The 56,750-nt window shown below is 35.6% G+C and overlaps 2 protein-coding genes across 2 annotated transcripts; both read right to left on the bottom strand.

Moving 5' to 3' along the window:
* Positions 1-11,701: 11,701 nt before the first annotated feature.
* LOC121329686 (isthmin-2-like) lies at positions 11,702-31,610 on the bottom strand. The gene is made up of 6 exons (XM_041275390.1): positions 30,639-31,610; positions 24,874-25,125; positions 19,789-20,110; positions 14,875-15,015; positions 14,207-14,284; positions 11,702-13,363 (listed from the first exon to the last, which is right to left on the bottom strand). Exons 1-6 carry the CDS (start codon positions 30,774-30,776, stop codon positions 12,846-12,848), a joined length of 1,449 nt encoding a protein of 482 aa, XP_041131324.1. The 5' UTR covers positions 30,777-31,610; the 3' UTR covers positions 11,702-12,845.
* A 5,072-nt stretch (positions 31,611-36,682) lies between these two features.
* On the bottom strand, positions 36,683-55,872 carry LOC121330330 (serine palmitoyltransferase 2-like). Its single transcript, XM_041276779.1, has 12 exons — positions 55,619-55,872; positions 52,245-52,439; positions 51,313-51,467; positions 50,900-51,048; positions 50,067-50,191; positions 49,541-49,634; positions 47,715-47,820; positions 46,857-47,076; positions 45,461-45,587; positions 39,273-39,408; positions 39,061-39,190; positions 36,683-37,126 (listed from the first exon to the last, which is right to left on the bottom strand). The coding sequence occupies exons 1-12, from the start codon at positions 55,763-55,765 to the stop codon at positions 37,046-37,048; spliced, it is 1,665 nt and encodes a 554-aa protein (XP_041132713.1). The 5' UTR covers positions 55,766-55,872; the 3' UTR covers positions 36,683-37,045.
* Positions 55,873-56,750: the final 878 nt, after the last annotated feature.

The raw sequence follows: 56,750 nt of genomic DNA, 5'->3' as shown, positions 1-56,750 counted from the left end.
ATCAAAGGCATCTACAGAATTGTACTCCAAGCAGGATGTGGGTGTGCAATGAAGGAAGAAGACCTCTAAGGGTTTGTTCACAATGAGGTTTCTTTCCCCAGATGAACTGCTTAAGCCATGTCCTTGTCAATGGCACCTCTCTCAATGCTCTAGTACACTGAGCACGCCCAGCCTGGTTGCTCGGCTGTAGCTGTCAGAGGTGAGTCCTTTCAGCCCCCTGCTGTTGCTCATCAGGAAGAAACTGCTCCTGGAGGGCTAGAGGTCAGATCTGTACTCTTCACCTCCTCTCCAGGGTCCTAATCCCTGAATTGTGGTGCTGAAGGATGGCCCTTCCCTTCCATTCAGTTTGTTTATTTTCACAAGCAGTAGGCCCTTGGCTTCAGTTGTGAAGAGAAATGGACCCTTCAATTAGCATCTCTTAAATGATCTCAACAGCAATGGCCCTAACCCACTGTCCACTCCCACTGAACAAATACCTGCCTGGCTCCCACATGGCTATAAGCTTTATAAGTGGCAATGATATAAATCTATGCAGATCCTCTGTCACAATAATGAATGCTTATACTGTATTAAAAAAGTGCCTTGTATTACATTGGGGTTGCAGATCTAATGACATTGTCTCTAATTATTCAGAGACAATGTAAACAAGGCAGTTGATTGAAACCATGAAACTCTAAACTTAGCTGTTCCTCCTCATTACATTTCTTATTTTAGAGCCTCCCGCCCTATAGCTTCAAACTTTCCACATTGCCTAAAGAAGGCTTTTGTGCAGATGATGCTGACAGCTTTTGTATGTGATGTATGGTTACTGTGAAGATGTAGCTGTATTTTATGTTACAGCACTAAGCTTTAACTCTCTATTGTAACAATAGTCACTGCATTATTTAATGTACTGTTGCAACGAGAATGGCAAGAGTCCTTCAATATATCCCTATTTAAATGAATGTAAAACAGGGAAACATATACCAAAATCCACAGCTTTCAATTCTGCTGCATTTCTTGCCAACCATAATTCAAAGAGTCAGGAAAAGACTTGTGCCAAAGGTAGACATATGTGCAGAGGTAATGATGTGTTAGTAACTGAAATTACTATTTTTAATAAATGAAAAAATTGTCATGATTTAAAGGTCTACATAACTGGTTGCTCAGTGTGCATATATATATAAATAATGCTGCAGAAAAACAAGGAGGGAAATGAAACACTAATGCCTTGTTTCCAAGTACGTGTTCACTTTTCCAAAACCATACTATTTAAAATCAAATTCATATTGGATACTATTTGGATCCAGATCATTTGAACAGGTATGTGGAAACAAGGTACAAAGAAGCTCTGTTGAGGGACTTTTAAGTTTTGCTTCTCTGGCTGGGTCAGATTCTGAGAACAACCATCAATACAAATGGTAAGTGCAAATTGCAGCCGTTGAATCGAATACAAATCTTATTACAAGCATAGCTTGCCCTTCCAAGACAGGGCACCATGAAGAAATCCATACCATTTAAAACAGCATTCTTCTGACTTGTAATACCATTGCATTAGCACCAGAAAAAAAGTATTTGGCATCAAATTTCAAAAAAGAAAACAGGAAATTGTGGCTACCTGTTTTGGACACAAATAGCAATGACCAATTACCAAAACAAATGGCAAATAAATACTGCATTCAGTGGTAAGAAACACCAGGGTTTGATTCATTTCTTCCTTCATTTAGTTTCTTTGAGTCTATTTATTATTTCAACTTGAATATAACCATTAGAAGTTCTAGATGCCTAAGGCAAGGAAGGATGCATCATTAGGACACATTACTGCACATCTGGACTTGTACCTTTTACATAAAGTAAGCTGTCTGACATAATTTCCTACAATTGTAATATTTGTTCAGTGGTCATTTTTTAACTGAATGTTAACTGAAAAAATAAGGAACAGATGTGGAATGCATCATGTTTAGAATTCAAGTCCCAGTATTGCTCATCGGTTTGTTCTATTTCTATGTAATTAGGTATACTTCAAATACTGGCACTAGTCATATATAAAATTTTATCTAGTACACACTAATATTCTAGCCAAGAATCAAGGAAAGAACATTCAGCCAAAAATAAAACTTCATTCAGACATTGCTTTGTGACTTTCTCATAGAGAACCACCTCCATTCATAGATACAGAAGTACAGGACAAGATATACTATACATTTCTACATTCAGGCATATTCAATGGCAGGCTTAACACCAATCAGTCAAAAACATAGATAAATAAATAACAAATGAAGTTGTTCATGTTATAAATTGGTTACTTTTCTGACAATTTATATAATAAATGTCCTTCAGCTGAACCCACCAATGTGAAGTGTGTAGCCAGTTTAATATGAAGTACAGTGCCTGGTGAAAATCCTTCCTGGGTAAATCCCTGCATACTCTTTTGCCTGACACAGCTTGCTTACTAGCTGCATTGTGGGTTTGGGTGTCGCAGTGCTTTGATTCAAATGAGATATACTATAAGATATATTGAGATGTATTATATTTAGTCTGGAAATTATTTTATTCCACCCATTTACATATCAAATTTGTAGCAGAATCTTGGCTTACAGAAATGAAAGCCATCAATTTGACCATGTACCCTGGCCAGACAAAGTGAGTTTGGTCTCTCTCCAGTCCCTTCCCACTCTGGATTCTGTTTGAAATAAACAAGCACATTTGACTAATTCATCTTGACAGTTTATTTCAAGCTCACTTTCTGGTGCCAGGACTGAGCTGGCAGTGTAGCTCTAGAGTTCAGCTTGAAAATGCGTTGCTTTGTGAGGTGCACTTGAGACAGGTTGGAGCAATATGGCAAAGTCTGATGTTGCTTTATGACAAATGGAGGGTACCCATGTACGAATGGAAACAGTTACATTGAGCTAAAGAGACAAGACCATCAGAGCCATAGTTGATGGCATGCAACAATATGTATTAATACACATTTTATCAAGAATAAAAAGATAACTATGTAAGGTTAAAGTTTAAATTAGAGAAATAGCCTGGCTTAACAATGACTTTTATGTAAAGAGCTGAGATTAAGTCATTTAGATTGGGTTGTGTTGGCGATGTAGAGTTTTGGTAATGCCACAAAAAAGACATGGGGCAGACAATGCTGCAATAAAAAAGCTGCCCATAGGGGGTGCTGTTGAAGCCCAAAGGTGCATATCACATGGTTAATTAAGCCAAAAGACTGGCATTTGCTGATGTTTCCCTTAGAGAAACTCAGAGAAGTAACATGAAGATTTGGTGTTGTCTTCAAAGATCAAATCTCAAAGCTCAAATTATTAGTCTTCCACTCCAGGAAGGCTGATAATCAATCCTTCACCTTCTGCCCTCCAGTTCATGATCTGTTGGTTTGGAGACAAGATTCCTCAGATAGTCAACATGGGGTGATTAAAACACCCCTTTTCTTCACAAACCATGTTATCCTGTTGCACACTGTGCTGCATTTCAAAGCAGAGTCAACATGTAATGTTCAACAGTTCTGTCTGGTGCTTCCTTCTCTCCACAGAAAGGAATAACACCCTCCTGTCCTGCCTTGATATGTTGGAATCTATTAGAGGTGGCATACCTGCAAAGAACAACATGCTGTCATCCTAGTTAAAACCAACACTTAAACATTCCACCCTCTGGGCTGGTGGATCCTGCAGGAATGTGTTAGTGTGCAGTTTTGTGGTTATGACCCTTAATCCAACAAATAAGAAACATTGAATACCTACTTTTAGGGTCTCAAGAATGACTATGGGATATCCATTAAAAAGCTCCTCTTGAGAAGGAGGATTCCCATAGGACCTTTATAGTACTCAGGACCATCTGTGCCTATCATCTTTAATGAGACTCTGGAGCTCAGGAAATTACTGCTGACCTTCAATACTGTTATTATGCAACTAAATTAAAAAGCAACAAAGAAACTGTATTGTTCAACAACTGTAAAATCATTTTTCTAAGACAATGGAAAATTATTCTGGCTTAATGGCTTCATTATGAAAGCACTGTAGAATGATAATAGATATGAAAAATGTAGCTAATTACCTTTTCAAGCAGAACAGCAAGGTCACAAAGATGAAATCTTTTGAATGAAAGAGGCCATCTCTGTGAATTTTTAACTGCTGGTAATTTGAACAATTTCACATAATCATATAATAGAATAAAGCACACACAATATCATTTTGTATCTTGCAGATAGTATTTTGTTACTGCAATAATAGCTGCATGATTATTATTGTTGTGGCTTTTTTTTTTTTTTTTTTTTTTTTCACCAATACAACTGCAGTACTGTGTCTAGAATTCTGGAGTTTAAGTACAGCAATACATTTTGTGCAGATCTTACAAAACAACTTTATTGTAGAACTTGGTGCTAAAAATATATATTGCAAAACTGCTTTCATTTGAAAAAGTTGCCGTAGTTGTTTGCTTGCTAAATTGCGTTATACTGATAAAAAGGTTGTATCCAGCCATTGGGGCTCCATACCAATTAGTGTAGCCATGCACCTCTCTTTAGAGGTTGCTACAGATGTTGAGGTTCCTGTGTGTAGAAGCAAAAAGTTGTCAGACAAAATGTGATCAATCACTTCAAAGGCTTCATCTATCATTGCTTAAACTGTTAAAACAGCAAGACACATCGTGGCAACTTCCTTTTGTAGTGAAGTTTTTCTAGTTAAGAAGTGGTGGTTACTTTTGTGGCTGTGTTATGAAAAGCTGAACTTCACATATATGATTAGCAGTAGGCTACTTTTACTAATTTTTGTATTTTTTCCATTAGTATTTACATTTGATAGTGTGTGTATATATATATATATATATATATATATATATATATATATATATATATATATATATATATATATATATATATATGCATTTCCTTGAAAATAAAATCCAATGGAATAAATATTTAAGAATGATTTGACCCTTTTTAGCGTAACAAATGCGTTTCTGATGAAATTTTCAAAAAATCTGGATTTCAAGCTTTGATCTACACTCATCATTACATATCCATTAGACATGCTCTGGTTTTTGCAAGGTCTGTTTTGAATTCCTTTCGGATTTATTACCGTAAATAAGATTAGAAAGCAGAGGTTTATCACACACATTCCCAGCTGTACCGCTAGCACTGACAGAATGGTATTAGATGCTTTAGGCAAGTGTCAGCTAATATAGAATTTCTGTATTCTAAATCTGTATTCTATAATAAATAGGTTGGCTGTTGATATTTAACACCAGAGACACATTCAATCTTATTTAACTCTTTTACATTGACCTCAAATCACGAGCAGGGTTAAAGGAAATGTTTAAACTCTGTATTTTAATATGAACAGGAATAGATTAGTATTAGAATAGATTAGAATAGATTTGGTTACAGGATGAATTGTGCAGACACATGCTCCTTATTCACTGCAGAATCACACACAATGGTGGCTAAACCATACCATTCCATAACACTAGCATCATATTATAGGGGATTCATTACACTTTCACATTTACAAGGATTTGGCCATTATAGTACTTCTTAAAATATACTGTATGAAGAATCATGCATTCAGTTAGGGTTTTTCTTGTGCAATAGAATAAGCTGTGCTATTAAGAAATATGATAAGAGGTTTACCTGTACAGCATGTATTTGCAGGTGACTACTTTCCTGCCTGAAACTTGGCACAGCTTTACAATCACGTGTCTCTTGAAAAACATGTTTATCTACAATGTACGATTTTGTAACCATGCTGTGCATGTTCTTTCATGCATTCTTGAAGGGGCAAACATAGCACAGTGGAAGTATCAGTTCTTTCCTTTATTTGAAAGTGTACTTGTCAGTGCTGCACCCCTGATTTAAAAACACACTCTGTAAGCACTTCTGCCCCTGTCAACACCCGTGCCTGTGTCAGATACTTCCTGCACAGAAGTTCACACATTAGCATTACACAAATCGTATTATGCTGTTGGGAAGGCAGTGTCACAATGTAATTTAGCAGTCACAATACTGTGTTTGATCTTGTTTCACTATTTTGCTATTGTTTACTATTGTTTTCACTGTGATATAGAGGTTACTAACTCTGCTTTATAATGTAGTGGAACAGCAAGCTTGGTGAATACTGCTCTTTCAACAGCATGAGCTCTTTTTATGTCTCCCCCTGATACCATGGAAGTTGAAGTCCTTCTTCTAATTTATAGCAAAGTGACAGCCCTAATAAGGGATGGACATTCTTGTTTTAAAGCTTTGTTAATCTAAACATGTACTGCAAGGCAACCTAGGAACTCAAACAGCATATACTGCTGGACATGTATTTTTTAAAATTGGTACTCTGTTTATTGAGTGACACATCTAATCAAAGAGATATTTACTGAGCCCTACTGGGTGATAAGATGCTGACATGCTTCCAGTGAGACAGCCTGGTCTGGAGTGGGTCTGGGATGCTTGGCGCAGACCTGTCTGTCTGCACTGCCAGCAAATTTAATGAATTAGTTCAGCTTTCCTGACCCAAGGTTGTGGCTGACTCTCTCAGCAGGGAAGGGGCAGCAGGCGTCCTCTCAGATAACTTCCAGTTACAAGAAGACCCTTCCTAAACACCAGCACTCAGCTTCACTTCTGTTATTTTAGTTGGCAACACTTGAGGTTTACCTCTGACTGTTCCCAAACTCAAGTTCAAGTTCAACTCTTAACTACATGAAAACATTTTAGTCTTATATGAGTTGCTTGTGATTCATTTTGCTAAATGAACAGTTTTATTTTTCTTTCACAATGGTGAGGCTTTAATAAAACTGGCCCATTGTCCTAAAGAAAGCATTTACAGCAGAGTCCATTAAATCCTTGAGTGTTTTGTTTGGATCTCGCTGATCCAGAATTATGCCAAACTACTCAAACCATATTAACTCAGATCCACTGACACCAAGAATATATTACTCAGGCATATCTAACAGTTTCCTTTACTGCACATTAAGGCAAGCCAAAGTATATTCCTATAATAATTTGTAATTACCATATAAAAATATTTAAAATGATCAACTCTTTGAGACATAAAGCAAAAAAGCAAAAAAAAAAAAAAAAAAAAAAGTTTTGCCTGTACGGCTGTGCACATGTGGAAAATCAATTTGGTCTGCTATTATTGTAAAGTGCATTTATAATTTATGTCTTCCTGAGGGGATTGCAAAATAAGCTTAATAAACAGGTGAACTGACCTAAATATAGCAGACTTGTTTAAAACTTGCAATGCAATCTGTTCCAAACAGCTATTATAATTCCTTAAAGCTGTTACTGACAACATAAAGACAAACCAGTACATCAACAAAATAGTGATCATTACTATAGATCTTGTTGCTGAACATTACCTTTTCAGTGCTTTAATGTATGAGCCACACTACTAGGAAAACATGTTAAGGATATAACTGAGGTTGTACATGCCTGTTTTATATTTTCTATTATTTCGAATTTAAAAAGTTCAGTTTTATAAAAATAAATAAATAAATAACTGTGTTCATACTGTTTTGTACAGTTTACCTCAAATCAACAGTGATTTGGCACATAAACATTTGGCACATAAACATTTTCTTATAATCTAGTGCATTTGTGTGCAATATACAGTACATCTGGGAATTTAACTTTCTAAATGTTCAGAATGTGTTTTAATTAATGCAGATAATGAAATAAACATTGACCTATAGTTATTTATTTGAATTCAATACCTAAACAATGGTGCTTTAACATTTAATTTTCTAGCTGCATGAAGTTTGTGATTTGAAGTTTAATTTGATGACCGCGTATGTATGAAGGGAATAGAAATGTATCCCTTGCCTTGTGAAATATCAATCTAGGGTTCTTATTTTGCATTTAAAATATGTGTAATAGCTTAATATATATATATATATATATATATATATATATATATATATATATATATATATATATATATATATGTATGTGTATAAATATGTGTATATTTGACTGCTACTGTATAATTGCTTTTCTAAAGTCTGTGTTTATATTTCAGCTTTGTCACGTTCCAACCAGGAAACAAAGGAAATTCTTAACCCCAAATCCAGCTGTTTTCAGAATGTAGTATGTTTTCAGTAAAAACATTCAGCAGTACAGGTACAGTTATCTTTGTATGACCTTCAAGCTTCACCTAGACCTTGCTTTGATTTTAACAGGGGAGCAATAAAATACTCCAAGTAATAAATATCTTCTTTTAACTTTCCAAACACAATTTCTGTCTGGCGTATGCATTTGTAGAGAATAGGTATGATGGAGAGACTTGTAAAATGTTTTTGAGGGGGATACATTCTTCAAAGAACCCGTTGAATGGCCTTAATGCTCCTCTGGTCCGGATCGTTTTAGTGTTGAACAATAAACATTAGAGTAGCTAGCACCACAGAGACCATATGACAATTTCACAGCGCTTTGATTCAGCGTTCAGTGTCAAACAAGGGTTAGCCTTATTAATTAAGATGTTTGTAGAGTATCAGTAAAAATGTTAAGTGCAGCTGTGGTTCTCATGCTTATTAGCATACTGAACTGTGTACTATGATTGGCATTAATAAATAATCTATAAGTAAGTAACATAAATGGAAGCAGTAGAACGAATTAGAATGCAAGGCCAGTCTCTGACAACAGCAGTGAAATGGATTTAATGAAAAGCAGCATTGTAGTTACTTTTAGCAACGCAATTAAAAGGTTGAAGAGGGGCTCCAGAGTGATGCATCTGGTAAAGGATGCACCCTATAGCCTGGAGATCACTGGTTCAAGTCTAGGCTATTCCACTGCCGACTGTGGACAGGAGTTCCCAGGAGGTGGTACACAATTGGCTGAGCGCTACTCAGGTGGGGAGGGCTTAGGTCATTCAGGGTGTTCACGGCTCCAGTGCACCAGTGACCCCTGTAGACTAGCCGGGCACCTGCGGGCCTGCCTGGAAGTTGCTCATAGCTCCTCCAACACTCTAGCTCTGGGTTGGCTGCATGGCAGCCTTCAGAGTGAAAAGAAGCAGTTGGCTGATGGCACGGAGGACAGCATGTGTTTGTCTTTGCCGCTTCTGAGTCAGCACAGGGGTGGTAGTGGTGAGCTGATCCTAAAATACAATTGTATACTTCAAATTGGGAGAAAAACAGGGTAAAATGAATTGGCAACTGCTATACTTTAAAAAATAAATAAATCATTAAATGGACTGAATCGGGTAGGAGACTATAACATGTTCTCCTTACATGAAGGCAACAAATCCTTCTGTTAAGGAAAAATTTATTCTCTCCATCTTGTAAGCAGAAATTAGATTCAGCTCATTAGAAATTTTATGCAGGCTATAATCTAGCCTTAATAGGCCCCCTCCTTTATGACATGCAGAACCTTATGTATGATACAGCATTTAAATCAAAATATTCTAAATAAAAGCCCAACTAAAGTAGTTTTTAAGGAAGCCAAAAGAGTTGAATCGATATCAAAAATCTAATATAAAAATATACACTACCCTTTTAACAATATAACAGGTTTGTAAAAGCGAAATGTTTTCTCGAATTACACAATGCCATTAATTAAGAGGGAGTTGGAGACAGACATCAATACCTGAAGCACACCAGGCCCAAAAAGATGCAACAGGAAGTGTGTGTTTAGGGTTAACAGCTTATGTTTAGTAAGACAGGAAGACACTGACATGGACACTGCAGCGGTGGGATTGTAGGGGAAAAAACCCCCAAAAAACCACATGTACAAAAAAAGAATGGATAACAGTTTATTGAAAATGGTGTACTGTATGCAAATGGGTTCCCTTTTCACGTAACAGAGATCCCTTTAGAAATGTATTATTAATTTTCAATAGTGCACCTTGAGTATAATAATTTGAATAATTCTTTCAAAGCTCAAGCAATCATTTAACAATGGACAATAAATACTGTACAGGAATATATCTAATACCAATTAAAAAAAAAATACATTATCATGCTAGAAAATACATTACATAAAACATCCTTTAGAAAACATAGAAAATGCTGCACTTTTGCAAGTAATCCCTTTACAATAGTAAAACAAACACACATCACTAAATGTTGGTACAATGTGTGTGTGTGTGTGTGTGTGTATATATATATACACATATATTATATATATACACACACACACATATATATTTTTTTTAAATAAAGTGCCGTTCTTGAAGAATAAAAAAACAGTTATCCTCCAAAACTTGATAACCTGTAGTCTATTTTTCATTCCTGACAGAAGCTTGTGACACATGTAAACTTTCAACTTAAATTTGTATTCAAACACTTTTCATGCGATATTGTAGCAATAGGAGATCCCATTAACTAAATACTGCCCTCAATTGGAAAATGCTCATTTACTATCATGATTAAACATTTTATTCAAATAATTACAGTTACTACAAATACAATGTATTTGTGTATGAGATAATACACTTCCCAATAGATAAAGGAGTAGATTAACATACTAGTTCAATCCCTGGATTGAAAACAACATTTCAAACAAAGCATGTTTCATAATAAAGCAGGTATAGTCAGAGGTGGATCAAAACAATTGTATGGTGGCATACAGATATTTTCACTAAAACCTGACTTCAATTCATCCCTCTTGTGGTTGCCTGGGTCAATAAATGCTGCCCGACCTTAAATATAAAACAGCTCCATCCCTCTCAGGTGACAAGGAAGAGGGGAAATGGTTTTACAGAAAGCCCTTCGCCTGAAACCAATCCAAATCAAACTGTTTCAATTCGCAGTGGTACAACATCACAGAATATGTAAAGTTGGTTAAACTCAAAACAGTCCACTGGTTAAAAATATCAAGTTCGACATTGGTTACTGGAATAATGCCCCCTTGCTTGTAAACCAGCATAAACAGATGTTTAAAAACAGGTTTTCCAAGTTTCACAGCCCAACGTTTTCAGCATCTGGTATCTGTTAAAAGCAATATTCTCAAAAAGGTCCCTATATCAACTACTAAAGAATCGTTTTTGCACAAAAGAAGGAAATCATTCTGTCAGGACTATGACTAACTGCTAGCCTGCCACATGGTTGCATTTAAATAAACTTAAAAAAATTAAATTATTTCAAACACTAAATAAAAATGGATTTCAAACACAGAGAGAGAGAGAAGAGAGGAGATTTATTTTCTATTAAGCCCATGTTGGTCACATTAATATAGTAGTTTACCAAACTACCAACATGTGTTTTTCAGATTCATCACATGAAACCCACTGTATGCAAAACATTAACTTCTATACTGTAAATTTTTTTAAAATAAATCTAAACATCTGAAACTCAATATAAACCTTAAAGTTGGGGAATTTGACAGCATGCTGTTGGCAAAGTAAAGAAACACATGACTGCTTTAAAATCACCCTCCTAACAAACAAAATCCTTCAATAGTGCCTTACCATTAAAAGAACAATTCCTATATAAAACAGAGCTATTTGTTCGTGGTTTAGAGAATCACTCAGATATTTAAGGGACATCCTATGTGACAAACATAAGACTGGTTTCAGCCAACCAGTCCCAACAGCTGATGTCACAAAGCCCTCCTAAAAAACAAGTTTACCGACATAACTTTCACCAGAACAGGGACTACTTCAGGTGATCTAAGCAAATATTACTGTTTCATTTACTGTACCTAGGTACTGACATTAACTACATTGGGAACACAGATTTCTTGTCTGTCTTTTTCATATTTGAGAATTAGATTTTAAAAAAAAAGATTTAAAAAAAAAAAAAAAACAAACAAAAAAAAAACAGTAGAGTACAATATTAGACTTATGATATCCAAATATTTAATATGGCCCTAAGGCCAAGTAAATGACAAGTGTTATACAAGGTTTGTTTTGTCAATCGCAGTTACTTGAGGTTCATGCAAATTTGCATGAACTAGTAAGTAACGGTTCATTCTTTGTTAATAAAGAAAAACAGGAGAATTCACAAGAACATGTAATGTTCCTTTAAGGCTATTCTGTAGGCATCTGCACCAGCTGTGGAATAGTACTTTTTTTGAAGGTACCTGAATTCTGCTGCATTTCACACGTGTTTTGTGCTATTATGATATTACTAATTTGAGCCAGGATTTAACATGAAGAATAAACTGAGTGCAAGGAAAATTATATATAAACTACCGTCTGGATATGACTGCCTGGTTACCTCTACGAATGCAAGAAGCCAATAGAACAGGATAGATTACCCAAGGGGTAGCTTTTTGCCCTTTTAAAAGATGGAAAGGACATATATGTAGACATTATGGTGTGAAGTATCTGCTTATGATCGGTTTTAACTTATTTTGGATAGGAGATGTGCCAGTAAGAGCTTATGTCTTAGAAACTGAAACAAGGAACTCTTTGCCAAGTGTCTACTTTTACCAATGGTGTCAATCTAACAACATGCTACTACTTTTCACTCCAAGAATCCAAGGTCACTTTGTAGCAGCAAACAATCTGTGAAGAAATGTAGCAGTTTTAGTTGCTACTGCTGTTTGTCTGTTAACGGTTTGAAATGTTTCAAAATTAACTTCTAACCAATTTCCCTGACCAGTGGCTACGGTAACACATCTAGTTTCCAGTCTTACAAGTCTATTACTTTAGAAAAATAAATACTGTCATATCAACCATTATCTTCAATGGACTGCAGGAAAATCAAGGTCTGGATAGTAACGTGAACCAATGCAATTCCATTAGTAAGACCTGGAGTTATACTTATACACATACATACATACATACATACACACACACACACGAATCACCATTCCACGATTAATAAAAATATGTTGATTTCCATGCTGGAGTTGGTGGCTACATTTGGAGATTTGAAGTTGTGCAACAGTATGGAACCTGGCTTATGGAATAGTTCCCTTTGTGTGTTACAATTTAATATTCCCTTGCCTCCTCCAGCTCGTTCATGTAAACCTCCTCTGGAGGGTTTTCAGCACACTCCATCCCATTGTTGGGTGGCCGTACTGCATGAAACCTGCTCCAATCCCCTTTGCACAAAATCCATGGTAACACATCCACTTTGTAATGCAGCTCAGGTGAGAACTCTGTGCTGATAAGATTGGGAGCGCCTGCACCCTTCCCCCTGGTGATCAGTCTCATCTCACCAGTGTAGCAGCAGTGCTGTGCAGCCAGAGTGGTGCTGTCCAGGGACAGCATGGAGCGCACACAGAACCTGGCCGTGGGTTTGTAAATATCCAGTCGTTCTTTGGGGCCGCTTGCATCCCGCCATCGGTAGGTCTTCCCTTGCTTATTGTCGAAGATGTTAACTGTGCTGTAGACAGCTTCTGATGGGTAACTGCATGGGCAGCTGGGCAGCTCTGTCAGCACTTGGTGAAGGTACTTCTTTAAGAAGTCACTTTTGCAGTTGAGCCACTTTTCACAGCTGTCGACATCTGCAAGAATGCAAAAAGAAACATACATGTTATGAAAATATACATTGGTATATAACAGACATGTGGAAGCACTCTGAGAATTATGTTTGGAATAGTCCACCATGTAAGGTTGTAGGGTCATGCAAAAAGCATTTAGACACCAACCTCACAAATTGTTTATAAGAAGAGACACAACTTGGTAGACCTCCTGGGCTTTTAACAGATCCCCAAATTATTACTTAATTTGAAACCAAAAACTGGAAAGAAATCCTTGGGCCTAATACCACTAGTTTCTCTACACTCGAACAGAGCTTCATATCTTCCTGGAATTAAGAGTTGTTTAAACATTTGGTGAACAGACCAAAAATATTTTGATTTTACTCAGCTCTTTCAATTATATATATATATATATATATATATATATATATATATATATATATATATATATATATATATATATATATATATATATATATATATATATATATCTTTAAATTTATGCTCAAAACAGTTCACCCATAACATAACATAACTAATAACAATGCTAAGCAGACGCATGTTTTGACATCACAGTACTTGTAATCTGACCATACTATGTCACTTTTGGGCTAAAAGGTTATTTTAACTTGAAGTGCTATGATGTTAAGTTCTTCTGCACATGGAGAAGTCATATCTGGACACAATGAACTTATCCAAGGTGGGATCCTCAAAATACTGTATTATAGATTTGACCCTTTAACCAACTCCAGATAGCAACATATGATTTGTAAGCTTAAATCATCTGTCACCAATTCTGTCTAGCAGTCAAAACGCAAGTCAGGAAATGGGGTCCCTTTCAAAACCCAGAACAAGCATTCCACTGACCTGCATCAAACAGTTCTGTGCCGTTTTCTGTTTCATACGGCATGAAATCTGTTACAGCATTCATGTCATCTTCAATTCCTGAAAAAAGAGACAGAAAAAGGTTATTCTTGATTCACAATATTATAGCGGTCATGTTTGATTTGCAGATTAATATCTCTTGGTCAAGGTTGAGAAGCCTTTTTTACCATGTTAACAATTTTAAAAGAGACAGTATTCATGAGTCAAATTCTTCCTCGTATTCTTTTAGGACACAAGATGGAAACACAATATAACTGACTCACAGTCAGCCACCACAACTCATACAAAAGTCAAAACTGAAATGAAAGTGTGACTAGTACGGATGTAGAAAACACCTCCAAGACTTTGAATACTGTCCCTTTTAAAAGTTTACCACTGTCAGTTTTCAGTTTGCTTTTATCATACTTGTCCAATGCATTTACCAACATACAATGCTTCACAGGTTTTTTTCGTTTGCTTTTTGAACATTACATAGACAACTTTCACATTGATGTTTTTGTGCCAGAATTTTCAACTTTGCATTTGGCCACAAGTTCAGCCACCCCACTCCTCCCCATTTTTAGAGGGGAAACTTCAGAGGTTTCATACAATAAAGGCATTCATGTGCTCCAGAGCAGGAAATGGATGGTTTTTAGGGATTAAACGGTTACCTGGACAGCGGATCAGGTCGCAAGTTCTGGACTCTGTCGCAGTGCAGGCATAACCACATGATCGTGTGCGCTTCTGGTTCCCAGTGCCACATGTCGCGCTGCAGGGGGACCAGGCACTCCACTCCTCCTCTTCTTCATACTCTGAGACAAACAAAGAGACAATTTCCACTCGTCAGAACTGAACACTGGTACTTTATCAATCCGAATAGGTTCCACTGTTGAGCCCCCACTGAAGATTATGGCAGCATTCCTTCTTAGAAAATCAGCTATTAAAGAAAGGCTTCTAATTGCTATCTAGGTTTTATATATATTCTTTTTTTTAACAACTGTAAAAGAAACTGACTTCTAAAACCATGACAATAACTATGCTCCTGTTAAACATTTCCTTGTCAACATTACACCTGGCATGTAAAATAGCATTCAATCTTATTGTGACCGCCGACATTACAATTTGACTGGGTTTGCCTAAAAACAATTATAAAAAGTGCAATACCCCTATCTAGCCCAGAAACTACATTGAAAGATTCTATTAGTCTCAATTTGTTTTCCCCAGCATGTTAATGCTGCATAAATAAAATTTGTATGAAATATTTATTAGTAAAATTAAATATCTAAAAAACAAAACAGGACAAGGCACTCAAGCCTCCTTTTTGGTTGCAATAACTCAATGGTAAATTCTGCTAGTTCCAGCAAATTTGCCAGCCAATATAAACATTTTCCACAGCCAGCTTCCATTCCAGGAGAAATAATATCAGCTTTTCTTTCTAATGTTTACGATGTTAGAGATTATACTTAAAAAAAAAAAGTCAGTGTTCATAGAATTAAAAAGGTTTCATCTACTAGCCTACAGTTTATGTATTTTGGGTGTCCGGTTGGTTATCAAAACAAAAGTAACTGAAAAACCAGGGCTATAACAATGGAGTGCATGTTGGGAACGTGTCAAAGGTGGCACATTTATTATGCTAATCCTTGTCCTTAACATAAGAATGATACCAGTATCTGAAATCTACCTTTAATGCACAGACATTCCTTTTATATTTATGTAAGAACTTCCAACTGTGTTAACACAACAGGATTCACTTGTATCTACCAGTGGAATCAGATTTGAGATGATATGGATTATTTATTAGATTTGAGATGATATGGATTATTATAATTTAGCGTGACCAATTATTATTTATTTATTTATTCCTCCTCCAATTTGGAATGCCCAATTCTTTTTTTTCTCCTCACCACAGCGAGTGCCCACACAGCACAGACGTTCTGAGGGCATATGAGCATGTGAGGTGGGAGGGCTACTGATCTAGGAGACCAGAGATTAGCCCTGCTTTTTATCCACGGTGAATGTGCTCGGTGTCTGATCAGTAGGGTTCTCTGTTGCGTGATGAGGAGCAGGAATCCCATCCCCCACCCCAGGAGCATCACAGCCAATATGATGCCTCCTTCAGAGTACCCAGCAAAGTTCGTCCCCTTTGCACAGCCCAGACATGAAATGGCACTGTCCAGGCTGTATGACTCATCCTGCTCTCCCATCCACTGTGATTTAAATGAATGAGCCAGTCAGGGACCCTAGAGATGGTATGGATTTTAATTGCAGATTAAGATACAATAATGTGTGAACAATAATGAAAACAAGATGGTCCTGATTACAGACTGGGTGAGCTATGAAATAGCAGCATTTGCACAATATGTGGTTTCTGCCTTTGTCCCACTGCCAGCCCTCTGTGCGGGTCACCCAAGAATATAGATTTTTAAAAGACTTTCAAATTACAGGAAAAGTTAAAACTAAGATGTGTGCTTTATGCACCGTAAACCTTAGAGCAGCTTAATAGACATTGTTGTTGTTTCACTGCTCTCCACACAGCAGATGCTTAATTTCTGTACACAGATTAAATAAAGCCTTTTTCTTTTTACAGTTTTTTTTTTCTACCTCAAAGCCACATGAAGGAAAAGCATGCCAGTTGAGAACAGCATCCAAGCTCCCTGGAATACATTGGTTTATATGAAAACAAGCCAACTATAATTTTCAAACTATTTCTGGATTGCGTACAGAAACCTGTTTAAGTGTCAAAAAGGACTTTGCACACTAGCACACAGACTGGCAAGCTTTCAGACAACAACACAGTGTTCAAATGTACATTTTGGGCACCTGATAAGCAGCACACAAGTATCTACTGTTTTATAAATTCATTGTGTCTAGCTCTATATTTATGGAGTTGACTGGAATGGCATTTCATATAATTTTACAAAACCGAACTTAAATAATGTTCAAAACACTCAGCTAGGCGTCTACAGAGCATGTAAAAAAGCACTCCCACGAACAGAAAGCACCTAGTGCCAAACAATCTGTCTGCTATGATAATCTGGCACAAGACACCCTTCATGAGTACTCTTGTGGTTGTATTTATTTATATCAGCGACTATATCTGACCAAACTATATTGCAATATCATGAAAATACCTCTCTGATGCCCAACGCAAATTCTTTGTAAATCTTATCAAGGATGCACGTAGAAAATGCCGGGCACCTTTAAAGAACAAACTTAACTGCAGTTTATTATTTACATTAGCAGCAAACATACTTCCATTTGAGGCCCACTAAAAGCTGTAAAAACTTTGTGAAAGACGTTTTCCAATTTGGCACTTTTTTGCCACCTCTTTTCATTTGAGACAGTAGTTCAGCAATTCTGCCCAGCAGAAGGCACGCTCTACTTTTCCCACCCAATTAAAAGCACAGTAATTTTATCCACAGCCTTAAATGCCCATGAATTTAATTGGATTAATAAATCCAAATCTCAGTGCAAAAGACAGTTAGTTTCTCAGTCGCAGGATGAAAAGAACAGTTCAGACTTTAACTGTCATCCCACGTCAGGCTGTCCCACTAATCTCCCAACTAATTGAACACAAATATTAGTTGTTTAGCCACAGGGACAGCCTGAAGTTGCTATTAGCAAGCAACCCTTCAAAAGCTTGTGGCTCTGAGCACCCGTGTCAACTTCAAAAGAGAATACAAAACAATGCTTTGATGGTCGAGTGCTCGCACACAGTCACGCCACATCCCACTTTCTTTTTTTAATTCTCGTCTGTGCTTTCAGCAGCAGCATCTTTTTTTTTTTTAATTTCCAAAAACAAAGAATGCCAAGCCTCGAGAAGACAGCCAGTGTGCAACGGGCATGCAAAATTATTTAAAATATTCCATCTTGAAAACAATGGTCAGTTGTCTCACTTGGATGTCAATAATCTAGCAGCGCTCTTTTGGCAAGCGCTGCAGAAAGAAAGAAATTTGCACGTAATTAGGCAATACATTTAAAATCTTAAAGTACTTCTATGAAAGTTATTAGTAGCTTGATGTTAACTAAATGACAATTGTAAACATATTGGCATTTTAGATTTGTTCAGTAGTTCAACAAAAGAAAAAACAAACATTTACTTATAAAACGTGCACCCTGAACAAGTGAAAATGACTATCAAATGTCACAGAATCAAGTACTATCAATTACACTCCATCAGCTACCCTACTGTTTGTGTGCAAGATTTACAAAAGTATGTTTTATTTGGAGAATGCAGTAAATGTTGAAAAAAGAAATTGAGCCTGTTGCTTTCTGTAAGCCATTCCTGTAGCATGAGAAATCCTGAAGAACATTGAGAGACATCAAATGTTTATTTAAATCAGACAGCTTTTGCATCTCTCCAAGGCTGCAGTATATCCAGGTATGTGACTCAAACAAGCCCTTTAAAACTCAAGGAGGTAAGTGAACAGTTAAATATGAGATGTGAGGGGCACATATAATCTGTGACATTGTTTTTGTTATTTTATTTTTCCTATTTTTTTATTCAATGGTAAGACTGTGAAAAGGATGTGATCTATTTGATATATGATCCTGTTTTTAAAAGTACTGGGAAAAGATTGCATTTATATTGCAAGTCATCTTAAACCCCATCTAATGTTATTTTCATGTTACCTATACTGGTATAGTCTACAAAGCATTGCATTGCCTTAATTACCAGGGGCCGGTTTCTCAAACCTTAATCTGGATGACAGTGATCCGGATTTTGTGTTCCAGATTTCTTTTATCTGGATCGTTTTGATCTGTTTTTTTTTTTGTTTTGTTTTTTTCCCAGAAAATGTCTCTGCTGGATTACTTGTATCCACATTACAAATAATTATTCTTACAAAATTCCTTTTGTTTTTAAAAGGAATCTCAATCACAAAATCTAGGATTACAAAATCCGGATCACTTGATCCAGATTACGGTTTGAAAAATTTGACTCACAAACTCATGTTACTGCGAGGCTTATTATAGCAAACTGAAACTAAAGTCTGGTACTGTTCAACTATGAAGAAACGGTGAAGATATCATATGTGTTTGCACTATTGACAAACATTTTAAATTATTATTTTGAATGAGATCTTATTAAAAAGTAGTACTTTTTTCACTATGATAATCCCCTAGCGGTAAACACAGAAGAATCCAATAACACTTATCAGCTGGTTTCTACCGAAGGAATGACACATAAGAACATAATTCCAGGGGAGACTTCATTTCTTATGGAAGAAACTCCTATGTGATTAACTTTCTTTCTTGTAGTTCCTCATGAGTTGGTAATAAACACGCCTATATTCAGCAACTATTCGAATATAGAAATCAGTTCAATCAGAATATCTTCTCATTAACCTGTGAGAGTTTGTTCTTAGGATTCTTGATTGTGCCCATATCCCTTTTTTGTCTTTCAAACAGTCATCAGCTGACATTCAAGGAACCTACTACACAGGCATCCACAGTCACTCCAGTATACAAGGGTTAAACAAACAAATAAATTACAAAAACTTCAATAAAAGAAAAAAACTATAAATCTTTAACTTTGAACAAATCCCAAATGGTATCAGCATGCAGATGTATTTATCACAACTCACCATAGTTGTCCTTGGAGCCCCAGCCCTTGTGTACTGGCCATCTTCTGTCCCAGTCTCCTACTCCACTCAGTACCGATTCTTCGCTGTCATACTCCACAGGGTAATCCTCGGTGCTCATTCTTCCAGTACCGTCCTCAGAGGAGTCAGGGTATCCCCAGAACAAGGGCCAGAACACTTCCTTTTTATCCAGCCAGTCAGCGGAGGACAAGGACCAGTCATTCCGGCTTCCTTTATGTAGATCCATCTCAAACTCGGCTTGAGGGTGTTTTTGGAGTACCATGGAGTTCAGACTGGTTTCCCTCGATATAGAAACTTTCCCCCGCTACAACTCGGTTATGAAGGGTCCGCAACAACCACGTAGGACCATATACGTTCATCCTCAAACTAAACGTACGTCGTCCATATAACAAGAACACCGTCTAACACCGAATGTACTATTGATATATAATATATAGATATATATATTATATATTACCTATATAGATATATAAATAATATATATTTATCCGAAGGTTTAAAATGTGGCTTCCAAAGGCAAATGTAGAACTAAAGTATTAAAAAGCTGTGCAGCCAAGTTGACAGGCCTCAGAACTGGAGACCAAGATAGCCTGGGTTTAAGTCACTGAGTAACAGCAAGACTTTGGGACAGTCACATCATCTTCTTGTGCCTCAGTTGTAAAACAATCAGCCTTCAGTTAATAAGACAAGCTGGGCAGGATAACCTAGAAAATAAATTATCACTACCTTACAACTGTAATGTAATGCAAGAGCTGCAAAGAATCAACAACTTTCCATTAGGTCATTCTGTGACAGCTCAATTAAAAAGCACTGGTGACTTAAAAACAAACAAACAGAAAAAGAACAACTTTAGCATAAACCAGAAATAAACTAAACCTACTGAAGCAATGTCAACTACCCTCTTCAACAATGATTTCATTACACACGACCCATGTTCATATTTATTTAAATAAACCGAAGCTTCTTTAAATCTGTCTATTCTATCGAGTAATTATTATTACACTTAGCTGCACTCCATTAAAATAGTGACTCACTATCAACAGCTGCTTGCAAGATCTGCTCCCATTAACATCAATAGATTGTTTAAAAGGAGAAGGTTTAACATTTAAAAGCATGTGTAATTTATCAGGCTCTAACCTCCACACTTACTTATCCCAAACCAGAAAGCACACTTCCGGCTTATGTGCTCAAGAGGCAATCTACAGTGGCAAAGTTCTGTGCTTCCCCTAGCCGGTGATTTACCAGTGATGAGAGAATAAGCAAAGTCACATTGACTGCTGTTGTACAAATACCGAATTTGTGATTCCAAAATTACCATCCCTTTTAATCAAGAAGAGGGGCAGCAGTGCTGGAAAGGGAAACCTTCGAATTTTTCCCTCTCATGCTAGCTCTAACCTGTTCCAAGGTCAGGCACGGTTTACTTCGATGAAAGAAAAAAAAAAAAGCCTGGTTTCAAAGCACTTGCTGGAGGCTATTTGAAACCTTCAGGCTGTTTTTAAAATGTTAAGAAACCATACATACTGTATTGTGCTGTATGTTTGTAAAACATAACTGTTCCTGGCTGCTGCATCTTTTGGCTCCGGACATCCCCCCCCGCCCCGCTACAATACCTTAACTCCAACTTCTTAAGAACACCTAAGCCTAACACCAAAGCTTTCTGTCTAAAGCTTAAATTGCATTAAACATCCAGCCTATGAAAGGTTTGCATTAAGGACAAGTTAAAGGGATCTCACAGTCTGGAAACAGCTGTTAAGGACCAGTTAATAAAAACCTCCAGAAAATGAGACTAATCCTGTGTTCTCCTCCAGAGAATACAGCATTAGACATGGAGAACAACACATCAGTTCATGACAGGTTACATTTTAATTACAGGCAATGGAAAAACAATAGTGAATTTCCCTTAGTAACAGTGGATTGAGCAGATAAATCACTGAACCAGATGACCTAATAATTAACTGATACAAGGAATAAATCAACAGTCATGCTGTTGGGTGTAAAACTGCCTAAAGAAACAAACAATCCCCACATGAAACTGTAAGCTGGTTTTACTCACAACATAAATAAAGATGCTCACAACACTGTGGAGAAGTGTTTTTCTTTTACCTCATTAATCCTCGTTTTAAATTAAGCATTTAGAAGCACTTTAAGTTTTGATCATAGACTAGTTATCTCCTGCTGTTTTGCCCAAGGCAGTTTTTTTTTTTAAGACAGCCCCACGTTTCCTGTTATTATCTGCAATTATTTTAATCAGACCACATTTACAAAACCGCTCTATTGTGCCATTAGTAATTTATTTGTATTATGTGATGCTGAAGGAATTTATGTTGCACTTCTAAAATTACTATTTTTAAAACCACTAAGGAAATAATGATTGTGGAAATGTAGCTATTACGTTAGGGACAGTGAAACTATACCTTGTGTAGCCAAGTGCACTCTATTGATTTGTTTGAAGCTTAACAGTTGAGACTATCAACTCTTTTATAAGCCTGAAGTTAGAATATTAGTAGTGGTCTGGATTAGAAGATATCCAAACTGCTAATATAGAATGCCAATCTGCTGACTACTTTCAATTTATGTTGATTACGTGGGCAAGCATGGTTATTGATGAATCATGATACTTTCTTTACATGATACTGTATATTGTATTGCAACAGAAGTATGATTAATTTTTATTGTGATAAAAGACCAAAAGCACAACATACTGTATCTCATTGTAGATCACCAAATGGTTATTGAATGAAGACTCTCCCTATCTTATTTCATTTTTATCTTTTAACAAAACGGTTCATCATTAAATTACCATTTGATCTTCTAATGCAACATACAAGTTAGACCAGTCAGTACTACCTTTGTACACTATATTTGCTGTATTGAAAACTACCACTAATAATATAGTATTATCTTTCTCTGGAATATGATGAGATCCTAGAAACAACACAGAGATACTAGTTGGAACAAAAGACCATGTGTATCTCCACCTGATGCTAGTGAAAACTTAGAACATGAAGGAAACTATAGAGTAAAAAAAAAAAAAAAAATGATTCCAAAAGCAATAGATATATTCTGAATTATTTTAATTTACTAAATGAAGGGAAACTATTTAAAATTTATGAAATAAAAATGACATATTTCGACACTGGTTGTTATTCTCATTTATATAATGTATTCACCTAACTTGCAGTACAAGTATTATTCAGCAAGTATACTTGTGCAAGCCTTTTATGTTGCTCTTCTGGGGAAGGGAGGTGTTTTGGGGTTCGACTTGCGATACGGGACTCAGGTCTAGGACACCGCTAGCAGGGAGCGGCAAAATGCCACACATATCGCTCACCTTTTATTTCAATTACAGTGAACACATATTGACGAAAAAAATGAAGTTGCGGAAAAGTGTCGCAGCGGCAGAATTTTAGAATGGAAAAATATAGCTCGTGAGTGATATTTTGCTGTTCAAACATTTTCCCGCAGTGGCAAATCTGGATCTAGTCAATCAGGTCCATAGTGTGGGATGTGTCATGTCTTGATGAACTCGGATATCCATCAACATGGAGGAGCTACTGATAGCTGAAGTTTCTCAGCATCTCGAGCGACTAAATTATAAAATAAAGAATTTCAAGGGCTTTGGTTATGTGTCCAAACCAAATACTAACCGCCTACATCCTGCATTAATCCAGTTACTTGACATCCTGCATCATTTGTCAGATATTTAGTATACAATTGCGAAGAATGTGATTGATTTTTTCCTTAATAATAGCAGCTGCTATACAATGGGTCAAGCAGTAAAAGTTCAAAAATTACATACATTTTTTGGGTTGTTGTATAGTGCTGGGAGGTGGTGGGCTGTCTGCTTTTTTTTCTTTTTTTTTTTAATAGCTGCTTAACAACCGTTGATGTGTGTCCACCAAGCAAAGTGGTATTGCCGTGCACCCCCCTGCTTCGCTCCCCGCAAACGCTGCCGCACCGTTCATGTGTGTCCCAGAGATACCGTTCCAAGCACTTCTTGTTTTACTTTCATTTAAGCGAGTTTCAGTTTAACAAGCAGTTGTGCAAACAAAGCACAACAGATCACCGCGATAATAACAGCCTGTATGTGAGCGTGTTTTCATTGGTTGGCTTCCCTAGCAACTTAAATGGAGTGTGCTGCAAGTTTGTCCGCTGAGCCAATGAGAATGGAGGTTAGAAGAGGCGTGTCTGTCAATGTTCTGTCAATGGGTGTGTTCATAGAGATCATTGAGCACAGATTCGGTGCAGAATTTGACCAATTTTGCCAATGATCTTCTAAGAATGGTCTCCATGAACGCACCCATTGGCTAAATTGGTCAGATTCTGCACAGAATCTGCACAGAATGATCTCTGTGAACGTACCCTCTATTCCTGCCTGTTTGTGTACAAAGAAATATATTATTATTATTATAGAGCATTTTTTTTGGAAACCTAGAATATGCTAATTTGTAGTTTATTTTAACTGTGGGCAACAAGCAGTTCTTGGGCAATCATTTTCATAAGCTGGGGCAACTAAAGTAAAATATCAGCTGTGATGTTGTACCTCTGATCCATCATTCAAGATACACAGGATGGAAGGAAGTGGTTTTGAACTGTTTTGTATTAGTAAAACATCTCATGAAAAACGCACTTAGCTTGAATATAAAGCCAACCAACACTTTGCCGATAGGCTAAAGGGTCTGCAAGTCATTGCCAAATATGTTGTATATTCAGATGGGAATGAATCATCTCGGATCTCCCCTTTCCAGCTATTTCTAACATCAGACTACATTGTGACTTTGCACGGGATTCCAGAAACACATTTTGATGTTTCGCTTGAGGGATAAAAACCCATATGGCCCAAATGTGCTTACTCCTCTTGCAACACCTCTGAACATAAAACAACAAAGTAAAGCACTTCACAGCAAACGAATAAAGCAGGGTGCAAACCCCTTTCAAAAAGGAAATTACAACAATGAAATGCGCACAGTTAAATATGCACAGTTAAATCGTTGTCCTGTTGATTGCTTTGATATTGCAGATTCTTTAATAGAGTTTTTTTTTCACCCCTTTACTAAAGGAACTTACCTGAATGTTTGGGTTTTGAGAGTCGAGGTCTGCATTAGCTAGACCTGGAAAATTCTTGAGATCCAGAACAAAGGGGTTGGTTTCCTCCAGGTCAGCCTTGGACTGACTCTGGATCCCGCCCACTCGCTGCTGCTGGGACCACCTGCGCTTGTGACGGCGTGGAAGGCTCCTCTTCCAGCTCTTAACCTGGTTGTTCTGCTGCATTATTTCCAACGCTCGCTGGGACTCTGTGGAGGCTGTTTGGCCTTTAACCTGTCAAAAAATAAAGATGGCAGTGTTGTTTAAAAAAATAAAAAATAAACTGAAATTAGATTTCAACAACAATAAAAAGAAATAAATGTATATATTACTAGCAATACTTCAAGTAGAAAGGGACTACAGAACAGTTTGACAAAATAAGCTGATATGGGGCCTACAGTGTTTCTGTCACTTTTATTAATGAGTGTGTTATGGTCCACTAATCCCCCAGCCACACATATCCAACAGTAGTTGGAGAAAATACTCATTTACTATTTCAGTTTCTTCTTGACTATTTTAACATACACACCCTGTTTCAGAACACTTGCCAAAGTGACTTGACTGACTGTGAAGATGACTACAGAGTGTGAAAAGCAGTGCTAGATAAACAGTTTCACCGGTAGCCTTCAAATAACCATTGTTGCCATTCCCAAAGGAGGAACGTGGTGAAGAGAAAGACCATTTCCAGATTCCTCTCCCGGGCGATAATCAATTCATTTCTCTGAGAGGCACAGTTCAGGGCATAAACTGGAAGGGGGCCTCTGCCAGATTTTCCAGTTTTAATGAGACCAGGATTGAAACCTGGGACCTCAGGGATGCTTGGTGTTAGATTGAACCTGTTGTGCCACCATGCTGCACAGCTACAAAGAGAAGTATTTCAGCCTTGCAGTGAACTGCAAGCACAAAACAGCTGTGCTTTCTAAAGTTTAGATTTCAACTAAGCCAACCCATCTGCAATGAAATATCCTATATATGACAGCATTTCAGTGTTGGCCAGCTTCCAAGAGCAGGCTACAATGTGGTGGCTTTTAAAGAATGTAAAATCTGGAAGGATGAACTTTCAAAGTGCTCATTTTTAGAAGAATCTTAACATTATCTCCTCCCCCCCCATTAAAATCAGCTGGCAAGTAAAATGTGAAAAGCAGATGGAGAATGTTAGCATAATACCCATCCAAACTGATGGGCGGCAGATATTTCCCTCTTGGATGCCTACCTGGGATGCTGCATGCAGGTTAAATATTACACAGTATGTGATAGAATCTGAACTTAATCTTGGTTTACTTTAATCTGGAGCCCTACAGTCTGTATCTGAACCGCCCCTTCATTTTTCTGAATCTGTGAAGTCCACGTTATAGTACACCTTTTAATAAATGTATTAAAACACTACTAGCTTGAAAACAATCAAAACCCTTCCAATGCTTCCTCGCTAAAGAATGATATTGTCCTTGGCTATCACCATAGCAATTTTTTTCCTCTCAAACCAGGTGTTGAAAAGAAAAAAAGGGAGAATCACATGCTGTGATAAATGTTTGAGGCCAGCTTCAAGAAGAATGTGCATAAATACATCCTACTAAATTCAGTCATATGTGGTTACTTTGTGTTTAGAGAGAAGTATCTAAAACAAAGGAATGCAACATTGGTAACTAGTTAAAGCTATGCACAATGAAATGAAAAGAGTTCTTAATTAGATTTCTTGTATACACATGGGGTATGTGCCAATATAGAGTTTTACATAGCCACATCTTGGCATGTGCCCATTTGAAGTTTATAGTTTAAAAAAAAAAAAGTCTAATAAACTTTCTCTGTCAGCCCAGCTGTGCACCCTGAGCCCTGCTCAGGCATTACGGGGGAGGGGTTTTACCTGCAATTAGGACCAGATGATTTTTAAAAAGGCCACTTTAATCCTGATTACTGGAGCACTTCAAAAGAAAGACAACCCTGGACCAAAACCCAGCCACGAAAACCGCCTTGCATACGGTACTGCTCCACATCAAAGGTAACGTTTCCCAGGCATAAATCAACTAAATACAGGGGGTGAATTATACATTTTGTGCTGTATCACATTGACTGTTTAGTGACCATAGTGTTTAATACATCTCTACCTGCAAGCATAATCTACATAAATTTATTAAGTGGGTAGGCTTTTTGAAGTAAATCTTCAAAAAGGGTATAATCCCTTTCAGGCATAATAGGTAATTGTTTTAACAGATTACCTGACTGATTTCCATACACCTGGATCCCTAATTTGATTAACTCCCATCTGAAGCACGATCTTTGTGATCAAAAGGCTATGGTGATAATGCACACAATGAAATGTTTAGCCTATTTTATGCCTCATCTCTCGAGCACACATAGAAGAGGTATCCTAAAGTTTCACTAATTCAGCACTGAGAGATTATTGATCCAACTGTAAATATGAAAGAATTAGCCCACTTCTACTGTGCTGGTTACATAAGTTTTCATTTATGTGCGGGTCTGCTGTTCCAACAAATGAATTCCTTCCCCTCCTTATTTCTAGGGTAGAGGTATATGCCTCAATTTCTACCGGTCTTTCAACAGTGTTTCTGCTCTTCAGAAGTAACTCTTCAACAACTGTAGTAATGATCAGATCTTGGCACTGTTGAAGAACCTAGCTCCCGTCCAATTATTATTATTTTTTTTCTAATACACGTTAGGTCAACCAACATTATTTTGCTATGGCGTCATATAATTTGGTGTTGGCTTCAGCTTGTAAACAATTGATTTTCTAAAAGAAAATCCAATTATTGTAATGGATCGGATGGGGTGGAGGGTGCCTTTTAGTTGGCACCAGTAGCATTAGAAACTGGTCTTTGCACACTGGATTAAAAATGACTTGCCCAAATTCAACCAGGAAAACATGAAACGTAGCCCTCACCACTACACTACACCGTCCACACATTCCTAAATAAACAAAACGATCAAAGAAAAAGTGATTTACAAAAGCGGAGATATGAGGGTTCCAGTGAACAATACAAAGACAAGACTAGAAAAGAATCAGTGAAGTACTTAAAAAAACAAACACAAAACATAATATCTATATTTATCCAAGTAGTAAAACAGTGCATTAGATTTAATTTGCCCATTAAAACAGAGTACACTGTCAGACTGGTAAAATATTTAAATCTCAGGTATGGTGTATTCTTATTTCTCAGCTTTTCCTACAGGCTGAATAAACCTGTGGCATCAAATCACAAAAGAGTTGCTGCTTCGGCAAAAATTCCAGACTCCGTTGTTTTTTTTCTCCACAAAACCTGACCGATTTCTACACTACATATGTTTTCTGTGTTTTGGTTTGTTTCACCCCTGCAGATTAGTTCACTTTGCTGCAGATGATGATATAATCCCAAACACCTAGAAATATGGGAAGTTAAATCCAAGAAAAGGACTTAGGGTCCTGTTTCACTTCCAATATAGTCATGTCTGGCATTACTCAAAAGAAAAAAAGGAGTCCACCGTGTCAATGATCCCCCCCCCCCCCCCACACACACACACACACACTGTAGGGCCTCTCTATTCATTCTTAAGAGGAAATTAATTTGTTCATGCTGTAGTTGATTAAATAAATGCATTTATTTACCAAGATGTTTTAAATGTATAATTTAAATAAGAAAGTAAATACCAAAGAAAAACCACCCCTAGCAAACCATACTGTTTAATATTAAACTGATTCTTACTAGCCAATTTTTCCAGACAGAATTGGTTGAAACATATGTGTGTGTGCCTGCTATTCCACATGTGTTTTAGTGAAATAGACGCTGGTGTTTTTTTTACTAAAGCGGTGTAAATTCCTCAAGTCTCCTGACACCTGTAAACAGCCTAGTACAGCAAAAATAATCTGAAAAAAATTGATACATAAAGATATATAAATTAAAATTACCACAGTCCTTAGATAAAGAGTTATGTTTCACAGGGATGAAATAAGAATCCCATAACAAGTATTTGAACCCTTCCAGGCTTCAGTGTGAGTTAATGAGACACACCTGAGCTTTAATTAGGCACACAAGGGGGGGGGGGGCACTCAGGTGGGCTTAATCCAGTTTACAGTTAAACTTGGATTGGCTAAATCTGCTATTCAACTGGAGTCTTTCTTCCCATCCTTGTATTACTCTTAAACTTTGGTATGAGATCAATGTGAACATACTACAATCCAGAAATGAGATATTGCCCAGTAAGAGACTCTGTCATATGTGGCATCTTTATATTTAAAAACAAACAAACAAACAAAACTGCTGATTAAGTGATTATTTTCTTTGCAGTTATCACAGCTGTTGCATTTATTTATGACCTTTGCTTTTTAATATTATTTTAGCCATTACTTTTATAAATAGTATTTGTTTTTTTGTTTTTTTTTTTAAATTCGTGTATATAAACATGGACCTGAACAACTGCTTTAAAACAAAGGTACATTGCTTTACGTATACTTGAACCGAGTTAGAAATGTATCACTTTTCTTCTGCTTCATTTATTAATTAAATGTTCTTCAAACAGATTGGGACTTGGTTGAATAGTCTGCATCTTTAAGCTCCTGTGCAGTTTAAACTCATTATCAGATAAAAGCTATTCATTCTCAGCATTGAAATGACACTGCTTTTAATTAGCGCTTCACCAGACCACACAAAAAAGACTGGCTCTAGAGAGCATCTTGAGAGTCAGTGTTTCTCCTTTCATTTCTTTCTTTAATTCTAGCAGTTTGCACAATAACAAAGTCATGACAATGTACTGCATTTCAGATAAACGGCCAATTATTACATTTTAACATCTACAGCTACATAAACCTTCTCTTCGTACCATCACCTGGACAGAAAAAAACCCGTGTGTGTGATTATAAAAAAAAATTGTGTTCTCTCAGTACCAAGAGAGCACAAACTATTATTCTAGCAGTTGCCCACATCGTTCATTTGGATACATTTCATGTGGTGTTTGGGTTTATACAGAACATATAATTAAGAGAAAAAAAGACTATAATTTGAACCCAGTTTTCCATAACTTAACTTCAACTTATCTGTACTAGCTTCGTTTTTTAAACATTTATATGAAGTTCTATCCAAAATGTATGACCTACGCAAATAATGGCTTCATATTTTTGGCACACTGACTAACTATTCATGTTTGTTTAACGTTCCTAGTAAAGTTAATTGACTTAAATTATGCACATTTGCTTTAACTAAATCTTGTGGTTTTAACAAATATGCAGGCGCGCGTTGTCCAGTTTGGTTGCAGTGATTTATCTTAACCAACACATATCGACAACAGCGTACGAAACAAGGCCAGTTACTCTGTGTCAGACAACCATACTAACATTCTTGCACTATAACAGTGCAAGATAACTTTCAATACATTGGTCGGTCTGAAATACTGAGACACGCCCTCTCTTTTCCTCTAAAATTGCCCAGCTGACCAGAGAAAACTGAAACGTCCAAGAAACGAACTGACAAGAACAAACGTGGGAAAACATGCACTCTTTAAAAAGAATTGCAGCGTGAGTGAGTCGTTTCAAAATATGTAAATGTAGCGAGAAGCGTTATAAAATTTAAAGCAAAACGGGTGGAAGTTCTTATTTGTAGTTTGTAAAAAGTCCCAACGAAACAACCGTGCAGTTATGAACTCCGTAGCTTACCTGGTACCCAAATTTATAGCATCTGAATAATAAAAATGACTAGCCTATAGAACATACGTGTCAAAAAAACAAAACAAAAAAAAAAAAAAAAAAAAAAAACGGGACTTACCTCCATAAACGTGTTGCTTCTGACCTTAGGGGTGCTGTTTTTATGCGTTTTAACGGGGAACCCCTTGACCAAAGCAAGATAAAATATGAAGAAGACGGCACAAAGCAGCAGGACCCTCTTTCCTCCGATCTGTTGCATTTCTTTCCCACACAAACAAACCCACAAACTGACCCCTTAGTTTAACAACAAATCGGTGTACTGAGTTTGAAATCTGCACAGAACCGAGTCTGTGGTCTTCGTTTTCTTTCAAGAGATCTGTAGTTTATGAACAATTGTAATTCTCTCTCTCTGGAAAGCTCCTTATTGATTCCTGTCAACTTCTTGGTAGAAGAATAGACCGGTGTGAAAAAATATATAACCTCTATATTTTATAACCGTGATGTGGCTATTCGCATTTAACGCGTTTCTATTGTTTGTATCCAACGTTTATCGTTTTTTTTTTTAATCAAGTCTAGCATTTGTCAGTGATGAGCTTGTGTTCAATCCCGTTGAACATAATGTTGCTTTAAACTTGTGATGCTATTTTAAAACATTTTTGTTACTAGCTCGCCACTTGTGTGTCCATGTGGCTAATCCCACTGATGTGAATGCTACGTGCGTCTCACTCCTCTCTTCAAGTGCAAATCCAACTCAGTCTTAAATTGCACTGCTGCACTCCTGTGCTCGTATTGTTAATTTGGCGTTGGTATGGCTTTGATTTCTAGTTCACCGTCTTTTTTTTTAGTCTTAGTTTTTGCCGAACATTTCTGCTTCGAGTTACGGATGGTATCTTTCAATGCAGCGAGCTCTTAAACGTAAAAATACAACATTTTAAATCTTAACTGCTGCAATCTGTGTCCAGCGCCACAATCAATCTCTTTTTCGCCTTGCTGTTATCATTCCTTTTAATCGTCTCTCTCACTCTCCTTGTATTTTTTGTTTAGTAAACCAATTAATCTGCTCTGCTTGTCAACTCTCTGTTGAATTTGAAGCCTCCCCAGCCTTGAATCGCATCTCTCTGGGCTGCTGTGACGTTGGGAGGAGGGTCCCAAAGATCAAACGGACACAGTGAATGAATGAGTGAGTGAATGAATTACTCGCGAAGGGATGATTGAATAAAAAAAGTGGACAATGAAAGGATAAAATGCTAATAACGAGATAGTGGGAAAAGGGTTTAAGAAAATTGGAGAAAGCCAACAGAAATGTAAATACTCGAACCAGTAGTGTGTGTATGTATTATTATATCATATATATATATAGATATATATATATATATATATATATATATATATATATATATAATATATATATATATATATATATAGATAATTACTATTAATACTCTCTTGATAGTGAAAGTAGTGTAAACAAATAGAAAGGAATTGGTTGAAACAAATTAATAAGTGACCTAATAATGAAATTAATGCAGACTAGTAAAATTCTGCTTACGTGCTAGACTTGTCAGAATAATTAAAATAGTTGGTAGTGTAAATCAATCACTTTTGACCTTTCAACAAAACTAGATTTCTTGTGGGTATACCATTCTGTCGCATTAATAACATGTTTTTGTACACTATAACAGTGCTCACCTTTAATAAAAACTAGATCAGGCTGATGTAATTTTGTCATATGTTTGACCGCTATTGTCCCCAAAGCTCAAATATGATGTATTTGACTTTTATATAGGCTGTCCCTGCCTGGTGACTGATCAAAAACATATATTCTTTCCACAAAAGAAAACCCTTCGAGTAAATTACATGCATTTATAAATTATTTATTTTGCTTCCAAATAAGCATATTCCAATGTAGTGTTAGTTATCCATCTAATTTGGGGTGTGTAGAACAGACTGTTGGACACAGACAAACCTTAACTGACCTTTTCTAGCAGTCTTCCTCTAGAAATGACTCAGTATAATGCAGAAACTACTGTATTCAAATTACTGGCATGCACTCATTCTTTGTAATATGCAGGTATCAGCAAAATGAAATTATAGATAAAAATGGATTGTTAAGTTTAAGTCATCCAGAACTTCAAAACACTCAACCAAAAATAGAAGTTTAAACTAAGCCCAAGTGCAAACATTTAATCTATTGCCTTCGTCAAAATACCAGCGTACTAACTAGAACTAATAAATCCAAAGACTAAAGGATTATTGTCTGCTACAGAAAGATTTTTAGAACTTTAATTCTAGCAAAACTTGAAAGTCATTAATCTCTTTGACTGCTTTGTCTGTAACAATAAAATAAGTTTGGATGTTAACTTGCTGAGTTTGATCAATTGGACCACCCTTTGATCTTTTCAGCCAAAGAAAACCTAGCATTACCAAATCCAGCTTGCTGACTAGCTCAGCCAATACCAAGCAGAGCTGCATCACAATGCTGATGATCATGTGATTGATAAGTTAATATATATATATATATATATATATATATATATATATATATATATATATCAGATAAATGTGCCTGTCATCTATTTGATCCACTGGCAGATACTTTACACAAGTTGAAGCAAACAATGAGGGTTGAAAGCACTGTTTTGATCAAAGTGGTGTAAACTAGTTTCACAAACCCAGCTTAGAATTTGTTACACCTTAAGTAAGGTAGTCCATGATTAGTACCACTCATTGTATGTGAAACCAGCTGTAAGTGTACTAGATATATACCCGATAAAGGATGCCCATGACAGTACTGTACTTGGCAGCCCTGTTCATTTTCTTTTTAAAATATTGTAATGCCTTACGTTTGGTTCACTGTTAGAATAAGAGCCTACCCTCTTAACTTCCCTTTAGGTTAGGAATAGGGTTACAAAACACCAGAGTTGTGTTAGAACAAGCAGGATTTTAGATTTTTTCAAGAGCCTGTTAATATTGTGGTTCTATCTATATATTTAAATGCTGTCAAACAGACCAACATATTTTATGCTGGTTTTAATTTTCTTAAACTTTGGAATTTGTACAACACAAACACACACTCTGCTCTTCCACTTTTGGCATGTCTTTATCTGAATTACGCCAATAAGGAAAATGTACTATTGTATAAATAAAAAAAAGGTAAAACTGGACTCACAAAACAAACTAAACTAGGAATTTCTCTTGTAACTACACAACCAGAGAAACGTAATTTCTTTCCACCTTAATATATTAAAATTCAGAGCTAGACGACCACACAACATTTTAGCTAACTCCCCCTTTTTTTCACTACTGATAAGCATTTGATGCAATTAGAGTATTTTTTTTTTAATTGTGTAAAACACTGATGAAGTCCAGGGGTGGTTTATACTGGCAGAGTATAAAATTATGAAATTGACCAATAAGTGTTACTACACTGCTGAATGCATTAGCCAAAACAGTTGTCACTTGACTCATTTACTATAGTTTGACCTGTTATATGCTCTGAAAAAGAGAATAAAAACAAATTTATTTAATAAGAGATTTTATTGACATGAACCTCAGGACATTTAAGAAATTACTTACTTAATTACACGTTTGTGATATGCCATTGTTGCAATAAAAATGTGAATGTAGTTATAACATTTATATAATATGATTACTCTGGTTGTTCATACAGAAATCAAAACTGCAACTCTTAAAAAGTGAGTTATTTTACCATGTGTAGAAATAATTAAAATATTCCTATGGAAAAAGTGAATATACACCACATATTTCACAAAAAATGGAATAGTGAACAATATTTAGATTGTAATTGGCAGACAGCTATGTTGCTGTGACACTTAACCACATATGAAAAATGTACATGTACATATGTATATATATTTTCTGCAGATTAATTTACCGCTAAAAATAATCAGTAATTCTATACTGGGTGATTAGAAAGTATGTTTACCACACAAATTATATGGTGATATGACAGATAGATATAGATAGATAGAATCTATCTATTACACACTGTACAAAACATGCAATACATCAGAACATTTTTTTCATGGTGCATCATCATATTGCATGTTAGCAGAACTTCAGAACATTAAAACGAGAAATATGAAGTATTTGCATTTTTTCCCCCCAAAATAAACTGGTTGTTTCTGTTTCCACACACACTCATTCTCATTGCACAACATAATCTAAATGTAATAGCCTATATGCATTATATTTTTAATAGCCAACAATTTGAAAAAAAATGGAAGCATACCTTCGTAATCACACAAGCTTATAGGAGCTTACACTACCGAATGCGAATGCACAAAGCACATTCAAATATTGTTCCCATTTATTCTAATCAAATTCCCATTCAACAATTGACAAACTAAATAATTTACTGAAAATAAATACTCTGAAATGACTCTAGTATGAAAAAATAGAACGCAAAATTAATTTTGGTCATTAAAAGTTAACAATTATAAAGAACGCAATTTGCCTAAAAAACATATTACAGACAAATATGTGACACCTAACAATATGTACAAAAGTGCACTACGGTATTTAAAAAAAAATCATGTATTTTAAATAGTAACATTTAGTATTGTAGCAAATCCAAAGCTGTTAAGACAAAATGTCAATACATTACCCTCCCCCTCCAAAGAAAAAACACAAAATTGCATTATAAATAGCTTTCTTTTTTGGAGCCACCATGTTTATACTTTTCACTGCCCTAAATAGTGAAATGAAATAATTAAGGAAACTGAGAAACACCAACATAGATAACAAGTAGTATATGCTTTAAAAAAAAAAAAAAAAAAAAACTTAATAAATAAGGAAGTTGATCTTTAAGTTGATTAAGTTGATCCCGCCACCACAATCCACATTTTAAACCAACCAATCTATACTTAAATTCACTTATTGGCTGCGAAAATAACAATAGTATTGATTGAAAAAAAAAAAAAATCACAGGGGAACTTCATACTGGTTACACTGAATGCTTAGTTACCGGTTCAGTCGCAATTACTATTTTCTAATAACTGTGTGTGTAAATTTTATTTATACATATTTCTCTCAAGTAATTTATTCAGTGCAAACCTAGAACAAATCAAAACAAACAGTTGGGCTGACAATTGTTTGACACATTGAAATTCATCGTCCTATCCCATGGTATGATGCACACAGGTATACCGATTGCAACCTTTAATTTAAGATCGTAATTTAAAAGTTCAGTCTGGAATGATTTACGGTCTAAAAATAGATAAAAATGTACTGGAGTGCAATGTGTAACACGGCACTGTTTTACAGTAAGCTAGCAGCCTCAGTTACTACATCATACATGCATTTTTATAGAATACAAATGATACAAAACACTTGTCAGTAGTACTATGAGTGCATTCAGTCTGTCAACTTCATGCATGCAAATAGAGAACAGATTTGGCGCTGCCACCAATATGAAAAACAAATACTCTCGATCACTGTAAATTAAAAAAAGGAAGGAATTCACATACAGTATGCAGATTTCAGACATGAGCCATTTACATGCACAAGAAAATTAATGCATGTAGTTCAATACACAAAAAGTTATTTTTCTCCTATTTTTAAGAAAATTTAAAGAAGGTCTTTAAGTCTTGTTCCTCATTTGAGATTAAATCAATCCGTTTTCTACGAGTTTACGTTTTAATTGTTATTCGTTATTCCCTCTAATTATAGGACCAATTGTCTTTGGATATTATGTATATATATATATATATATATATATATATATATATATATATATATAGATATATATAATATATATATATATATAGATATATATACACACAGTGTGTGGGGTCTAAAAGCCTTGTGGCTGCCCAATCCCCAAATATCTACACCCAGATTTCAATTAATTTAAACAATAGATATTTGGACATCGATAACAGTAATTTTTAGCATATTTGCTTTAAGTTTAGAGCAAGTGTATTTCTGCGTTTATGTAAAATGGCTACTCAAAACGCAATACAGGAGGCACAAAATTAAGACGTTTACATACATAAAGCAAGTACTACAACTTGCTAAAGTAGTTTAAGTTTCACTGGAAACTGACACTTCTAAACAATAGCTTTAAAAAAAAAAAAAAATATATATATATATATATATATATATATATATATATATATATATATATATATATATATATATATATATATATGAATATATGAGAAGCCCACAACAGAGGTTCCAACATGTAATACTGCATCTAAATGTAATAAAAATGGAACAAAATCAACACACCAGCTTTACAGACAATTGTTCAAAGGCACATAACATTGAAAAAGCAGTATGCCACAATTAAGAGTAAAGAGTAAAATAAATCATACTGTCAAATGAAAAGACATATAATTCAGGTTACACCGCTATGCTTCATTAGCTCAATGTGGTTAAATAAATATCTTGGTCTTTAGAGTGGTTCTGTGTCATTTCATTAAACCTCAGACTTGCAGTGCATTTTTGGTTAGCTAGAAGGTTTTTTCATTCTTCACTTTCTTCATATGTAATCTCAAAGGGTCAATCCAGCAAAGGAACCAATGAGTGTCGAGAATACTTCAGTTGCAGTAGGTCACCCACTTCACTTATCATTCTTAAAGCCTAGGAGACAAACATTTGAAAAAAGAATTGATTACTTAATACAGTAACTTAAGATGATAAAACAGGTAGTACAAACAAATAGGATATGTACATTTACTAGGACTGTACCACTGGCAAACAAGTGAAATCAGAATAAATTAACACAAAAACAGTAGATTATACTTTTTTCTTATGGCTTATAACATCACTGGAAACCTTTCATAACATTACATCCATATTTTGCACAATTGGGTGCATTTTATTCCTTACATTATTTTAAGGAATACCACTGTTTACATAAATTAGGCTCTACCTCAAATTTAAAGACAGTACTGTGCAACTAATCCATTGTCTGATGCCTCATGATTTATTTCATGGAATAATTACTGAAGTTATTTTTGTGTTTAGATTGAGATTGGTTGCTCCAATTTTTATATGTGACCGCTATATGAAAATGTCATGTTGCAGTACAGATTTCCTAGAACAAGAGAATTAAAACAAAACTCCCAGTTTTTGTTAGATATCCACAAGGTAAGTGAAAGAATCAGTATTTCATGATATAGCAGAATACATTTTAAACATGGTAGGAGAGCAATAAGTTTAATGCGATACTGTGCAACTTGAGTTGAAGATAGGAAGTGTTTTAAGTATGCGTTGAGAGGATCACTGGCCTATTTTTCACAGTAAACTCAAGGCGATTTTTAGAACACAAACTTAGTAGAACCAAATCTATAGAACATAATATTAAAAACATGACCTAATTAGCATACAACTACCACAATGTTATATAGTTAATGTTTCAGTATGAAGCCTCACAGTATTCTACAGCCCTTCATCAGAATGTTTTATCTACTGTAAATGAGCTCCAGCTTTTCTGTGGTATAGTGGTAATTTCAATGTTATTTAAGTACAGCATGTCTTTAATCCAGTCTATCATTCCTGTGAAAGCTACTCAAAGTTCTTAACTGTGGTGCCAACCACTACATTTAACGATATCATTACAAATTAGGGAGTTGTAATTCTTCTTTGAAAAACTTACAAACCACACTGAAACTGAAGTCTGGTTTTTAACTTTTCAGCATAATGCCAAACTATAGCCGACTGAAACTAAGCTGCTTGTACTACAGAGGACACCTTTTGTATTGCATTACCACACACCATGTGGAAGCAATTTTGATTTTTTGGTGTAAATAAAACGTTAACCGTTTCATGAACTTAGGCTTGCAAGAAGAGCTCTTATTTAAAACAACAAAGACAATTCTATTCTTGAGCAAGACTTTATGAAAAGTGTAATATACTTTTCATCACCACTAGTAACAGTCCTTAGGGAGGTAGATTATTAGATATTTTACTTTGATCTCCTGCCAACACGGTCAAATATGGAAGTTTCATTTAGGCAAATCTCTGAAAGTCACAGCTTAAAAGAAGTCATCCTATCAAGCACATGTTAAAATTAAGAATTGTAAACGTTCATGCAAATTAAACTTTTCAGTTCTAAAGTTTGATTCCAGTTTACACAAATAATATATACAGCAAAGCCTCACATATCCAAAATACTGTTTAATATGTTGAATTCCCAGTTTCTTAAAAAAAAAAAAAAAAAAACCACCACACACACACACACACAAATGTATCATTTAATGCTTTGTCTACTTTGGAGGTGTTCTAACCAGAGTTTAAAATACTAATGTCTGGTATCACAGATCCCAGTTAGCATCATGGACTACCTTATCGAAAGCACCATTAGGTAGTCCAAGGTTAGTGCTAATCAAGACCTGTGAAACCATCCACAAAAGTTGGTGCTGCTTCCTGGTATGACTGGTATCACTTTTTAAAGGAATTTATTAGATAACAGTACAATCTAGAGCCTTGTACTATATGGTGATTTTCAAGCATTTATATGTTTTACCACTGGGGGCAAAATAGCTTGTCTTAATTAAAAAGCATTAACTTACAGTATCAAGCATCTCTTTGGTGTGAGCCGCAGACAAACAAAACCTGGCCCGGGATTCAATTATTGGCGTGGCAGGAAAACCCACAACCACTACTCCAATATTTCTCTTCAACATTTCCCTCCCAAATGCACTAGAAGAGACAGAAAAAGAAAAAATCAGTATGGCCATCTACAAAAGGATTTTCATAAACAATAAATAAAAAGAACACAAACCCAATTTTTGCAGGCATGTACAACATCAAAGGCACCACAGGGGAATCACTATTTCCATAGATAATGAATCCCATCTCCTGAAGTTTTCTTCTGAAATACCTAGTGTTTTCTGCAAGCTGTTTGATGCGGTCTTGGCCTGAAAACAAGCAACAGAACAAAATCGCATTGTAGCTTTGTATCTTTTGAAATGTACAGAACCCATTTAAATCATGTTGTTTTCTGACACAGTAACTGTTTACTCCTGAATTAGTGGTATTCACTTCTTGGCTAGTTAAAAAGGAGCTAGTCCAGAACTCGCAGAGGAATGAAATATTTCTTAAACAGACTAGTACATTAGGCAGCACATTATATTCCATTTGCTCTGTACAAGGAGCACAATTACAAGAACCAAGTAACAGGTCCGCTTACAGAGCACCTAAGGAACAAGTGTGCGCAAAGCAAATACTGTTGTTTCGCAGCTTTCCCAGTTATGACCTGCAGTACACCGAACACACCACTTTAGCTTCAGAACTAGTTGAGTTTTTCAATGCTTACGGGTACTGGTATTTTATTCACTTGACTTGGCCATTAATAAACTGGGGCATTGCTATTGAAGTACTTTCACTACTACTCCAACTTGTACAAATCTTAGAATAGAAAAAAGCAAGGAGTAAAATAGCATGTCTTATGCTGATTGCATGGCAATTGGCACAGTTAGTGGTCATCCACATGAGGTGGCATTAATGGCACTTTCAACATCACAAGTGAGTTTCCACCAATATATGACAACTACATGTTTTAACAAGACAGATGGTCCCATTTAATGAGTCAGACATTTTGTAGCGTGCAATAAGTGAGAATGCTGTAAAAGATGACATTGTAGAGTGCAATAAGTGAGAACACTGTAAAAGATAGCAAGCTTTAAGCCTATCAATATCTACAATAGCAAGATGGAATATTTTAAGTTTAAATTAAACAGCAACATTATGTGTGTGTGTGTGTATATCATCACACACACACATACACACATAAAACCACAAGAAAATAAATTAATCTTGTTTTAAATACATAAGACAGACATACCAACCAAAAGAAACAAAGTACACAATAAACGTGTTATTAGTTAAATTTGTATGGAGTCACCCACAAGTAACCAGATCTCCCAAGACAATTATGCTTGGGCTTTACAACAGAGAGGTTCAATGTTCCACCTATTTTAAACATGACATTTTATCACATTCTGTGTCCTTGCCATACACACAAGCCTTTGGCGTCAGGATTCTGTTCAGCTGCGTACACAACAGGCAGAGTGGCAGGTACAGTTACAACTCCTAAATCCTCAGAGCAGGTTTACAGATCGGAGAATGATCGTCTGACAGATATACTCAGCTGCAGAAGTCATGGCCAGGTCATCCCTTTGGTGAGTGAAAATGAACCCCCCCCCCCCAACCTCTCCAATCTGTAATCTTACATGGCTCATTTCAATTGTAAATGTTCCCCAGCAAACCAGTGAAACTGGGCCCAGCAAGTAACTATCTGAATGTTATCTTGCATTGTGAAGTTGTAAAATATACCCTCAAAGGCCCCTCCTGTTGATTTGTGGTTACTAATGAACTGTCAAAAGATAAATGGACATTCAGAATTGCAGCAAAACAGACTCCATAACATACTGTACACGAATGGATTCACACCAACATATCTAACTGATATGTAGCAGGGAATTATGCTTGGATGTAAGGAACTTGATGGCTAACAATATTTCTCTCAACAGTATTCTACTGAAATGTACCTGACTTTTGTATCCAATATGTAATACTATTAAAATAACTATACAAGTATGAACGGTTTAGAGGAACTGCATTAATTGTTTTGAATGAAAAATACCCTTTACATACAAACATGACAGAACCACATTTTTTTTTTTTTTTTTTTTTTTTTTTTTTTTACTTTTCCAGCTTCATAAACAAAACATCAAAATAAACAAATTGATATGAAATCAATATTTGTGTTATTGTTTTAGAAATCCACACTCCAATTTCAAAATCTTTAATCATGCTGCCTGTACATCTTCTAGACAAAGCGTGGACTCCAAAGTAAATCTTTCTGGGGTACATTTTCAAAACTATTCACAATGCACATTCTTAACTCATTCCAGACACAAACTTGAGATAGAGTGAAAAGGGCTTAAAGAGCTTCCAGATGTAGAGGCCATATCCCTTTTAAACAAAAGTTTACACCAACTTCCTTTTCATCTACCAGGAGATATAATTATAACAGTCCAGGCCTATTTTTCAGCTTCTGAGGAGGGCAGAAGGAAGCGTTATCACTCCATCTGTAAGGGTTCTTACGGTCTGGACAGGAAATCGAGCGCCACTGACTCTGCTGAAATTAATTGGCTAACTGTTTCTTGATAAAAAAACAAAAAAAAAAAACACTCCCAGAGGTTGTGTAGCCTGTTTTAGGGTCAGGCAAACTGTTCTTTTTAACAGATTATCAGGAAATGAAGAATAAGGAACGCTGGGTGTGGAGTGCATCGGTAGCCCTTAACAGTTTTCAATACCTTTGTAAAATAAAACAATCCACATTACTCACATCCTGTTGTGCTACATACCCATGTAGATGCAAGGACAAACGTCAGGTCAGTAAAGTGTTGTACACTCTTTCCTTACAGTTCAAAAGTAGAATATATAAATAAATGTCACTCTTGGTTTTTTTCAGCCTTCGATATAACACCCTAGCAAATTGTAAGGAGACATTTTAAAATAATTTACTATTTAATGGCAACTGGACAGAAATGATTTTGTTAAATGTTTTCAGAACTGTTCAATAGAGATACACATGCTCTGTTGGTGCAATTTTTAAGACCTACTTTTACTAGAATTGATTTCAGACAATTTCCCTATCCAAATCACCTCTAAATATTTCAGTTTTTTTACTTTTTTATTATTATTTATTTATTTTTAATCAAATTCAGTACCTATATTGGTCTTGTCATCAAATTCTGCAATGCATTGTAGTCAAACATGAAATACGGGTGTGGATTTGTTCAATGCCATGATTATATAATGGTTTGTGATGAAAGGTTATATTTTGGCACCATGAAGCAATCTGATTGAACAATAATATGGACTAAAAATCTGTTAGATTAATAAATATATGGGCATGGACTCAAAATGTCCTCCCTGCCAATACACCAGTTAAATAAATAAATAAATAAATAAAATTTAAAAATGCAGGACCCTTCAGCTTGGAAGCATGTCCTTGCTTTGAATCGTCATTTAAAGTAGATGACAAATACAAGAAATGCAGCTCGTTGAATCCCTAAGAACATTATCGCAATCTAGAATGTTCATGAAAAACAGGGTCAGATGTCTTTGGCACAAATCCAACAGCAAGGATTTGTTAAGGTGTTCAAAGATTCCAATATAGCAGCGAGTCACTTAGACCACAGATGCATGCCCTCATCTCGCAGGTTAATGAAACCAAAGTAAACATAGGCTTAACACCGAAAACATGTGTACCACACTAGAAAACTAAGAATGTCAACATACACTACTGAGACTAATGGGGACTATTTGCAAAATCTGTACACAGAACACAAGGTAAAAAAAAACAACAAAAGGACGTAGGCAAGCACACTTAACTAAATGACCCATGTATCCTTTTCGCCCTTCTAGTTTAAAGAATTTAAAGAATTCTCATTACAGTAACAGGGAATTTGGGGTATTTTTACTGAAAGGATGGTAGGAAGTTACTGTCTAAGAGCACGTATAAGTACATTAGCTTCAAGATGAAACTCTCTCTGCATAAGACATTACAACTGGGATAAACAAGTATATTAGTAATATACATCCCATGCCTTAGCTGTTAATACAACATTACCACCATCACCACTACTATGAAAAAGTGGATCCAAGTCCACAGTGTGTGTAATGTTAGTTACATATATATATATATATATATATATATATATATATATATATATATATATATATATATATATATATATATATATATATATATATATATATATAATCTCTCTCTCTCTCTCTCTAGGACACACACATGCAAGAACTAGAAGTGTGAGATTTGAGGACAACAAACAAAGCAATTACAAAACCATGACTTCATTGGCTTCTGAGTTATTAGGTTGTGGTGATGGCAGCTTAATTAGAAATCAGGTACTAGAAGTGGTGCAATGGTCTGGGACATTTTTAGCATGGTACCATATTGCAGTGTCAGGTGACATCAAATGCATTCCTCTCTAGAACAAATTTGACCAATATTCATTGTAATACTTCCAAATACCACATGCCACACTGAAGCAGTCATTTGGGCCAAAAATGGTCCTACTCACTATTATGCCCATTCTCAATTTCTTTTTGGCTAGTTAGTGTAGCTTAGTGTTTATTAGGATAAAGATCCCAGTTAGTCAGCAAGACAGCAATGCTATTAACAGACAAAAGGCACACATTATTTGTTGTTTACATTTTACACATTTTGTTTATTAAAAAAAAAAAAAAAAGCAAAAAAGTAATCCTTTCCTTGCAAATATCTACAAATACTCCCTGCCCAGTTCCTCTTGCACAGGCTGAAATGTGCTTAAAAGGGTGTCAGTACCACTGGGAATACACAGGAAATCCACTCTATGCACCCAACACTGTTTGTTTTTCTTAAAATGTCCCACATTTTTAACTCGAGTATAAAAACATACTGGAATGACCTCTGTCTCTATTTATACTTAAGTGCTAATTTAACATGTACTTATTTCAATGAACATAAAAAACCATTCCAATCTCTAATTTCCCAAGTCATTTAACAACTTTCTGGTGATTGTTCAGCTGCTCATATTTACAAAATAGCAGCTGGTAGCATTATTTCTGGTTTCAAAACAACTACAAAAGAATGACATTTATATCAAAACTACCCAGTAATGTTGCTGAGGTTGACAACTTGGGATCCTTTAAGCAGCTGCTTGATGAGATTCTGGGATCAATAAAGCTACTAACAACCAAACGGGCAAGAAGAGCTGAATGACCTCCTCTCGTTTGTAAACTTTTATGTTCTAACTAAATGAATCAAGGTTTGAATTACTTAACAGTTTGCCACATAAACTATTTACTAAGTACTGCATACATTGATAATTTGAGCAAACCTATAATTATCACCTACTATAGTTTAAGTAACATATTGGCATGTGAAGTTGATGAAATAACAAATATTAAGTTAACTCTTTGTAAACAATTACACTGAAGGTAAAATTACTAGATAAATTCAAGGGCTAAAGTTTCACACCAAAATTAAAAAAAGAGAATCCCCAAGAAGCCAACGAAACAAGACACCAAAGTTTAACTGTGTAATGAAGAAAACATTTCACAGCAGAACAGGGGTTATTAAAGCAAAAAAAAAAAAAAAAAAAAAAAAAAAGTTTCTAGTGCCACCTTGTGTTTGTTGCATAACATTGATATTTGAAGGATAACTGTTCCTAAAAATAAATTTTAAAAATGAGGGACTGAATTCCATATTTAGTTTAAAAAGTAAGTTAAAACAAATCTAGGTTTCTGGCATCAAAAAAAAAAAAAAAAGGTTCAACAGTAAGACAACATGAAAAAAGGTCAAAGATAGGACTAGGGAATTCTTAAAACTACTGTACATTATTTTAAAATTAATTCTGGAAATATCTAAATATACACAATATACTATTGAACATATATTATAATTGAAAACCAGACAATTTATCAAACCACGTGGCTTCCGGAGTAGGTTAAAACTACGGCTGGGTGTACAGTATTAGGCAAACTTATTGAAGTTTTACAGGCATAGTCCAATGTAGTTACTAGTAATTATAATTGTCAAATACACGCGTTTAGATTAAGACATAAGCATGCCTGGTAGCCATTTTATATAGGAGGTCAGGGAAAGTGCACCCAACACTTTTCCGAAAGATCTATGGGTGAATGTTGTTATACTGCTGCAATGTAAGGTTTGTGAAACAAACAGTCCCACTGATAGCAATTCCTTAAATATCTGCAACAGACAGGCACAATCTATATACTATATAAGCACAAGACACGCTTAATGACCCTCTTTTTTTAAATGAGTGACCATAAAATTCAAGTTTGTATAAAGCATAATATATTTAATTTGTTTGTTCTAATAGCGTGGACAATCCACATGCTTAAACCCACCAATTTAGTTTCTAAACTTACCTAATGTTGTGCCGTCTTCTCCCATTATACATTTCATTGAAGTAATGATTTGCTCTACAACAGGGGGTGACATTGAAGTGGCATACACAGCACTATGAGAGTGTGTAAAAAGGTAGTCTATAAGTTCCTAAACAAAAAAAACAAAACAAAAACAACCGATGGATAATGAAGCAAATACTTTCTGCTGAAATGTTTATTTACCAATGCAATTCTTTACATTTCCACAAGAGGGAGTTAAGTAAACATTACTGCTGGCTGTGAAAGGTTTGTACTTGATAAGCACAACTGTGCATATTAAGCATGTCACGTAACAAACAATGTTTTATGGATATGTCTGGCAAAACAATAACAGGTTCACTTCAAATACTGTATATACCCCATGACATATCCTACACCAAAATGCTTATAAAACCAATGCTTCATATATATATAAAAATAAAAGCAATAAGGCACGACAGGGTATGGTATATACTTGAATATCCACACGCCCCGGGTGCATTATAAGTCACAAGGCGAAGCAGAGTGGCTTTAACCGCCCGGGGTGTCTGGATATTAGAGTTTATCCCACACCCTGAAGTGCCTTATTGCACTTATAAAATGGATCAACCAACATTTAAAAAAAAAAAAAAAAAAGAAGTAAAAAAAACATGTTTTAACTAACAAAGTAATTTTTATTAAATATCCTTCCACCTCTGCCTAACCTTTTTAAATAATCCTTTGTTAGCCAGGGTAGTAACAGGAGGTATCCATACCAGATTTGTGCTACAGCTTCACAGTGGAGAGAAAGACGTTATATGCATGGAATACCCGGTCACTTATCAGACGGAATTTGCAATTTACAGCTTGGTAACGTGGAGAACTACTTGGCCAGTGTTAAGAAACAATTTAAAACAATACAGGGTACAGCAGAAGACATGGTACCCTTGTACATGGACACATTCAAAAGGTATGGCAGGAACTGGCGAGATGAATTTATAAATGTTCAGCATCAGATCACAAAGCTGTGAAGGGGGTGGGTCCAGTGGCAGCAGGCAGGCAGACCGAAGAACGGACAGCGGTCAATGGCAACAAAACATCTTTTAACCCCAGTCTATTTTAAGAGGGACTGAAATCTTTTGTGAAAAGCTGAGAGTTTAAGATTTTTTTTTAACTATTTATTTTCAAAATGGAATAAGGAGACGGCGTAGTTCAGGTAGAAGGAACAGAGCGATCAGAATGGAGAGTTTTGAATTTATTTGAATACATTTGCTCACTACTTTAATTAATCATTGGTGTCCAGTTCAGATTCATTCAATATCTCATTTACACTCGTGATATGCTATAATAGCAACACCCCCATGTGACCTGTTTTGACTAATCAGGATAGATTTTTTTTTTAAAGAAGCACCTAATTTACCTTTTTTCCACCAATGTATCCACCAGCAGCCCCAAAGCTTTTTGTGAAAGTTCCCATCATGATGTCTACATCCTTGGGGTCCAATCCAAAATACTCAACCACACCTTTACCAGAAGGTCCCAGAGCTCCAATGCTGTGGGCCTCATCAAGGTAAAGAAATGCTTTGTACTTCTTTTTCAGAGCAATCACCTCAGGCAAACGGATAATGGAGCCTTCCATGCTATAAAATGAAAAAGCAATTTTGAAATTGAAGTTAACATTTACAAGCTAGGATAAAAACGAAAACGTTACGTGCACACAGGACGGGATATCTGACATTAGTACCACTATCTCTGGCTGCCAGCAATTCATAAACAGGAGAAAAATGAATGAAAGCTACAGTCAGACTCAAGACTTAATACTAAACTGGAACCTCTTAGCTCAGTTTTAGGCGGAAGGATATTTAATAAAAATGGCTTTGTTAATAAAACATTTTTATTGTGCTTCGCCTTGCAACGCACCCAGTCGTGGTGATATTAAAGTATATCACACAGCCCAATTGCTTACTTATATACCCTATAATCTGAGGTATTACTGTTTTTATTTCTGTTTTCTAAACAATGGCTTAACAGAAACTGAAGTCCAACTGTATTAGTTACATAGAAATAATAGTATATAGTGAGTTTTGTCTGTCTCCCAGTCAGACTCAAGACTTAGTACTAAAATTCAAATTGTCATACCCTATAGTAATAGTTGTTAAATCAAACTCCTTGGTTAAACAAAACATACATTAACTCCATTAATATACATTGGCATAGAGTAGTTTACTTTAAATATCTTGTTTAAAAATACACAGTTTAAACTCCTTAAATACTGTACCTGTAGATCCCTTCAACCAATATAAGAATCTTTTTCCATGGTCTGTGCGTGCGGGGCTGCCCATGAACAATTGCATCCTTTAGCAGTTTCTCCAGACTTTGCATATCTACAGATAAAAAAAAAAAAAGGGAGACAGATAAAACTCACTATTATTCTATTTCTATGCAACTAATACAGCTACACTTCAGTTTCTGTTAAGCATTTTTTTAGAAAACAGTAATACCTCAGATTATAGGGTATATAAGTAAGCAATTGGGCTGTGTGATATACTTTAATATCACCACGACCAGGTGCGTTGCAAGGCAAAGCACAATAAAAATGTTTTATTAACAAAGCCATTTTTATTAAATATCCTCTGCCTAAAACTAAGCTAAGAAAAATGTTCCAGTTTAGTATTAGTCTTGAGTCGGACTGTAGCTTTCATTCATTTTTCTCCTCTATATGAATTGCTGGCAGCCAGAGACAGTGGTACTAATGCCAGATAGCCCAACCAGTGTGTTCTGTGTGTACACACTCTACTTCTTTTAATGAATGACCAGTCTGTGGTAAAGTCCTCTCAATATTTCTGATAAGCAATAAATAAATAAATATACAATATATAGTACCTACACAAAAATAAAATGTCTGTCTATACAAGTAGGAAAAAAAGGAAAATTCATCTAAATATTTATGGTTTTGAACATCAGGTTCAAGCTTTAATCCTGTAGATCATTAAAGCTTCACAGCACATACAACTATAAACAAAAATGTTTGTTCTGCATGTCATTTGGTGGGGTTTCTACAAAACAAACAAAAACTAAACTTTTACATACCTTTGAAAAAATAACATTTGAATTTCAAAAGGACTGTCTCTGTGTACAATGTGCATCTGTTGCTTCTGCTGTGGTGCAGTTTGCAGTTATTCAGTTTTTGTTTGTCTACATGTTATTCTGTTAAAACATGCTGTACATGTTTGATGCCTTTCTGGAACGCAGGTCAACCCAAAGTACATTTTTGTATGCAGAAATTGATTATTACAGCAAGAGTTGTGAATCTCGTTTCTACGTTTTTCCAGAACTGGTAAACGTTGACACAATTAATTTCACTGAATTTCACAGTATTCATACTCAGCTGTGCTAAGATACTTCAGTTGACTTGGGTCAAAGACCTGACAGGGATTGAAAAATGCAGCTGCAGGTTGACAAAACTGCATGTATTTTTTTTTTTCAAGTACTGTCAATTGATTTAAAGTGTGAACAGCTCCATTGCAAAGCAAGGCAACTCAGCTCATTCAACATCATTAGCTAAACCATAAAAAAAAAAAAAAGCTTTTTTTTTTTTGGTTCAGGTGGAATTTCAAGTTGTGTTGGTAAAGTTCAATGTCCTCTACTGAAATCATGGAATTCAAGACAACCAAGTAAACATGCAATAGATAATCACAGCAAGGCGACCTTTGCACAGCGGTTTCTGAAGAACCCATAAACTGGTTACTAACAAACTGGGTGACATATTAAAAGCTTTGAGTTAAAATGACACAATAAACAGTCAGCGAAATACAGTATTAAGAACAATTCATTAAAAAAAATTAACAGGAAAACACACACTTGGTATTGAAATAATATAGCAAACATTCACTGAGTTTCCATCATTTATTTATTTAATAAATAATCGTAGATTTGGTTGCTTCATGTTAACACAAAACAAAAACATAACAAGGTGTTGTGCCTATGTGGAATTGTCAACCCAAACAGAGAAATCTTCTTGAAAATGTATTAATTCTTGGTTTAACCGTGCAAAGCTTTGACATGCTAACTTATACTGACACACAAAATTAGTAATACACTTACTGTTATGTTTAAATACCCGGATAGTTGCTCCTGATAACCGTGCTCCTAGCACCAATGATGCATGGTTCAGCTCATCACTCAAGATAAGGCAGCCCTGTAGAGAGTGAACACAGCCTTAAAATTAAAAATCAGTACGAAGTCCAAAAATATTCCATGAAATCTGTATAAAAATCTACTTTAAAATGGATGATATAACTTAGGCGCTCACAATAAAACTCCATAACAAAATGTCTTCATCTAAAAGGTAGTTGCAGAACCCCACACATCCAAGGTTTGGCAACTGGACTACTCAGTATCTTAACAAATAGAATAAATGATAAACAGGGTTGGAAAACGTGGTCATCACTGTAGGTCAAAACATTAGAACAGTCACCTTAAATACAAAAGTTCAATAATGCATGCATGGATTTTATATTTCAGGGTTTTAGGTTTTGCACTAGATTTTGAAAGGATATTAAAAGCCTACATTTAGTACCCAAGTTCCCTCTCTCACAAAACACAAAAACAGCAACACTGTTCTCCAAACCTTGCCGACAAGAGCTGGAATGTTCATGGAATTGGTTGCAAATCCCATCCCAAATGCCATAGCTGACTCAACTCCCAGGAATCTGGCTACTAATTTCTCCAGCTCTTCATGTTTACCTAGGTTACCTGAAAAAAATAGCAGTATTAGAGGGTTAAAAGACAAAGCTGTGCATTTATTTTTGTTTTTTTGGGTAATTCACAGACTCAAACATTTGATATTTATTTAGACATCAATTCTGTTTTAAACCATTGTTATTATACACCATTACCTTGTAGAAAAAGTATGCCTTCAGTGTTCTGTTTTCAAATAGTTGAATAAAACTAGACATCTTTGCTTATTTTGCTCTATAGTACAGTATTCAATAGTATCTTTAGTGATGAATAGTTTTTTTTTTTTTTCATCTTAAACAAGTTCAAATTCATACACTACAGAAATCAAAAGCTACAGTGTATTATGACAGACTATGGCAATGCAGCGATCTGACTGTTTGGAAGAGTTGTGATGTTGTAGAATATAAAATATTATTTTTATTTGTCCTGAATGCATGTTAAACATTTCCAACATGCTCTGCTGGTTTGTTTACTTACCCTGCCATTATGCAAACTACACAAATCAGAAAAAAGGGTCTTTGTGACACTGACAGCTGAATACAAAATCGGTAATAAGAAAGCATACTTAAAGTTATGTTGACAATGCATAAACATTTACATTTATGACTGAGAAAATCCAATAGCCTAACCTTAAAACAATTCTTTATCAGTACACACATTCCTCGGTTCTTTACATTACTGCACAGCATTGTTATACAGTACTTTTACTACAACAGCACTTACCCATCTCTCGTCTAGTGCTGCTCACTCCAACCCCATATTTCATAGTCACATCTGCAGCAGCATCTGCGCACAGCCCATGGTTCTCAGCAAATCCCAGATAATTGTAAGAACCCATGTTAATGACATCTTTTACAACTTTCCCTGTGTACCTGGAAACAAAAACTGAATTACACTGTGTACTTTTATATAAACCTACTTTTATACTTTGTTCTTTTACAAGGTCAGCTGGCAGTGGGGTCCTTAATGATTTAAGCAATAGTGGCTCTGATTACTGCCGCTCTAACGTTACGTATATGAAACTCAGCTGGGATTTCCAACTCTGTTTTAATCACTGAAATAAACTCCAATTTGTTGGTACTGCGTAAAAGAAAAAACACATAGAAAAGTAAATGTATAGATTAGTTAAAACCTACTTGAAGGTCCAATTGTAGTCATAGGATACTCTGTCCATGACATCAAATTTTGCCCCAGGAACACTACAGATAGGTCTGTTCCAGCTGTCTCGAATTCGCATGTATAGGTTTCTTGTGTAAAAATTTTCAAAATCCTGATAAAGTGGGACAAAGTCCTAAAACAAAAATAAACAAAGAAAAGGACTATAGCAAACGTTTTGTTGGTGGCCAGCAATTACCAGTAATTCAGGTTTTACTGTAATGTTTGTCACATGGTAGCACACAGTAGCAGCACACTGAAAGTACACAAAAACATTACAAAAATGTGCACTGTTCTGTTAAGTTTCCTTCCTTTTTAAAATGATTCAGTCATTTCCAGCACACATCTTTGTTTCCCAATTCAAGCAAAGCCATTGTATTACAGACCCCACACAAACCAGTCTGATGGAGGGGGCAGGGATACAAAATAAAGGGGTAAACACATCAGATCATAGATCAGTCTGCCTCTGATCCTGTGTCCCTTATAATGCTACTTGCACCAACTGGCATGCAAGCATGCATTCTGTGGTTTAATGGACAGCTTGTGGACTGTAGTTCAATGAATTTCCACCTAAAAGTTAAATATTAATTGACTGAAGTCAAAAGGTTTTGTAGGAAGTCAAGATGTTGATCTTGCCTTGTAGATCACAGCAAAAGGCAAGTTTTGAAGTGACACGCTGGGAAACTACAAATTTAAGGACGACAGCGACAAAAATATAACTTCTGTAAGATTATCCTAGATAGTGTGGTACTGTGCATGGGTAAGAAACCTAGTGCAATGTTTCACCCTTTTTACAAAAAAAATGTAATTTCAAAGCATTCAAATATCTGGTTAAAAACTGCTTTTCACACATATAACATAATACAAGAGTTTCAGTTCAATACAACAAGGCACTTTCTACAATCGTCCTCACCTTTTGCTCCTCCCGTTCAGTTGCATTTTGACATTTCTCTATCTTCCACTTTCTCAAGAAATCCCGCAGATATCCAAAAATTGTGAGAATGCCATAACCCATGTATGTGAGAACAGCAACTAACATAGGGGTTTCTTCAAACACTTCATTAAATGGTCTTTTATACAATCCTCCATTGTGTTCAACATGGTAGATCTATTAAAAAAAAGGTTATTTTTTCATTAGAAAGCAATAATGAATCATGAAATAGGTAGCTTACTGTACAGAGCCATTATAAATCTAAGAGTCAAAACCTACAAAAGATAAACAGCCTATTGATCAATAAAACTGGCCACATTTGAGTCTGTGACAAAAATTAAACTTATCTTACAAATAACAATAAATAAGTATTCATCATCCTTTTTACATATTTAAAATGAGTAATGACGTAATGAGTCTCTGGAAAAAACTTAAATATATGAGATGCGATATTTACAGAATGTCTTTGAGAGCAGACCCACTGCACAAACCTCAGGAGGCAATTAAGTGTCAAGCTGGGAAACTCAAAATATGAATTAGTTCAGTCTGAAAAATGCATTCATGCCCTGCTTAACTTATTTTATCCAAGGCATTCACTTTGGAGGAATTATGCAATTAGGCCACGTGATAGCAATATATTATTAATATTATCACTTTCAGACTACATGATACATCCCACTTTCTTTAAGAACATTAATTTCATAAAGAGTAGTAACCTCAAAATTGTACTGCAGTGTAATTTTACCCCTGGGAAACCCTGTAGTCCTCTCAAATCTACTAAAGCACTCAAACAAAATTAATTGCTTCACGACAGCATGTGACTAGTCATGCCTCATTTGAAAATACCTCACTATTAATTAATGATAACTTTGCACATTACAGTATAAATAGTATTTTATGAATGTGTAGTACCTATGTTAATTGATTTCACTAATTAAAAACTTAAAAATAGATGGTTGAAGATATTGTTTGTAAAGTTTGGTTAAAATACCAACATTAATTTGCTTTTCCTAATTTGCAATAAAGGATCCTTGGTGAATAGCTCTGTTATAAACTTTGCATTGATGACTCAATATATATTTACTGCCTTTCACTTATTTTATTTCTTAGATGAACTTGCTGAGGTGTGGAGATCTAGCAACAGACTGTTTCCTGCTTAACTGAAACCTGCTGATGAGCTCCTGACATAAGGATTGCAGGGGGTCGGTCTACATAATTATTTGTACACAACCATAATCTGCCGAGTACAGTGTATTCAAAAGGTTAAACATCTACCTTTGTGTACTGTTACAAAAGTATAGTACATAGTAATAAAGAAATAGAAATTGCAAGTCTAACCCTACTAGCACATACAAATGAAGACGTTAATAAAAGACTAAATACCCTCCACCATTCCCTTGACTAAACTACCATTAGTTTACAAAGTGTTTGGCAGTACTGAATCAATACATTTGGAACCTATTACTGTATTGACTTGCTAGAACAAGATTCTAAAGACACCATCATGGGAAGGTCTTTGAAATAAAACTAGAAAACAGGAATGTTCAAAAGGGACCTCAATCAATCTACCCTTTTTTGTCTTTTATAGTACTGTAGTTATTAAAAAAAAAAAAAAAAAAAAAAAAAAAAAAAAAAAAAGGTTTATACCGTAATGGAAACTACTAATACTTCAAATGTGCAGTCAGTAGGGCCAAGAATTTAAACAAGGGAACTATAATAAAGATTGTGGGCCAAAGTTGAAATGCAAGAGCAATTTAAACAAAATATAACCACCATCAAAATCACATGCATGGTTTATAGTTAACTTTATGTACATATTAACCTTTAGTTAAAACAATAAAATATAAGTAAATGTTACTGGCATGGAGTCCCACGTTTCATACAAATCGTCGATAAGGTGTACTGCACAAGAAAAAGGATGGCACAAGGTGTTGCAATACAAAATATGTTGTATTGACCCGTTATAAGTACTGTAAACATCATATATGCACTGCAAAAGTGCTAAGACTGTTCTAAATAGTATGTCTCTGCAAGAGTCTCTGTCTCATGCCTTTGGTCTTTGTGAATTTTAGTGTTCAGGTATGGGCCAATGACATTAGCTGCAGTGCCAGCTGGTATCATGAGAGCTTCCTTTTGAAGATTTTTGAAATCACCACAACCCTGACCTGGAACTCTGGGCCTCTCTCAAGTAGTTTTGTGATGTAGGCAAATGTAGAGGGAGCTATATTGAGAACGTAAACTACATTTCGCCAGATTTCAACACATGCTTCCATAGGCAGACAGTATGAGAGGCTACTGAATAATTCTGCCACGCCACCAACTGTATGCAACATTTTCTACCAATAAGTTATAGCCCAAACTGTAATCCACTTAAATAACTTTCATAAACCCTGAGATATTTCTATAATTTAATTAGTTGTTGTGTAATCTATTATATTTGAAGAGGCAAATTACCAACATGAAACATTTCTTAAATAATGCTCTATTCACATACATTTTAATCTCTTACCATAATACACTAGCTGCCTAAATACTATGACCATTTAACGTGAAAAGTCTCTTTGAAACAAAGCAGTCAAAATCCAGAATGTAAACAATAGTTTAAATGTTTCCATCTTACATAATCAAAACAGTCAGAGGAATGTTGCCTCCTTAACACTAGTGGAGGAATTAAACTGCCTTGTACTTATACCATAGGTTGCAATTCAATTTATTTGGACGACTTCAATCAATTTCCTTGCCTTTTATTATCAAAGGCATGGGGTGGTCGTATGCTGCTTTGGTGTTACAATCCATTTCAAATTTGTTTTAGCAAAACCTGAAGTTACTTAAACAGTTAAAGCACAGGACCAATGGGTACATGATTTCGCTTTCACACAAACATATTCACATCACCAAACTGAATAAGAAAATGTTTAAGGAGATTTTCAACTTATGTCTGTGGTTATGAAAAAGTTAAGATCTACTGTAGTCTGCCATGTTCAACAGTTGTTAGGCGGGCCTCACTAATTGCTAACGACAAACATTCACCAAACATTCACCAAACATTCACAAAAAAAAAAAAAAAAAAAAAAACAATAATAAAAAAATTAAGAAATATTTAAAACATTCGACTATTTGTTGTTTAAAAAGCGCTATAAAAAATAACTACTGATTCTTAACTGATCTGATCAATAACACCAGCCATTACATACTGACGTTAAAATAAGAAATCAAGTTTTTGACACTAAAGCATTTCACACAGATTTTTTTTTTTTTTTTTTTTTTTTTAATAAATTACAAAAAAACATTATTGTTCTGAATAAGTGTGTGCACTTCGGTGTCAGCAGCTCAAAATAAACTGGGCCTGGCCTCACCTTCTCCTCGGGATAGCAGTGTTGTTTCTTGTAGAGGTAATGGTTCTTGACACAGCCGTTCTTCCCCGGTTTCACCCCGTTTGTGCTGTAACATCTGTCGCCGTTAGATAGCTTTTTCACCGAGCTTTCCGTCATTCTTATCAACATATGAAAGAATATTGAAATGTTATTTTTAAAAAGAATTACAGGATACAGCCGTATCACAACCACGGACACGCCACACAACTCCAACAACACCGGAAATCGTCGCCCCTAGAAACGGCCTATAGCCAATCAGATTTTTTATTCCCCCCTTCTCTGACTACGCGCCGATTGAAAGGGAGGTGCCTGGTGTGGTTTCGGCTGAAAGGGAGTGGTGGAAGACAACGTCAGTAGATGAACTGTAGTAACCTTACTATTGCTAGCGTGCACTAGCGAAACCTGTGCTTCACAAAAGAAAGATTTTTCCCCTTTCCCATCCTAACTGGAACTACTAATTCTAAAAGGTATTGACAATGTCGACCCAAGGGACTTTTTCGACCTGAAAAAAGAAACAAGGACCAGGGAGATTGAGATGGAGATGGAGATTAGACAAAGGGGCATTCAGAACAGAAAATAGGAGGCACTTTTTTACACAGAGAATCGTGAGGGTCTGGAATCAACTCCCCAGTAATGTTGTTGAAGCTGACACCCTGGGATCCTTCAAGAAGCTGCTTGATGAGATTCTAGGATCAATAAGCTACTAGCAACCAAACGAGCAAGATGGGCCGAATGGCCTCCTCTCGTTTGTAAACTTTCTTATGTTCTTATGTTCTTACTGTGGCAGCAGGAGTTTTGCGTGGAATATAAATTGCATATTTACGTGACATCCATTTGACATAGCCAAAGAATATTCTCCAATGAATAGTACACATTACCGAGTACTGCATATTTCAGGTATGAACTACCAGAATGTATTTTTCTACCAGAATGGAGAGTCACCGTGACATTTATAATTGTAGTGATAGTCTCACGTTATGCCTAGTTGTTTTCTGAGGTGCCAAAAAATAGGTAGCAGTAGGGCATGATCCTAACTGGGAACCACAAGTGAATGTTTAGGTTTATATTACAGATTTAAGACCTGTAATATGTGGTCTAATTTTATTAGAAATTA

The sequence above is a fragment of the Polyodon spathula genome, chromosome 17 (assembly GCF_017654505.1).
Source record: "Polyodon spathula isolate WHYD16114869_AA chromosome 17, ASM1765450v1, whole genome shotgun sequence".
In the NCBI taxonomy this organism is placed as follows: domain Eukaryota; kingdom Metazoa; phylum Chordata; class Actinopteri; order Acipenseriformes; family Polyodontidae; genus Polyodon; species Polyodon spathula.
Note: the sequence above shows the minus strand (reverse complement) of the source record. Positions and strands in the feature narration are given on the sequence as shown.

Bases quoted from the DNA above. Each gene is read 5' to 3' on its own strand.
- LOC121329686 (XM_041275390.1), bottom strand. From the start codon at position 30,776: ATGCAACAGATCGGAGGAAAGAGGGTCCTGCTGCTTTGTGCCGTCTTC. The intron at 15,016-19,788 runs GTGAGTTGTGAT...TGTTTGTCTCAG, and splicing joins GGGCTCCAAGGACAACTATG to AGTATGAAGAAGAGGAGGAG. The intron at 13,364-14,206 runs GTCAGTGGAATG...GCATTCTTGCAG, and splicing joins CACAGAACTGTTTGATGCAG to ATGTCGACAGCTGTGAAAAG.
- LOC121330330 (XM_041276779.1), bottom strand. From the start codon at position 55,765: ATGTTGATAAGAATGACGGAAAGCTCGGTGAAAAAGCTATCTAACGGC. The intron at 47,077-47,714 runs GTACAGTATTTA...TTCATTTTATAG, and splicing joins TTGGTTGAAGGGATCTACAG to CATGGAAGGCTCCATTATCC. The intron at 39,409-45,460 runs GTAAGTTTAGAA...GCTTGTTTTCAG, and splicing joins AGAAGACGGCACAACATTAG to GCCAAGACCGCATCAAACAG.